The sequence below is a fragment of the Sander vitreus genome, chromosome 15 (assembly GCF_031162955.1).
Source record: "Sander vitreus isolate 19-12246 chromosome 15, sanVit1, whole genome shotgun sequence".
In the NCBI taxonomy this organism is placed as follows: domain Eukaryota; kingdom Metazoa; phylum Chordata; class Actinopteri; order Perciformes; family Percidae; genus Sander; species Sander vitreus.
The window spans coordinates 16584508-16656596 of NC_135869.1; the positions used below are offsets into that span (position 1 = coordinate 16584508).

The following is a 72089-nucleotide window of genomic DNA, read 5'->3' on the forward strand; positions in this document are numbered from 1 at the left end:
TATTCTACATGGCAGATTTCAATTCTTTGATTGTCGCTTATTTAGTCATGAATAGTTAATGGTAGAGAAAAATGTAGGGTTTAAATCCAAATTTTAAGGGGCTTTAAACTTGCCTGAAGCTTATGTTGGTCCCAACAGACACCAAAGCAGTGTCTTCTGAGGTCCCTGTGCTCTCATGTTGTTATGGTCAGCACATGACATCAATGCTACCAAGAACCTTTTGTCATTTGTTTTAATTATAGAATTACACACTAATGTAGGTGTAAAAAGATTTGAGGTATATATATAAAAAAAAATGTTTGATGTGGATTTTAACCATTTTACCTCCTCCTGTGTTAGGGGGTTAAAGTAATGTGTTACTGATGTGCACATGGACAACTACATGATGGAGAAGTGCAAATAACAATGGCACATTGAAGCCCTATCATTTATGCCATGAACCCTGCATTCAGAAAGGGCCCAGCATAGTTTCACTTAAGTGCTGCCCAGGCGCGCACTCTGGTCTCTGTCATGGCCTCCCCTGGACGGGATCATGCTCTGGCCAGCTGGCTGTCAGAGACCAGAGCTGATAGTCTTTGAGCATGACTGTACATCTAGCAGCTCCTCTCTGAACAGCCTGCCATTACTGCCGATGGAAATCTGGCTGATGAACACTCAGGCCATCACTTGAGCGACATGTAAAGGCTTGACTGGAAACATACAGATTGGCTGTTCGTATGTTGCTTCAAGTGGTCTAGTTTGGGAACGTATGCATGTCATTTCAGTCGTCACGTCACCTACCCTTTGCAGTCACTTAACTTACACTAATGACCCTCTCAACTCTAAACTTTAACAAAGCCCTAATTGATGCTCCCTCGAACTAGATGAATGGAAGACAAGTGTGGTGAATAATGAAGTGAAGCATTAAACATAGAAATATCATTCTATTGTCTGATGTAACCCACATGACACAGCAGTTGTCTTTGAATGAACAGAAATGTAAAGCCAGTTACTGGCCAATCACTGTATATAAAAGAACAAACCATTATGTCAAAAGGCCTCCAATCCAATTTTCCGCCATGGAAAAGATGATCCTGCCAAATACCAGTTGAATGGCCAGACTCAAATAGCGTGACCACATTCTGAAAACAAGTGTGTCTCTGAGGGACCAGAGGTGAGGCCACAGCTGATCCATGTATATCACCAACACCTACTGCCAGCTAAGAACTTTTTCACCGACTGAAGTAAACAGTGTACCAGAGATTTTTTTAACCTTGTCTGAACACAAGTTTCTCTGCAACAGTGTGTACCACAGGTGAAATTAACATATTGCCATTTATTCTGACGTGTACAAACACCTTGACAACATGAAAGTTATATTTTATGTGACTCAAATGGTTTCTGTTGCAGCCACTTACTGTAAAAACCTGCTTCAGGCTGTTCTGTTAAAGGCTACCAAGTCTGCTTTTGTAACCTGAAAACAATTATCCCCAACTATACGTCCCATGTTTACATTACCTTTCGCAGAGGGACTTATTTCTTTCTTCAAATATTAACCTTGCATACAGTTGCTGACGGATGCGTGTGCTGTAAGCTAGTGGGCAGAAAATGTAGAGATAGCAGCCAGCAGAGAAAGAGTTACGTTTGTGTCGCATTGTAAATATTAATTAAGCTGTGTCTCACTGAGTTGGCATTGTTTTACTGGCTCCCTCTGTTGGATGGTCTGGAGACCGCTCTCCTGACCACACACCCGTCATAGACATAATGCATTCCCTAGCCCCTTACCATCACAACCTTAACCATAGCCTAATTCTACAACCAAGTCTTAACCCTCAAACTTGACAGTGTACAAATGCGTTTTCCATTTTGTACCCCGAGAGTCTGTTTTAAGAATGAGAAATATGTCTCAGTTGTTGGTATTACATTATCAGACAGACAGTCCTCTTTATAGTGTATAGATTGCCTTTAGAAAAAAAAAAAAAGATACAGATGGTGCCATGATCAAATAGTTATGTAAGCGAAATGCCTTTTATTTATAGTCAAATAGCAAATGTGTCACTAGGATAATTTAGACGCTGTTATTTATAATTTCTCAGGGGACGGGAGGGGGGACGGTACATCTGGCTCTTGGCTGAACTTCATTATTTCCAACTGATTTGAAAGCATTTCAATATATAGACAGTGATGCCTGCCTGGTGGACACTATCGTAGCATTTTGTGTGACATTGAAGCCTCACAGGGCTCGAGGCTGTTTGAACATCATCAAGGCATATTCTTGCATATCCCATGTTCCTCATCAAGTGTTACGACGTGGTTAGGAGGACCCAAACGCAGAACATCGACAAGGATGCATGCTAAGGTTAACAGGCCTCATTGCAACAATTGCCGTTGATGGAGATGGGTTAAAGAAAGGGATTACTAGTGACAGCGGAGGGAAGACGAGGAATGGAGAGTGGCAGGGTGCAGGGCAGGCAGACCAACAGGTATTCTGGAGCACAGGGAACAGTCGAAGAGTGGGAGGAAAGCGTGGGCTAATACAGGTCCTGGTCAAATAATTAGAATATCATGAAAAAGTTGATTTATGTCAGTAATTCCATTCCAAAAGTGAAATTTGTATATTATATTCATTCATCACACAGTGTGATATATTTCAAATGTTAATTTCTTTTAATTGTGATGATTATAACTGACAACTAATGAAAATCCCAAATTCAGTATCTCAGAAAATTAGAATATTACTTAAGACCAATACAAAAAAGGATTTTTAGAAATGTTGGCCAACTGAAGTATGAACATGAAAAGTATGAGCATGTACAGCACTCAATACTTAGTTGGGGCTCTTTTTGCCTGAATTACTGCAGCAATGCGGCATGGCGTCGGTCAGTCTGTGGCACACTCTGATAGTGGCCTTCAGCTCTTCTGCATTGTTGGTCTGGCGCGTTGAACAATTTATTAATTTATTGCATCATCCTCTTCACAATACCCCAGATTTTCTATAGGGTTAAGGTCAGGTGAGTTTGCTGGCCAATTAAGAACAGGAAGTTGGTGGCTGGTGACCAGCATGAGGAGAAGGTGCCAGGCTGTTGTGGCTGTGTAATGTTCTTCCAGACGCTACGGAGGCTCCCGTTTGTGAAATTAATAAATTGTTCAATTGCCAATATGTATCGTTTCTTCAAACTTCAATCATCCAATCCACCAAATGAGTCAATGTCAGAATAAGCTGTTGGGCATTGGCAGAGAAGATTTGGCAAATTTTTCATGGGCGCAACCCACATACTCCGCGCTGCTGCTGATCCCACAAATGCAGGTTCCTTACAAATGGGGCACCATTTGAAAGGAAACTAAACAGAAATATCTACCAAACACAAATTTCCTTTCCTTTTTATGCTAAGTTTATTACAGTAGCATGTCCTCGCTTTGCTATTCCCTGGTCCCTTTTACAAAATATATATATTTTTTGAAGGTAGGCAATGCTTCTTATAAAAGAATATTAAAGTGTATCTATCTGATTGAGTTGCATCTCATCAAATCGCACTGAATCGATCCATAATAAAATCAGACACCTCACTACTCTATAAATTGAGTGATTTGAAGGTTTAAGGTATTTGAGACTGTTATTTACAATAAAATAAATATGTGCTTTCTTAGGGAGAATCCACCTAATACAGGACGTAAAGGTTTCTTTGTTGGACAATTAACCTATAATGTTTACACTTTGGCTGCAAATGTTATACACAACCACCACAATCCTCTTTATATACATACCTGCAAACTCAGAAGGGCTGAAAAAGGTGACACATCCCCCCCCCCCATTTTCCCAGTGCTAAAAACGATCCTTTTAAAACTAGCCAACGGTAGGCTAACGTTACCTGCTGCCAAGTGTAGTGTTAACTAGCGTGACATGCGGCAATGTTTCAGTTGCCTCTAATGTCCGTCGGGTCTTGGTACCCAACCCTACTCATTAACGTTAAACCAGACACCAATGGGTCTTGTTTCACTACGTGTTCGTTTTCATTTCGCTCATATCTTACGACAAGATATACATTTAAAAAAAAAAAAAAAAAAAAAAAATCAGATAATACTAATGCAGTGGAGGAGATAGCCTTGCAAAATCCTTTACATTGAACTAACATTATAGGTAGGGCTGCACAATTAATTGAATTTTAATCACGATTTTGGCTTCCCACGATCAAATTCATGTGATCAAGCGATATTTAAAGTTCTTCATTCCGTTCATAGAACGCTCTGGATCATTTTCCAAAGCTCCGTAAACCACTTTGATCACGTGCCTCCATGAGCCAATCAGTTGTTCCCTGCACCGCGCAGCTTCGTTTAGATGTAGACACAGAGGACAGAGTAACGCAAGGAAAATTCCACAACAGATAACGGTCGGTCATAAATCGTCACGAGGTTTACCAGTAAAAGCAACATTTTGTCCCATCTGTGTTGTTTTTTTAGACAACAGCAGTGACCACTGCTAGTTTGAGTCTTTTAGCTCATAGCTGTTGGAATACTCTACAGTGAAATACAGTCACACTACACTGTTTAGCTGGCAGCATTTTAGCCATGTTTAATCCAGTTACTATTGTAGCTAACGGTAGGCTAACATGACCTGCTGTGTAACATGTTATTAGTGTTTACTAGCGTGACATGCAGCGATGTTTCTGTTGCCTCTAACATCTGTTTTGGAGCATCAGAGCGCAACGCAGACATTTAAGTGGCACCGTAATCTGCATTACCATTTCGTCCGGTAGATACCGGGCACCGGTGCCCTATTGGCACCAGATTTTAACATGCGCCGTTAACGTGAACAGAAAACTGCGTTGCCTGTATCTTTTCACGGCAAATGCGCATGTTTGGAAAGCGGTTGCACAACAGCTGAAACGGCATACTCCTTTATAGTATCCTTCAACAAAGGAGGAAGGTAGCACAATATGGATGTGAAAGCAGTTATAATTAGTCTATGTGACAATAGAATTTGTTTTGGTTAAAATCAACAAATAATCGTGATTATCATTTTGGCCATAATCGTGCAGCACTAATTATAGGCTAACACAATTCGCTGCTCTTACGATAGCTGACAAGTAGAGCTGGGCAATATATCAATATTATAATCGATATCGTGATATGGGACTAGATATCGTCTTAGATTTTGGATATCGTAATATGGCATAAGTGTTGTCTTTTCCTGATTTAAGAGGCTGCATTACAGTAAAGTGATGTCGATTTCTGAACTTAAGACTGTTCTGGCTGTTTTATTATTTGCCTTTACCCACTTAGTCATTATATCCACATTACTGACGATTATTTATCAAAAATCTCATTGTGTAAATATTTTGTGAAAGCACCAATAGTCAACACTACAATTTCGTTGCAGTATCGATTGAGGTATTTGGTCAAAAATATCGTGACATTTGATTTTCTCCATATCGCCCAGCCCTACTGACAAGCCGACTAGCTTGCGTTCCATTATAACGTTAAACATGTTGTTAACAACAACGTTAGAAAAAACAATTATATTGTTGGCAGATAACAGCACTTACCTCAAAACTAATGTCAGTGATTGTGATTGGCCAAATGTCTTTAGCCCAGGTGAGACGCTTCTGACGCGGTGTCTTGTTCAGGAGTGGCTTGACACAAGGAATGCGACAGCTGAAACCCATGTCTTGCATACGTCTGTGCGTGGTGGTTCTTGAAGCACTGACTCCAGCTGCAGTCCACTCTTTGTGAATCTCCCACACATTTTTGAATGGGTTTTGTTTCACAATCCTCTCCAGGGTGCAGTTATCCCTATTGCTTGTACACTTTTTACTACCACATCTTTTCCTTCCCTTCGCCTCTCTATTAATGTTCTTGGACACAGAGCTCTGTGAACAGCCAGCCTCTTTAGCAATGACCTTTTGTGGCTTGCCCTCCTTGTGCAAGGTGTCAATGGTCGTCTTTTGGACAGCTGTCAAGTCAGCAGTCTTCCCCATGATTGTGTAGCCTACAGAACTAGCCTGAGAGACCATTTAAAGGCCTTTGCATGTGTTTTGAGTTAATTAGCTGATTAGAGTGTGGCACCAGGTGTCTTCAATATTGAACCTTGTCACAATATTCTAATTTTCTGAGATGCTGAATTTGGGGTTTTCATTAGTTGTCAGTTCTAATCATCAAAAGTAAAAGAAATAAACACTTGAAATATATCAGTCTGTGTGGAATCAATGTATACATTATACAAGTTTCACTTTTTGAATGGAATTACTGAAATAAATCAACTTTTTCATGATATTCTAATTATATGACCAGCATGACCTGTATACTGGAGGGCTGATGAGCTGATGGCTGGGAGGTGTGTGTAGAACTGGGAGAGGTGATGAGCTCGTTGAAGGCAGGTGCGCTGGTAGGCAGGCAGGGTCCACACACACACACACACACACACACACACACACACAAACTCACTGCTGCTGCTGCTTTTCCTATCAATATGGCAAATAAAGAAAAATATTTAACAAATTAAAGAAAAGGTAAAGGGTTAATGACATGTATTATAAATGGATGAATAATGTTTAACAATATTATATTTGAGGGAGAATTCTGTCCAGCTCTTTGCTTTAGCTCTGTAGAGTTTATTGACACATGCAGAAGGTCCTTGAACCCTGTTTATGGGCAAAGTTCATGTTAAAACTGTGTGCGTGCGTGCGTGTGTGTGTGTGTTTTGCAAGTAGAAAAAAAAATGTTTTGTTCAGGGATTTACTGCAACAACATGCAGCCATCACCTCCTTTTCATTTAGTTGTAGGCGGGATTTTATTCACAGAGCAATATGCAGTCGATTAGTTGGTTATGGGACCAAGAAATTCCCCAGATTGTGAGAACCTCAAAATGAGGTCTCTCCTGATTAAACTGTTTTTTTTCCCAGATTAGCAAAATACGAGGCGTTAATTAGTGAGTTTTGGAGGTGCTGGTGGCAGACTTTGTTAAGCTAAGTTAACTGGCTGCTGGTAGTAGCTTAGGCTATTTGATCCTCTCATGACAAGAAAGTGAATAAGCTTATTTCCCAAAATATCAATCTTTTCTTTTAATGTTTTGCATCACATTTATAGAGTGCCCTCCATGCACAAACAGTGTATAGGCAACAAACAAACATCAAACAAGCCAACAATAAACCAGAAGTCCTTCTTTCAGCAAAAAACTGTCAAGAACTAAACACACACACACACACACACACACACACACACACACACACACACACACACCCCTGGTCCTGGGTTTAGGCTACACGGGTACATGGAGAGCAAGTTAGTAGCAATGCGGCTCGCGCTCTCTTAGCCACCAGTGCCAACTACAACCATAGAGCTCAACCGTTTAGGTTACTTTTTTAATTTTATTTCCATGTTAACCCATTGTATTTAAACCCAGAAACAGTTCACTTCTCTGCAGCCGCTGACAGGACACTGGACCTTTCTCCGAAGCAGAACGCAGGCGGTAATTTATTTTGAAAGTTGGATTACAGCGGAGTCACTTGAACTGAGAGGAAATACTGTCAGCCAGATGCTCCCCCTAAGATGAGCAGCAGCGAAGTGGAAATCAGCGGAATCCCGTGCTGTCAACGGTAATTTGTTTTCTATTTATTTCATCTAGTTTGATGATATTTCCACGTGTGCCTACAATATCACGTACTTTGAAACACATTTTAAGCTGCAAATCTCACAATAGAATTTCGACTTTATAGGGGGATTGTAAATATGTTTTAGTTCGAAATGCGACTAGATACGACTTAGTTTACAAATTCATTATTGAGAGCCGCAACACATTATTGGCCAGTAGGCTTGTGCTAGTTTCGTGGGGTAGGCTACATGTTAGGACACAGTTTAATTTCTGAAATCAGAATTCCAGCAACTGCAGTGTCACTTATTGCTCCTGTTGAAATGCCGTGCTATCTAAACAATCCTAGGGCTCTTTAGCCTACTTGGTCTGCTGCCCCTTGTCTGTGTGTTTCAGTTAAGTGGATTTCAAGGTAAATGTGACCCTCACTGTAATGCAGTTTATATGCAATGTCCTTTTAAAATAAAAAGATGTTTATCTGGGCTTCAGAACTGGTGAAAAACATTACCATAATTTAGTTACGAGATCAGTTATTGCTGCATTAACGAAACATATTCTTCTTATCAAACAAACGTCCAGGCACATCTGTTTAACCTACTTTACTACATAATAATGTAGCTGCTTAATGAGGTGCAAAAAAGAATGTGGCTGCCCCTATGCAGCCACATTCTTTTTTGAATGAACATAATAATAAACACAGATGATATATTTGCAGGAAATATTACAAATACAATACATGAGAGGTACGATTGAACTTCAGAGTCATTTTGATGTTGTAAATTGTGTGCATTGCATTCTGTGGTAATGTGTTTTTGGCATTATGTCCAGCCTGTGTACAAAGTATAACAAAGGCTGCAGTGCACTCTACAGACCACATAAGCTTTTTCAACCCAAACACATTGGATATCCTAAATGTAAGATTAGGATTGTCGAACAAAATAAACAAATAAACATTGTTTTGAATAACTGAGTTATTCTGCCTTCTTTGTGAAAATAGTTGCTTTTCTAACACAGTATAATGAAACCTATTCAAGCCTAAAACAACTAAGACTAAAAAAATGTTCAACATGACATCCATTTTTTTTTTTTACGATTGACTTTGCAATTTTAAGGCAAATTAATCATGGGCATCCTGTGCTGTACATTAGAAAAACATGTCTAATCATGTACCAGGCAGAATAAACATATTAGTGCTTCTCTGTGTACACTTTAACACTGAATACATAATAATTTAATTGTTTGGGGAGTTAATTGTCTGGGAGGGATTTTGATCCTAATTAGACCAAGTGAGAGAACATGTCTCAGTCCCTTGTGCATATTGTATTTCACTGCACAGAATGTGGCTAACAAATGTGCCTATTGTTAGGTAAACACCTCGTACACATAACTAAACAAACATTCTTTACTAAACTAACACATCTGTTGCAGTGACATAAGAGATGCACGCTTCTTGCTGAAGCCTCGTATACAGATGTGCTCTATGAATAAGTGATGTCTTGCCGTATGCTGTCTTTAATGGTAATTTGCAAACATTAGCGGGCGGTACAGGTGATTCAATGCATACAAAATAGACATTAGTGCAGTTTTGAGATGCATAAAGTAATCGTATGCTTTCTAAGTGCTACTACAATCAGCTGGGTGAACTTTTCTTAGTTCTGAGTTCCATTATGTATATGTGGATGAAAATGTTGAATGATCAATTTGGGATTAAGGTTGCATTTGTTCACAGGCTACATCTAATTTGACCCTCAAATGCATCCAACACATTATGCATTTGATCTGCCATCAAGGGGCTAAAACTGATAGCAGTGAGTGCTTTCTGATCTTTTCACTCTTAAGAGTGCTGTATGTCAGAACTGTATGCCAGATGAGACTCTTCGACTCCAGCCTCAGGAGTTCTTTTCCACAGACTTCATGTGAGAAAAGATGCACTGATATTCAAATACTGTAACTCTACTCTTCCTCTTCTCTCTGTCTGTGTAATTTTTATGCCTTGAGAAAAACAGCATCTGTATCATGTAGTGGGATCTCAGCTGAGATTTGTCATTAAAGTAATTGTGCTTATATGGTAACCTATTCCTGTTGCACATTTCTGTCTAGAAAACAAAAGCTTTTTTCCCATAATGTTCACCTTTTGATGTTATATCACTTTACTGCTGATAGTAAATGTTGTGGATGTGTACTTTGTTAGAGTGAGGTGGTTGTGGTCTCAACCAAGCTCTACATGTGCATGTTATCTCCGCAGTAAACCACAGAGATGAATAATAACGGGTGTTACAGTTGACCTTTGTATGTCCTACATGATGACAGGGCAAGCAACAGTCTCATAGTGTAAAAGCCATTTTATGCTTCTGCGTCAAATCAACGGCGTACCCCCGCAGACCCCTCTGGGTCTACGCCGGCCCCTACGCAGTAGCCTGATGTGCACCTCTCGAAAAAGTTAACTACACGTTGCAGCGACGCACGTTGCAGCGACGCACGTTGCAGCGACGCACGTTGCTGCGACGCACGTCGCTCGTCTGTGGCTTGGTAGTGTTGCATTTCCCCAGACTCATTTTCTGGTTCTCCTTCTCCATAAACAACATGAAATCAAGGAGAGGGTTAACTTTTCCTGCTACAGATTTCCCACCTTGGTCAGAAAACACAGGGTAGACACTTTGTTTCTCTCACTATGACTCTAGAGTCGCTACTCGCGCCGAAGCTAATCGCCATCACTCTCTCACTGATCCCTACCTGATCTATCACCCACTCCCCACACACACACACACACACACATGCCGGCTCAACGCACACACCAGCGCACAAGTATAAACATCAGGCCACTTACGTAGGCTACGGCGAAAGCTCTGCGTGGAGCCTCCGCAGAACTATAAAACAAGCTTAACTGGTCTTACATTCAACCTTCAAGACAGATCTTTCACGACTTTGTCTAGAAATGAGTGTTCAAATATTGAAAAATCACTGTGAAAGAATCAAGAAAATGTTTTTATATAAACATCTTGAAATAAAGTAATTTGTAGTAGAGTAGAAATAGTCCTATAGCAGTGCCATTATTTTAACCGGTTTTAAGATAATACACTTTTACAACTCAATAAGGGACTGTAAGAAAATGATTGTGGCGGTGTTGGCTGAACTTATGTTTCATTTTGTAAAAAAGCAAGGCCTTCCCCAGGCTTATTAATGTTTTCTCTTTCTCTTGAAAAATTGCAACAGCTAACACACATGTCAAAATAATATGGGTTAAATCGGTACAACATGTTTAATTGTGTATCTCGATTTAAACCTAACCTTTATGAACCATAATGCACATATATCACAGCTCTGTCTGCAAAGCACTTTAGGGCTCTTCTTGTTTCCTTGTCTGGCACGTCTTTGATCTGTAACTCATTGAGTACTCAGGCTGCCGAGACAAGATTTTTTTTTCTTTCTGTAAACATTCAGTTTTGTGTCTGCGGTAACTGTGGCTGCTGGAGAAATATGGTAGAGAGAGAGAGAGAGAGAGAGAGAGAGAGAGAGAGAGGTTTTGCTTATCTCTTGCTGTGCTGCTGTCTACTTTTCATCGGCTATAGTGCAGATTATAGAGCTGAAGGAGAAAGAGACATGAACAAATTGCAGAGAGACAAAGAGACAGACTGAGCGATCAAACAAAAGAGACGGAACTAAAGAGAGAGATGATCAGGAGATCCTCAGCTGGATGATGACCTGTAGTGGTGCGGAGGACAGGTGTGAAGAGGATTGTAAGTGTCAGCAGCCGTCAAGTGTGTACAGACGTCCTGTGCTGATCTACAGACTCCGGTTCCAATGGACCCAGGACCCAAGCTAGCCGCTGGGCTCCACTTAGCCATGTGTGCCATCCAGCTCATAGCACCTTGTCTGTAAACACACATGTATGTGTGTATGTGTACACGCTAAAGAGTTAAAAAGACACAGCACTGTTTAGATGCTTCCTACTGAAAACAAGTGATGCCTGAAGGAACACATTCCGGTGTGCTTCTATGCAGGTTGTGCAAACAGTCCAGTGGAAGTTAACAGAGCTTCCAGTCCCTAAAGAGAATCCCCTATCTGTGAGTGAATTCACACTTCAAAGCCCCACTGTTCAGCTCAACGCTGCAGCCGTCCATCTATCATGTCATCCAGACTCTTTACTAAATAATAACATGCAAAGACATGCAAAAAATGATCCCCTTGGAGATTATGCAGTCACCTCTTGAGCCAAAAAATAGTAAGTAAACAAAAATTGTACTCTCGCCGATCTGCAATTTATACTTTGATCATTTTTTTAGTGGTGTAGAAAAATGAGATGTTTTCAATTGTTATGATCTTCTTGAATCAAATGATATTGAATAAAACAAGAGCCGACCACATTGCTACCATTCAAATATCAAAAAGCACATTTTTAACACACACACACACACACACACACACACATACTGTCTATGAACACATACAATGTTTATATACACAATTGAATGGGAAGGATCAGAACCAATCCCTTCCTGTTAGCGGCAGGAAACATTTACTGCTTATTGAATAGACATTGACATTGACATGTTGCTTCGAGCCACGGTTTGATAGGTGATTTGATGTCCTAACTTCCAGGCACGTGCTGAGTTAAACGGATAAGTTAAGAGTTAATTAAATTATCGCAAGTATACCCAACCGTGTGCCAGAGCAACTCTCAGTTCCTTTAATGAAACCTCTTCTCGAAACAAGCTCTTTACCTCTAGGGGAAAATTTAATTAATTATTTTATTGAGCAATAAACAGATACACTTGCTGTAGCAACAGAAATCACTGGTGAAAGTGGAGGACGCACACAGTGGTTACCTTACAGCATTGTTGGGGATTTTAACGGATGCTTTCAGCGAGATACATCGGGCTAAACACGTCATATAGACCAGAGCAGATTGTGCTCTGAGCAGTTCCCTGATGCAACACATTCCATCACTCACTTTGGTATGGGTGGCTGCCAACGGCTTACCTTCCTGCCCCTGTGAACAAATCCAGACACTGTTTTGCCTGCTCTGCAGTGGGAAAACGACAAGATTAATCAAACTGACATAGTCGTACGCCCCGCATGGCAGACAGGCCGAATTGTTTCTGCAGCGCCGGTCAAAAGGACAGCACATGAGCGTTTGTCATCAAAATGAGCTAAAAGTTTGTTTTTTTAAATGGTTTTTATAATATATATATATATATATATATATATATATATATATATATATATATATATAATATTTGTGTTTTAGAAAGTGTTTTCTTTCCACAGTCAGAAAACATTGCGTCACTCTGTTTTTCACACACACACACACACACACACACACACACACAGAACATAAGAAACCTAATATCGTAAATAAAGCACAACCAGAGATGCAGTGCTCTGCAGAAACCCAATGTATCTCTGCATTTCATTCTTGGTTCTGTATGAGGTTTGCTATTTCAGCCTCACAGCACGAAGATTCACCACATTCTCTCTGACTATCAGCCAGGCACCCGAAACATTTAAATCCAGCCTAAAACAGTTTGAGAATGTCCCACAAGGAACAGTTTGAGGATTAGATATCGTTCCAGTCTGTATGAGGTTCAAAAGTGACTGTAGTTAAAGCTGGCACTGTTAAGGGAAGTAGAGAAATTATTTTATCCATTCATATTTTAAATCAATACCTGCTAGCTGATAATGTTGGTGTCATTAATTATGGCTCATCCTTTAAAGGGAAATCCTGTTTATTCATTGTAAAAGTGCTGCTACAGAGAACTAGTTTCTGCAGAAAAACTGTTTTTGATTATTATGAAATCAAATAAGTACCAAACAATGCCTTATATTTCAAGTATCATTATAACGTAAGCACAATATTGGTTCACACATTGTGACATACAGGCCCCAATATAATTCAAACAGAAATTTGTATACCTTAAATTTATGTAAAATGACAGTGTGGCTATTTTGCTTTTTTTTTATTTAAACGAGGATAAATTCATATTTTGGACATATTTGTCTCTGGGGAGGTGTTTTCCTGTGGCAGCGTTAGATTGACATTTTAGGGCGTTGTTAGGAGATGTTGCCAGTTTCCATGGTGTGCTATTGACTGAAGCCCACGAATGTTGATACAAGAAGTTTTTCTTGAATTTTTCAGTTATTAGTGATGAAAGACATCTGGCTACAACATTTAACATTTGGAAGGACCCATAGTGCTGATAACATTGTATTTCACTCAGAAAATAAAAGCGTTCGCATGGAGTAACATACAGAGGGCCAGATGTACTAATGCTTTTGCGCCCACTTCAGGCGTATTTGTTTCGCAACGTGCGCGTAAAAGCATGGCGAGGTATGTACAAAGAGGCCTCACTGAGGTAAAAGCGCAGACTGCCTTTCGTGGGAGCTGAAAATGGCAAATTGTGCTTTTCCGTGTCATGCATATGCATTCACGGGAGGGTCAAGGGGGAAGTGGGAGTTTCCCATAAAAAGATGGGAGGGGAAGCGTAAAGTGCGCCTAATTATGTATTCTGTGGTATGTACAAAAAATGCCTGTGAAAGCGCGCTTCTATTTTGCGGTGAAAATTCTCTGCCTCTTAGGTCTAGGAGTCGAGCTGAAAAGATTTTTGCCACAAGGATCACACTTTTTCAGTTGAGTGAACACGAAATCATTAAGCGTTACAGATTAAGCAGCCATACAGTTACTGAAAGAAATCAAAGATGACATTGAATCTGACTCAGTGTTCACATTCCATTCCAGCAGTTGTTAAACTCCTCGTTACATTACAAATCTTGGCATCAGGATCATTTCAAACAGTCATAGCATCAGCAGTGGGAATATCGCAGTCTGCACTCCGCCGTATCATAGCACAAGTACTTAACGCTTTGCTACAGCGTACTAGTCAATACATACATTTCCCCACCACTAATGCCGAAATAACACACATCAAGCAGGATTTCTTTAACATTGCCCATTCAATTGCGCTTTTAAATGCGCAGAATTTATGGTATAGTGGGCGATTACCCGATGAACTGCAGGTTTGGTAAATACGACATAAGCTGATGTATCACAGCGTGTGCTTTCTGCGGGTTGGCCATGGCGCTGATAACGCTACTTTCGCAAATGTACGTACATCTGGCCCAGAGTGCTCAAATCACAGATGGCAAAAAGCAACAGCTAACAACCCCAGCTGGTTCACTGCCCATGTAGGATTTAATGAATTATTTTTAGGGCATGCCTACACAGACATTTGACCTATCAAATTACAGTACCAGCGTCAGTCAGAATGAGAGTCACACCCACATACTGATTTCTTAGGTTTTTCTTTTTAATTTCAGTTTGACTGTAAAATTGAATAAACAACTCCATTTTGAAGACTTCAAGGCACACAGAGCTGATAAGAGTGAAACTTTATTGCAGGCATTATAGGATGTCATGCTCCAAAGTCTGTGTTGCTTAATTTGGCGTGAAATGTCAGATAGGATGAAACAAGACATTGGTTCTTTGCATAATAAAAACAGTAACTTTTGTGATATATTATTAGTATTTTGAAGTCCCAAAAATTAAACTGTCAACGCCCTTGATTATTTAAAATGAACAAGGAATGGGAGTGAGAGTGGAAAGCAAAACACCTTTTGATATTTGAGCTCAATCAGGTGGACCAATAATAATTTAGTGCTCCCTCCCATATGTTAATAGTTAAACCTAACTTCTTTGGGTCTCTAGTAAATAGCACTCTACAGACAATCAACCTGCCCATTAAATTCAATCAGAGCTTATCAGTTGTCGATGGACTGAGATATCTAGCTTCATACTCCAGAGGTCATGACTGGAATTATGTCAGAAGACTCAGATAAGTCATGTTGGCCTGAGAGCAGCCAGTGGGTTGTGATGATGGAAACACATCACTTGTGCTGTCTTGCTCCAAGATGAATCACTCAATCAGGCTCAATGTGGCTTATATGATTACTCACTAATGAACGACCTACATGCTCCAGTGTTGACTGAACAGGGGTCATGTGCACTGTTCATGGGTCGCCATTGGTCAAGTTGTAGATCAGATTTTAGAGTTTGAAAGTGTTCATATCTGGCTCAAATCTCACTTAACCTGACAGTCCTGTGGGAAGTAAATTCCTCTTTAGTGCACACAGAAACATTTCCATGCAGGGTAGAGTTAAAACATTCAACACAGGAGATTCAATACCAGGCAGACACAGGAAGATAAAATAAAACAAAAAGGTTTTGCTTTTCTCTGAACTGCTTTGTAAACCCTGGAGGAGGTAACGGTATTGAGCCATTTGCTGTTTGCTCAGATCCACACTACAAGGCATTAAAAAGAACCCCTCCTCTCTTGCAACGTGTGTGGGTCGAGGGTCAAGTGTAGCTCCTTTTTCTCCCCAACACGGCCTATTATCCCAGTACAGAGCACAAACAACAGTCACTTTATCTCATCAACTGCTCAACTGGAAACTGTCGCAACCATGCCTTTACCATTGGCCCTGGGTCGCACGCTGTCCACATGACAACTTCCCTCCAGCCAGAAATACGCTGCAAATACAGAAATGATGCAAAAAGAAAAGCACACAATCCCCAAAAACAAATGCAACAACGATTGAGATTTCTCTTGGCACAGCTACCAGAAGACTTACAACTTTCAGACAGGTTTCTCACGTCACATCTACGTCTTCGAGCTCAGTTGGAGGCTGCGCAGTAACGCTCAGCCATCACCGGAAAAGTGCTTCTAATATCCTTCACTGGTCTCCGTCCAGAGCAACGGGATCTGTTGGTCCATTCTTATATACTGTCCATGGTATTTGCAGAGTGTTTGTGTACTTGGTTGTGTTGTGTGTATTTGCAGCGCGTTTGCTAAATGCTGCGCATGTGTTGTCAAATCTATGAAGATATTTTCTTAATTTGCTTGTGTTTCATTAAGTTGCAATGCGTTTGCCCCTGTTGGCCACCGTACAAAGCCCCCATACTATGCAGCAATTACCCTTTTCAGACTTTTTGTTTTTGATTGATCAAATGTGCTTTTCTGTGCGACAGTTTGATTTTTAAATTACTACTGAAACGAAAAACACTGTAATTTAAAGATTGCTCTCTTTCTGACGTAAAGGGTACATAATCAGCAGCTTATTTGTGTTTCCCCCTTTTATCTTTATTTTCTTTTACCCGAAGTATTTTATTAGCTGTGTTTGTCGCATGAGGACCTAATTTAACGCAAACTACAGTGATTTGATTCTTTCCACTCTTTCAGATGGAAACACAACAACACATGCCTAGGGACATACAATCTGTATGACAGTTTAATTCAATCTGCTCCTTCTGGGTATTTTTTTACTGGAAATTACTATAATCTAAAAACAATGTGCTTTTTTTACCCCAATTTTAGATGTATTAATTATTCCTGCTATTATTTGCTTTAACCCTTGTTTGTATGTTTTTATTTGTGGTGTGAAGCAATTGTAACTTTAAAAAAGATTATTATATTAAATACTTAGAGACATCAAATTGTGGGACAAAAGCACCTGATGTTTTCGCCAGACTTTAAAAACGCTCTATGTGGAAGCGTCTTTATACTTTATAAGGCGAACAATCACAATAGAGAGAGTAGAAATGATTAAAAAATAAAATGTTCACTCTAAAATGAACGGTGGACCAGAATTTACAGCTAATTTGTTTCTGGCTGGAGGGAAGTTGTCATGTGGACAGCGTGCGACCCAGGGCCAATGGTAAAGGCATGGTTGCGACAGTTTCCAGTTGAGCAGTTGATGAGATAAAGTGACTGTTGTTTGTGCTCTGTACTGGGATAATAGGCCGTGTTGGGGAGAAAAAGGAGCTACACTTGACCCTCGACCCACACACGTTGCAAGAGAGGAGGGGTTCTTTTTAATGCCTTGTAGTGTGGATCTGAGCAAACAGCAAATGGCTCAATACCGTTACCTCCTCCAGGGTTTACAAAGCAGTTCAGAGAAAAGCAAAACCTTTTTGTTTTATTTTATCTTCCTGTGTCTGCCTGGTATTGAATCTCCTGTGTTGAATGTTTTAACTCTACCCTGCATGGAAATGTTTCTGTGTGCACTAAAGAGGAATTTACTTCCCACAGGACTGTCAGGTTAAGTGAGATTTGAGCCAGATATGAACACTTTCAAACTCTAAAATCTGATCTACAACTTGACCAATGGCGACCCATGAACAGTGCACATGACCCCTGTTCAGTCAACACTGGAGCATGTAGGCCTGTCACCACCAAACAAGAGAAAACATATCTCAAACATAGACTTAATATTTACAGTCTATGATCTCAAAGCAGTTGCACACAGTTTCACAACGGTGCACACCGTTCTGAGATTGAACGTGCCCCGGCTCTCTTCCATTGTGTAATCTGGATGCAGCGTTTTTTTTGCATTTGTTTTCGGGGATTGTGTGCTTTTTTTTTTTGCGTTGTTTCTGTATTTGCAGAGTGTTTGTGTATTTGGTTGTGTTGTGTGTATTTGCAGCACGTTTGCTAAATGCTGCGCATGTGTTGTCAAATCTATGAAGATATTTTCTTAATTTGCTTGTGTTTCATTAAGTTGCAATGCGTTTGCCCCTGTTGGCCACCGTACAAAGCCCCCATACTATGCAGCAATTACCCTTTTCAGACTTTTTGTTTTTGATTGATCAAATGTGCTTTTCTGTGCGACAGTTTGATTTTTAAATTACTACTGAAACGAAAAACACTGTAATTTAAAGATTGCTCTCTTTCTGACGTAAAGGGTACATAATCAGCAGCTTATTTGTGTTTCCCCCTTTTATCTTTATTTTCTTTTACCCGAAGTATTTTATTAGCTGTGTTTGTCGCATGAGGACCTAATTTAACGCAAACTACAGTGATTTGATTCTTTCCACTCTTTCAGATGGAAACACAACAACACATGCCTAGGGACATACAATCTGTATGACAGTTTAATTCAATCTGCTCCTTCTGGGTATTTTTTTACTGGAAATTACTATAATCTAAAAACAATGTGCTTTTTTTACCCCAATTTTAGATGTATTAATTATTCCTGCTATTATTTGCTTTAACCCTTGTTTGTATGTTTTTATTTGTGGTGTGAAGCAATTGTAACTTTAAAAAAGATTATTATATTAAATACTTAGAGACATCAAATTGTGGGACAAAAGCACCTGATGTTTTCGCCAGACTTTAAAAACGCTCTATGTGGAAGCGTCTTTATACTTTATAAGGCGAACAATCACAATAGAGAGAGTAGAAATGATTAAAAAATAAAATGTTCACTCTAAAATGAACGGTGGACCAGAATTTACAGCTAATTTGTTTCTGGCTGGAGGGAAGTTGTCATGTGGACAGCGTGCGACCCAGGGCCAATGGTAAAGGCATGGTTGCGACAGTTTCCAGTTGAGCAGTTGATGAGATAAAGTGACTGTTGTTTGTGCTCTGTACTGGGATAATAGGCCGTGTTGGGGAGAAAAAGGAGCTACACTTGACCCTCGACCCACACACGTTGCAAGAGAGGAGGGGTTCTTTTTAATGCCTTGTAGTGTGGATCTGAGCAAACAGCAAATGGCTCAATACCGTTACCTCCTCCAGGGTTTACAAAGCAGTTCAGAGAAAAGCAAAACCTTTTTTGTTTTATTTTATCTTCCTGTGTCTGCCTGGTATTGAATCTCCTGTGTTGAATGTTTTAACTCTACCCTGCATGGAAATGTTTCTGTGTGCACTAAAGAGGAATTTACTTCCCACAGGACTGTCAGGTTAAGTGAGATTTGAGCCAGATATGAACACTTTCAAACTCTAAAATCTGATCTACAACTTGACCAATGGCGACCCATGAACAGTGCACATGACCCCTGTTCAGTCAACACTGGAGCATGTAGGCCTGTCACCACCAAACAAGAGAAAACATATCTCAAACATAGACTTAATATTTACAGTCTATGATCTCAAAGCAGTTGCACACAGTTTCACAACGGTGCACACCGTTCTGAGATTGAACGTGCCCCGGCTCTCTTCCATTGTGTAATCTGGATGCAGCGTTTTTTTTTTTTTTGCATTTGTTTTCGGGGATTGTGTGCTTTTTTTTTTTGCGTTGTTTCTGTATTTGCAGAGTGTTTGTGTATTTGGTTGTGTTGTGTGTATTTGCAGCACGTTTGCTAAATGCTGCGCATGTGTTGGCCACCGTAGCTTTGACTGCAAAGGTCTAAACCAGCAGGGTATGCAACTGTTGAAGTGAAACTCAGTCAATCATTACACAACACAGTGTTTCTTTTTCTGTTTTCAACTCTTCAAAAAATCTGTAAAGCCGAACAACTCTTTCACTAAATTGCTCATGAAATGATTGTGACTTTAGAGTATTTGCTTCCAACAGAGCTTTAGATCATCATTTGGATAATAGACCTCAACCAGAAAATGTGCCAGTTCTTAAAAATGATGAAACCACAGGGGTAGTTTTGGCTTACTTTCCCTCCAGCCTTGGGGATAAGATTCATTTGAAAATACACATGAGCTGTGTATAAGCACAGGAGTACTGTATGTGATTTTGATACAAGATATGGTATGCCTGAGTGCAGTTCATGCACGGTGAGTTACTGCAACATACAGTATCCACAGTGGAGATTTTTTCCACTACTGGGAGAGAGAGTCAAAGTGTATAACTTCAGAATAATGCTCTACAGACATGAAATAAGAATATATAGGACATAGACATGCATCTGGAAGAAACAACTTTTGTTTTATTGATAGATAAAAGAAAAGAGCAGAGCTCGTCATATCACATTAAATATAGTATGTATCGACGATGTTTCATTTCCGGGACTGTTCAGGTGCCGCGGTGTGATTTGAAAACCTTCAACAGTCTTAATGTAACAGCTGGACAGTTGGAAGTTGGACAGCTGGAAGTTATACACTCATTGGCTTTCTTACTGAAAGTTTGATGAGAAGATTGATATCAGTCCTAATGACGAGAGTGTATCAATCTTCTTATCCAGCTCTTGGTAAGAAAGTTATTTTAGAGTAGGTCTACACACAATTCTGTTACTTCAAAATTGTGGTCTTCATGGTCTTTGTTAGGTGATTTTAATAATTTCTTTTAAACCTTTCCTTAAGAGAGCAACATAACACTTATCTTAAACCTCCACCACATAACCAAATGTGCATAATTGATTGTAGGAGTGAACACTGCTACAGTGCTGCTTGTAGTTAGTGCTACAGGTGGCTGACATAAAGGAAGGGATTTGAATTGCACACAGTGTCAAAGTAGTGTCAGACTAATATCTTCCAGAGGAGTGTTTTTGTCTGTTACCTTGCAATGAATGAAGCCTTTCTCTTCAGTTTTCAGTGGTGGTAATTGTTAGTGAGAGTTGAAAAACAAAAAGTCCTCCTGCGTCACCGAAGAGACTGCTGATGTCATGTGTTTTTGACCCGAGGGCCGGGACGTGGGCCTCCACATGCTGTGTACACAGCGGGAGACATTGACCTCCATCACACATGTAACACACATACACACTCCTTGCTGAGGGCTGGCACAAAAATACAGGAAACGCCCACACGGCTTAGTGTTGGTTTTAGTGACTTAATCAACCCTCTGTACAAAAGCATTTGACAAACTTTGAAATACTGTTTTTGGCTCACTAAAAAAAAAAACATCTTTTCCAAGAATAATTTTTACATTATTATTATGTATGCATGTCTGACAGGCATCCTGCCAGCCATCAGTGCTATGATCTGTGCGTTATAAGATACTGTGTGTGTGATCAAACTCTCTTGCTCTTCAAATGGATTCTTTTTTTTATCATCAGTAAATTATTATGTTATCTCTGAGATGGATGTTGCAGTAATGTCACACCCTGCTCCTAAGATTTCAGTTTCTGTGGAAAAACAGGACTTAAGGTTGGGGCATGCAAGGAAATTAGTTCACGTCCAATGAACTTTGTCCAACCTCGTCAAACCAAAGTGTTTATAGTCGTTCCTAACGGCCATACTCAAAGCCCATGTTTATCATGTTCACCATCTTATTTTAGCGTGTCTTTCTACATTTTCTATGTAGCACTGAACACAAAGTTCAGCTGAGGCTGATTTTTTTTATGTTCTTTTTCTTCTTAGAAATCAAAGTATTCCACAAATTGAAATTGTGACCACCAAAGTGATTACAACTCATCCTGAGGGTGACATGAATGTCTATATGAAATGTCATGGCAATCCATACTATAGTTGCTGCAGACTGACACTGCCATCCTTGGAGCAAAGTTTGTGAAGTCTTTTTAGGCCAAGTGATGCATTAACAATAAATGTACAAAAACCCCTCTGAATTGAAACTCACATGCTGTAGATGCATGTGAACGGCTTGGGGAGCAAAGATGTGACACAAACAAGCAGTGGACAAGTTCACATTGTATTAAAATCAGTAGATGATTAGATTCATTTTCAGTCATTAAACCTTCATATTATGTTAACAAAATATATATATATATATATATATATATATATATATATATATATATATGCGCAATATGCAATGACCAGGCATGTCAAATTAGCAGTTTTTCTGTTGAATGCAATTGGGTGTCCTCTAAAATTTGGTCTGTATTGAGTCTTAACATGAAGTCTGTTTGAAGTTGCACTCTGCTGGCATTTCATCATGCTGTGTATACACCTCAGAACTGAGCAGGGCATTTATTTATTTTTCTTTGATGACCCCCATCACCTGTCTGTAGCTGACCGACTCGCTGGCTTCTTCTTTCTGTACGCTGATTCATGCCTGACTGTCGCCTTTACAGCTCTCTCCTGTATGGGAAATGAACATTTTACATTTTAGATTTAGTACTCAATGTAATGATTTTGGCATTTTGACATGATGAATGAGTGACTCAACCTTGTCATGATGCTAGTTTTTCTTTTGTTTACTTGATCATACATAAGGCCAGGCACTCTGAAAGTCTTGCCATGCCGCATGAAGTAAAGAGATTTGATTCATCACATCGACTCTGTAATTACTAAGAGATCTAGAAGAATTTCATCGACACCTGTCAAACCTCCTCTCCTGTTTTAAAGAGCTTCCATTAGCTAATGTGCTTTGATGTAAACTAAACACTTCAAATATTCATTACAAATCAACACACTGCTTCTATTATTCATGCTCTCCATAGCCCCGAGCTCAACTGCTGAGGGTCTTTCAAGAGCTCAAGACAGCATCACACAATAGCCATCCAAATAGATAGACAATAGATCTTATTTGCAAACATATGAGCAAATGGATGACCGACACATTTAAATTCAATCCACTTCTTTACGTATGCCCTTTTCTAGCCTGTTAGGTTATCACTCGCTACAGGGTGTAACTTCTCCAGCGAAGCTTTGAGGGAGATAATCCATCTACAGCAGTGATATGTGCCTAAAGTTTTTCTGTGTGTGATTCCTCCTCAAAATAATTTTTTTTAGAGTTAGGACCTAAGCTTAGATGTAAAATAAGAATTGTGTAAATGTAAAGACTCATCGTGAAGCACTGATGGTTAAGGGTTAGTGGATTGGGGAGTAAATGTAGTCAGTCAAGGGTCCTCATGAGGATAGACGTACAAGAACATGTGTGTGTGCATGTGTATATTTTGTGCTCATCTGTTTTACTGCTTAATTAGTCTCTGTTTGCCAACTACATTACCTGCATTATAGAACCACCTAAGTGTTTCTAACAGGAGTGTTTTTGCAGGCTGACATAACTGCAGCTGTGACACACCTCTCTTACAGCAAACTGACTGTGCTATTTTGTACTGCTGTACTACTTCCATGGCTCATTTATTTTTTTTTTAACCAGTTTGTGTCTAAAGAATTCCCAGAAAAAGATTAGTGGAAAGTTTATTTTCTATCCATCACACATCGAAAGCTTGCTTTGCTTCCCTCTTGCAGTAAACAGTGTCCAAGCACAGGCAGCTCAAAATATGCTGATAGAAAGTGAAGAATACATTTGGTTAATGTTTGATTTGGGCAGCAAATGTTTGCTTTATTAATAATCTGATTTTCACCAAAAGGTTTCTTCTTTATTGATTTTTCTTTTTTTTCTTTGATATCAAAATCAAATACTGTTAAATTCTTATATTTTTTATAGTTTAAGTCCTAACGATTAGTCAGTCGACTTTTCAGCACAGAACCCCCCCCAGATGAAATGTATAGACTGTAGGCGGTTTTGGATTTATTCTTAGCATTCTTGATCTATATTACATCTACAGCTATTGGAGCTGCTTTCCTTCCCTCGCTCTCACTACTGCTCGCTGTTGCGTGACAAATTAATATCTTGTTTGCCACACTTTCTCATGAATGAGTAAAGATGTTGATGCTGCCTAGTGCATGCCAGTACTCTGCAGTGATGAGAGGTAGGATGTGTTATACTGTATGTTCTTTTCTGATGTAGAGACTCGGGAACTAATAACGCCGTAGGTCTTGTCTGCCTAACTAAAAACAAACCAGGCAAGAAGCGTTGGGCGACATACAGTCCACGTCCATGGATCAGCTCTGTGTATCTAAGGCTGAAGATAACGTCTGTTACTGCGACCCCAGACTGTTTGTGTGGTTATTTCATTCATAAGTGGGTTTAGTTGCAATAGGTGAACTCATAGCTCTTCATGGGAGAATACATGTCACTTGAGGCCTATGCATCGCTGCTGCTCAGAACAGAACAAAAGCGTTACCATACTTGCCTTACACTCACAGAGACTGTTTTTTTAATGAAATACACTGAAGCACCCTTGTTTTTTTGTTGCTAACGAGCAGCTGGAGACAGAAACAAAACAACTTAGCTATGCATGAAAAAAACACAAATGAGACACCTCTGGCAAACCAAAATTATTTTGGGAGCATGACAGAACACTTGAGTCAAAGTTTACATAATGATGGCTTTAAGCATCTACACTGTAAGTGTGTGTGTTTGTGTGGGTGTCTTTGAGAGGTGAGTAAGAGCGAGTGGCAGAGCATAATGTGTGTATAACTGAGAAGATGGAATGGCAGATATATCGCTTTGCTTATCTCTCCCAAGTGGTTAATGAGGAATTGAGTTCATTTAGATAAATTATGATACAGATGCTAAGAGGTGGAAATGGAGTGAGATAACATGGATATATATTAGTGAAGGGGTGGGAACTGTGGGAGCCAAGTGAAGTCGAGACAAATCACCTTGATTTACTTTATATTTTTCAGTGGGCAAATCCCCCCATTATACCAACAGAATATGCTTTAAGATTAACAACTATGAACAATCTTGGATGTCTTCTTATTGCCAGGTCACATTGTTGTGACGTCACAGGTTTTTAAATCACTTTTTTTGGCTCAAGGTTTTTCAAATATTAAAAGTCCATTGATTAAAAATATAATAGAAAGAGTCTTAATCAACATTGTTTGCAGTTCGAGGTGTCCTTGCAAAATCTTTGCAATTGTGGCCTTTTGGGAAAATCCTTTTTGGGCTGCAGGGGAATTTATTGTTGCAATACTGTGAGTGGCCACTGGAAAAAAAGACTGCAAGGCTTGAGCAGTGACACCATATGCAGTTCTTATTATACATCCATGTTTTAGCCCATATACAGACTGTGGTTTAGCCCAAGCAACAACCTCCGGTGCTTAAAAAAAATCAAGCCAATGCGGAAGTGCCAAAAACTGCAGTTTATCGAGTGGCCACTTGAGGCTGGATCCAAAAGGGAGTCAATTCCCATAGACCCAATGTTAAAATGCCCAGCTTTACAGCAATATAAAACATGTTTACAACATGGTATATTCTCTATAGCTAAGTTCCCCCTTTATGTCATAATGAACATGTCTCGTATATCCCTTTTCAGCAGGTGGTATTGAAAATGCAGTTGTGGAGGTCTTTCAGAATAACAGGTTATGTTCATTGTATCAAAGCAATTTGTCATCCAGTGAAACAATCTTATAGCAATAAAGTTTTGGCCCAGAGGGCAAACATCAAACTGAGGCTACACAGACTTGTTAGTGGCATACATTCAATTTTGTGGTTATGATCTCCTCAGGGGATTTGATGGTACTAATAATAAAATAAAACAATACCAGCCATATCCTCTCTATTACAGGAGTGATTCAACCAACATTCACTGAATGAATGCTTTTACGACTGTTTACAGAACCCCCACAGAAGCTTTAAAGACCCTCTTTCCTGATGCACAGGAGGAGATGTGATGTGTATGTTTCAGAAAAGCTAAAATAGCAACTGGTTTGGTGATGGCACAGTGGATATGACACATGTATTTGGTGCCGGCGATCCGGGTTTGATTCCCACTGTGATATGTCAACCAATGTGTCCCTGAGCGAAACACTTCACCCCTAGGTGCTCCAGAGGCATGCAACCTCTGACATATATAGCAATTGTAAGTCGCTTTGGATAAAAGCGTCAGCTAAATGACATGTAATGTAATGTAATGTGACATAAAAATGAAACTGCAGAAAAAACATATGAAACCATTGTCTGCATTGTCTTTATTGTTTCCTTGACCTTCTTTCTTTTCTAATTTAATGGTGCATTTTCAGTCATGAATGCAGAGAAGGATTGCAATTGCACTAATGTCAAAAATATCCAAGGTTATGGTTAGTTACCTCTTTTTAAATGTCCCATGTCTGTGTTTCTATTAAGCAGCCTTTGAGCACACCGTGTGAACTCTTCCCCTGCAGCCTCTCCTTTTTTTGGGGGCTGTACTGCCTCGCTTAATAAGGTTTAAGAGATTCACTGTATCTATGTATGGGGTCCACTATGCTGTGCAGCTTTGCCACTGTGTATGATAAACCAAGTGTTTGATAGATTCCAGGCTTATGGCGGAGTGACAGAGCAGCGACGAGGAGCTCAGGGGATTACTACACATAAACACTGGCTGCCAGTATCCATAAGAGCTTGACGTTCAATAGATGTGGCTACACAAAGAGGTCACATGGTGTAGGGCTCACACAATCCCTTTCATAATTCAGCAGGTCTATTTAGAGTTATCTCATAAACATTAAATATTACAGAGTAGGAGGGCTTGTGTAAGGTCTTCTGCTGAACATATATATTTAACATTAAATGACGCTGGTTTTTGCGTGTGATAAGAGTGCAAATTGGGAATATCTCTGAATGTGGCAACATTAAAAGGAAGTCACAGTAAGTTACAGTACATCCTTTGTGTCTTTTTTCTCTATCTCTTTCTATATGTCTCATCTCTATTGTTTGTTTCGTTCTTATTTCCTTATTTCTGTTCATGGTATTTCTTACAATCCCATCAGTCGCTTGTACAGTACATACATCATATATCAGGAGCAGTCACATTATTGACCTTAAGTCTCCTGAAAGTGTTAATTGTAGCTCTTTGATTTTTTTTTTTTTTTTAGATCTGTTTTGTGACTCTGATAAGTCTTATTTTACTCCTCATGGTGTGATTTGTCTTTTTTAAACTTTTTTATTTCCCTTGGGGAGAAATTGTGTCAAGAGAAAGTGAAAGGGATTTTTTTTCCCTTTTCCTTAAAATCTGTTTAGTTCCCTGAACAGATCCACTTACCACCAGACTTAATTAGACAGGTTTATCATGTGGTTCTGATCACAGTGTTTGTTCGTCAAACAGCGGCTCCTGTCCCTGAACTCCAGCCCTTATTAGGACTAAGTGGAGTTGTACAGTGTCAGAGCATCACAAGTAAAGCCCCTGCCAGTCATGTTATGAAGATACAATTTTAGTCATAATTGTGACTTTTACTGTAAAGTAATAAAAGCAGCATCATTGAATTGCTCAGCTGTTGGAACAAACACAAACCAGTGGTGGTCACAAACCAGTTTGGCCATTTATCAAGCTACATCCTTTCACACGTACAATTATGTTGACACCACAAACAGAGTAGCCTTACCATTCTCTTTTGGCACAGGAAAATGCTTTTAATAAATGTCACATTGTTTTCTATTCCTCGATAGTTGAGTCAGTGTGTTTGACTTGTCATGCTAACTTGCAAGTGTTGATAGGTGCAATTGCTGTGTTCGTTTCGCTCATTAATTGCTTGTTTATACCAAGTCTCAGGTGATTGGTGTTAATGTCACAGGGAGCTTTATAACTGTGACAAAGCAGTCCTTTTATTCTCAAGAGACAATTCTGAAATTCTGTTCTAGTTGTGTGCTTTATATGCTGCTCTTGTAGAAATATACAATCACAAATCACTGGTTTGCATTTGTTGCCCTGATGAATTCATTTAGCAGCCTTCCACTGGATTTAAGAGTTTTTAGGAGCTGAATTGATTCGGGTTATAAATGGTCCCTCATTTTGATGCTCAGGGGGGTTCAGTTATTGGTTGCGATTATTGACCTGGTTGCAGTGTTGGAAGAAGTATTCAGAAGCTTTGCTTTGCTTAATTTACACATATTCATGTTTTAAAGATAAAAGTAAAAGTAGGTAAGTATTATCAGGAAAATGTACTAAAAGTATCAGAAGTAGGCTAAAAATACACATTATGTAAAATGGACTCTGCCAGTGATATGTTTGTGTTACTACCAATGCATTAAAGTATAAACAGCATTTTAATGTTGTAGCAGGTTTAGGTAAAGCACATTCTAAGTAGCCTAGTTGTTGTCATGGTTGATAGTTAAATCAATAATAATGCATCATATTGTATACAAGCATTAAATATTTTTATATTATATGTGGGAAAACTTACCCTGATATCATTCTAATAAGTTCAATTTTATTTATAGTGTCAAATCATAACAGGAATTATCTCAGGACACTTTACAGATAGTCAGTCTAGACCACACCCTATAATTTACAAGGACCCAACAATTCCAGTGATTCCCCCAAGAGCATGCATGAATGTGTAAGTGTGACAGTGGCAAGGAAAAACTCCCTTTTAGGAAGAAACCTCAGACAGACCCAGGCTCTTGGTAGGCGGTGTTTGACGGTGCCGGTTGGGGGTATGATGAACAATGGCAATAATAGTCACAATAAAGATATTGTAATAGTTATAATAGTTCATGGTGTCGTAGAGCACAGCAGGGCGTAACAGGGTGTGGCAGGGCGTTGGCCGGACATAGCAAGTCGAAGCCGGGCATTGCAGTGCGCAGCAGGGTGTAATGGGGCACAGCAGGGCGTAGGGCAGGACCACGGCGACAGCTGCCACCATGATGAAGGTGCCATCATGATCCAAGATGATGATGCTGGGCGGAAAAAGAACATAAGGACTCCGGGGAATAAGCTCCCCGGAGCTATGTTAGTAACAAGCATTTCTGTGACACGAATACACACAGATGGAAAGAGAGAGGAGAGAGAAGCTCAGTGTGTCCAAGGAGGTACCCCGGTAGTCTAAAACTATAACCGCATAACTAAGAGCTGCAGAGAAAGGGAGTACATTGAGTTTGGTGACATCATACTACCTTTAACCTGACTAAAGGTCCAATCAGCCAGAGTAATTGGATATGTGGGTGTCAAATACATATAGTGGAGTAAAATGCACAATATTTCCCTGAAGCAGAAGTAGAAGTGTAAAGTTGCATATAAAAATACGTAAGTACAGTACAAGTACCTTTATAATTTCATTCAAGTAAGCACTTAAGTAAATGTTCTCACTGCCTGGGTGGATTACATGCACTGAGGTTCTCTGCTTACACACACAAATACAATGTTGACCATTCTTGCTCTGTGTGATGCAATTTGCCAAAACACTCAAAACTGGCATGAACAGAGATCTTTCACTCATATTATTCTAATTACCAGTTAATTAGGTGCATTCACTCCATTTAATGAATGCAGTGTTTCTGTCTGTCACCTTTATACTATTACAAGCACCTTTCAGTGCAATTACATTTTCTCAGATTGTGATTCTTGGCATATTATGTCTGACATATATTGTAAAGACTGTACTTTTGGCTTGACACATTGGCAGTGGCTGAGGTCTGCTGTGTGGGCCAGCTTTACTGCTGATGAGATGTACATTAAAGGTTGGATCTGTAGTTGGAGCAAGAAGGTTACCACAGAAACAAGTAATACAAACTATGCAGACATTTCCTCAAGTCCTTTTCCCTGCGTCTTTGTGCCAGCCAGTGAATAATATCAGCAAGTACACAGGCAGAAACAAATAAGATACGTGCTGAGCTAAGCTGAGACCAGACAGTATCTACAGGATGGTGGTCCGGCTCTTTGCTCAAACTGGCAACAATAGTGGTCTGTAATTAATCTGGTTGTCATCTCAGGCAACTGATCTTTGTTCATTTTAGTTAGAAGGCAACGGCACAGCTGGAAATTGTTGGCTTGTGTTATCAGGAGGTGTGATTGTCCTGGCTTGGCTCATGATCAATATAATCCTCTTTTTAAAAGCAGTGTGCCTTGTGTAATGGAAATCTTAACAGTTTTGTGATAAAGAGCCCACAACAGGTTCTCCCAGGAGGAAACTGATTGCCTCTGCAGTGATGATTACTATACATCTTAAACTGGACGACTCAGTGCATGCAACAGAAACAGTGTAGGATGGTGAACACGGTAACAGAAAATCAAAGGGTCCCTGTAGGGTTGATGTTGCTTCACAGCAGGCACAGATCACAGGTCCAACAAACACCATGAAAGAGAGTATGAAACAGCATCCAACTCTTCCCACACGCATGTACAACAAAGAAAAGCCCCACACACTCCCACTTACACAATACAGGTACATCTCAAATGTTATACAACCGTTTGTCATTGCTCACCCACATTCATCAGATGTGACCTCGGAATGAGAATGTTTTCAGAAGAGGCTTAGAGCATCCGGCTGCCGGGTCACTGGAGCCATGACCCAAATGGGACACAGGTGAGTCGCACTCTGCTCCCTCACATTGTAACAGGGTCAGTGACAAACATTTCGAGCAGTTCAGAGGTTAGCCACATTACACAGCTGCTGAAATCTGTACCACTGTATTTCACATGTTTATTTTAGGCTTAACACTATCTAAATATGTTGCACACACTACTGTTCATGTCACGTTGTCGTGTAAAATAGACACAGTATCTTCTTCCGGTCCATGTTTAATAATTAAAAAAAGTTTGGGTGTTGGCCAGTGAAAATAACTTTTATATATTGACTGGAGGCTGTTAATACTTTATGTTTTCCTCCCACTAAAACATCTCTGGAAGCTAGGGAGAGGAGACAGGTGATGAATAATTAAATGTTGTGTTACTGCTGTGTGTTACTATTAACATTAAGTGATCCCCTGTATTTTTGTACAGATTTTATTATTTCCTAGATGTTGGAAAAGTTAGCTAATGAACTACTATATTCCGGAGCAGTGAAATAATTGTGACTACTAAGTTCTATGCAAACACAAAGCATCTGAATAATCAAGTGAGTGTGTTGATCCTTCAACACAATGTTGTACGGCGTACCTGCTGACACATTTGACTTGCATATTCATTGAAGTACTGTACAATGTCACATTGTTACTTTTGAGCACATTTCTAAAATGCATGCAGCATGTAAGAGCAACTTAAGCTCAGTTGTGGAATATTACATCAAGGCAGCAACCATTTCATCAAAACTCACTGAGGCACGGAAAAGGTAAAATGTAGACGTCTGCGTAAGAGGCGGAGGATGAGCAAAACCTTTGACTTGACACATTTTCCAAACACAGCTCAGCAGAGAAACGCCAGCAGGCAGCAAACGATTAGCCAAGCAGCGCATATGATATCCTCTGATGACTGAATCCCCCAGACAGACTGACCAAATTAGGCTACAACCATGATGAGCATGGTTACGTGGATGTTAGCATTAGACTTAGAATGTATATACTGTGCAATATGTTTTAACTAGGGGTATTATCCCTCACAGGCATGTCCTGGATTATGCAGACTTGGTAAAAGTATTTTATATACAGACATTTAAAGTAATATCTCCCCCAAAAGTCTTAAGCTCTGTCAGCTATTGGTGAAGATAATTGGGTTGATTTTGTTGCGCAATAAAACATTGAAAGTTAACTTCAGGACTTGGCACCAGTTTTTCAGGATCAAAAAGCAGCAGCGTTTGTATAGATTCACATAGAATCACAGATAGTCATCATCAGGCACACTGGGAGAAGGCTATTGCATAGAGAGAGACAACATACAATATGTGTTTGGATGAGAGCAGCTGCTTTCAGTGTTCATGCATGTTTAAGATACACATTGACACTGACACACACTCCAAAAAATTAAATAGGCTTTTGTTGTTAGTCTGAGTTCAATGAGCAGCTAAAGTAAAGCTTCCTCTTTGATATTTGTAAATGTAATTTTCACAGCTGAAGGACTTTCAGCTACAAAACCAACCAGGGGATCTAATACTACTATTTCCCGTCTTTCTTGCAGCAGCCAAGTCGCAGAAGATGTTGCAGCATTATGCTCTGTCTCCTCTGAACTCTGCTTCACCCCATTATCAGATAGTGAGGCTCTCATCCAGCAATGCCATACTTAGTGTAACATCTGCAGCCCTAAGGTATGATGAGGGTGGCGTGCTTTGCCATGGCTTATTTAGTCAGAATACACAAAGTGGTATAACTTTAGAGTTATGCTGCATCTATTCGGTTGAGATCTCTTTTAGATATTTCAGAAACAAAGCTAGATTAGTGAACGATGCTTCAGTAATGATATATACCCAGAGGCCTTATCAATGGCAAGGAAAGTTGTATAAGATGATTGATGCAGGAGAGTTTTGCCTTTACTAGCATTTCTGCATATGGAACGTTGCACGATAGATTGTTGCTCTGGGGCATTTTGTGAACCAGACAGTTATTGTGTTTTCCAAGAGATTTTGTTTTTAACCCTGCTCCCCTCAACCTGCATTCATGCACGCATACTCCCCTTTCGTAATTTTATTTGTTAGACAGTGTAATCAAATTAAAGGTAAGTACTCTCGAACAAACAACAGTAATTGTTAGTGGCCATTGTATTGAGCCATCCAACATGCACTTGAACAAAGAGCAGTTGTTATGTTGTTTGGGACATTCAAGGAATTTGCGTCATTCATTTGTGATTGTCAGTGTATTTTTTTTACAGAAATATTAATAAATGACCAGGCATTATTTAAACAAATAGCTGTCTGTCCTTGCAATCAAAGGGAGCAATGACGTTTTAGTATTTATAGTTTTTTTATTAAAATTGTCTGAAAAAAAAGCATCACACACTGAACACATCCACAGGCAGAGGTGACACTTGGTACCTTGCATCATGATGAGAAACACCAAAGGAAACAGGTTGAGAGGTCCCTCTGGCTCTGCCTGACTCTCAGCCATCGTTCCACCTCTTAAATCAGATGTGCAACAATAGAGATAAGAACTCCAGGTTATTTCCTGGAACAGAGCGCTCTCGGGGCTAAACAACACATGTTCCAGAGGACCTTGATGGGTCTGTATCCTCAAGCCGAGCAATTCACAGCTTACTGGGAGTCCAGAGCTGTAGCTCTAGCAGGATATCATAACAGCAGAATATACAAGCCTAATTAGCCTCACACCTTCAAGCCCATTAGTTCCATTCCAGCTCCCACCTAATGGCCGATGTGATTCCCATCGTCCTGCATTAAAGGCATCCAAGCAGACATGTACGTGACAAATCTGCACAAATAAAGCACAAGAGACTCACAAACATATGTCCTCAGGGTGTGTCTTCTCTCATGTTCTGGCTTTTAGCAGTGAGCATTTCAAGCAGCGAATGCTTATTTTAGGAAATGCCCTATTTTGAGTTCAGCTTTGGGGCATTTGATGAAGTTACATCTAAAAAATATGCAGATACAAAATGAATCAAATCAGAAATTGGCCACATCTGTGATGTGAACAGAGAAGTGTTTTCAGTGTGGTGTTAGCGGTTAGTCACCTGATTGTAGGACACTCTCACTTCAAGAGATTTTTTGTGATGTGGGCTCTACATTTTTGCTGAAAACTTTACAAATATGTGGCCAGTGTTACTAGTGTTGGGACATAAAAATGGGGTCAGAAAGGGTTGAGAAACTCTTTATTTTTTCTCAGTCTTGCGCTCTCATTTTGACATACCCTCTCTCTGTCTCTCTCTCCCTTTCACCATCCCTCCTGCAGGACTCTACCGAGCACTGAGTCTGGTTAATCATTGCTCCTACTTGGTGCTAAGTTGCAGAAAGTGGTGCAGGCCCACTGGTGTGTTAGGAAATCTCTATATGTGTTTGTGGGAAGCCGTATGATCAGGAGCATGTGCTCACCCACATGCGTGTCAGCCTCTCTACTGTACCCGGATAGTACACATGTCATGCACTCACAGAATGATGCCTAAGAACTTTCTCTGGTAAGAACTTACACTTACAGTACAGAGGTTTGGTTTAACAGAGCTTGATGCCCAGTCTGGTGTGATTGGCATAATTTGGCTGTTTTTTGTTTTATGGAATTAGTGTAAAGCATGAAGAGAATGTGCTTTTAACGTCCTAATGAGCTGTAACAGATCCTGGAGTTCTTGAATCAAGGCCGACATCTCATACCAGATATGCTTCTCTGTTTTAAGCCACCTATGTTGATATATAACTCAGTACATAAAGTTTAATAGCAGTGGAAACTGAATTGTGAATGTCTGATGGCGTTAGGAGGAAAAGAGTCAGTGCTGTGATCTCAGCTGTACTGGGCCTGACCCGACGTCAGGCCAGACAAGAGTAGTTCTGAACCCTGAGGCGCCCAGGGCAATCAGTCAGTATTGAAGCTAATGCTAACTGCATCCTGTGGTCATTACACTGAACAGGCCATTAAGAAAGTATGGTTCTTTGATATAGATATCATCTGAAGTCTGACTTCCACTAGAGCTTTGTAATATATAGGGTGGATACTTACATTGTGACTGGAAGCGCCTGGCGGCTAGTTCAACCCATATTTTAGAAGCTTGTTGACATGTTCAGTCAAAACTAACACTAACAAAAAAACTCTGATTTGAATGTAGGCTTTCTTGAACACACACATTACGTACTGTACATCTGTCATGACACATTGTGCTCTTATCTCTTGAACAAACACCATACCCCCAGTAAACAAAAGTAATTCCAAACACATCAACACAAGCCCATCCTCCTCCCTGCCACAAGACTAGAACAGAATGGAATTTGAAACGTTTTAGCCAAAAATGTTTCCATGGTCAAGGTGTTTTTTGCAGAAACGTTTCAGATTTCGTTCCGTTCTCTGGCTTCAAACCAAATCTCTCAGTGGGAGTTTGCACCATCGATCAATAGACAGGTGAGTGACCTCTGGCACACGCTGACACACACTCGACCAAACACTGACAGGCTTTAGATGAAGGTGGACAGAGAACTGTGAGTTCCTGGGTGAGTACAGCTCTGCTGAGCCACAGCTGTCTTATCACTGGAACAAACAGCATTTCCTGGAGGCATGATGTTTTGATGTTCTGGACATGTCTAGTTCTATCTAGTTCTGGGTAGTCCATCCTGCTATATGTACACCTTGCTCAGATCTTGTTGTAATTATGACCCAGCCTTTTCCTGTTTTGGTCCTCCTCTGCTTCGCATGGCCAAGTTGAGCCGAGGTAATAAGTGGTGTGTTTGCAATGAACTTTGATGGATTGTGTGTCTCTGTCTCATCCAGGCAGTGCGGTGAGCGTAAATAAGCCCCCTTATGAGGTGAAAACCCTTCCCCTTCCTGCAGTATCCCATCTCAGCACCAACAGCAGGAATAAGGGATGTCACGGCTGTTTCTCTTTTCAGCAATGCTGATTGTCTCCTGCAGCATTGAGGTAAGTCCCGAGAGCATGCACACATACTCACACAAAAAGGTGCATATACATGAATACCCTTTTTCCCTAAGGCAAACAGCCCCCATTTAAGTCTGAACTTCATTAGTCACTGGCCTTAACAGTGTGGGGGTGGCTGTTGTTTCTTTAGCTCTGCTGCCTTCTGAAACAAGCCAGAGAGAGTTGTGGTGTGGAAGCCTATACAAACTGTCCCCCTTTTTTAATGACATGATTATTATAGTGTACAATAGATCAGCCTGTCCATACAGACAACGCATTAGAGTGGTACACAGTTTCATCTTGATGGATTATATCCCCATCCTAAGGATGACTTGTTTACAGCTACTGTATATATGAAGTGAAGTAAAACAAATGAATGCCAATTCAGATAACGCACTTATTTTGTCTTCATGGTTCGTGTGAGGCGAATAACCTTCATCGTGTAACTGGACTTTGTTGTTGCATGTGTTCCATCGTTTCCTTAGGTGTCTCCTGCTGCTTCTCTGGAAAAGTTGAAGGAGAGTTGGAAACTGTACATGGAGGAGTGTGTTCGCAACAACAGCCGAGACTCTCCAAGTACCGGTAAGCTGAACATACTGTAGCTAATTTTCAATGGTAAAACCTACAATAACTTAAAAAAATAAATAAATGTAAACACAAACCTGGCATATTATCATCTTCTACATTTGAAATGGAAAACTTGTTAGCATACAGTTACAGCATTTATATACGAAGTAACATATAAGCTTTTATTTGGAGTCGTGTTTCTGGCCACCTGCTGAATGTAAGTGCAATATTCTCTCCTTTTACCTCTGTTTTTGTTCTCCACCAAAAATTATCAATGGGTTTGTCACCTTTCACACACAAGTAGTGGTGTGCCACTGGTAAAATACAATTGTTGATTTTAGGCATTGTAGGCATTAAGGTTATTATCCAGAGAAACAATGAAGTGCAACTTTATGATAACCTATGATTACTAAATCCTAAACATTCCTGAGAGAGTAAATATGAAATATGAAAGATATATATACATATATTTTATATTTATATATATATATATATATATATATATATATATATATATATATATTTATATAATTTGCATTCACAGAGAGAAAATCAGCATTTAGCCTCATCTTGTTGTGCAGTGGCAACTATCTAATGCAGTAGTGCTGGTAATGGTTCGGTTGTACGCTGTCCCCAGACTATCCCTGCTCAAACCGTTGTAAAATCACTCTGCTTGCAGCCGCTCCCAGTTTTTTATTTGCTGCACCACACTCTCTGCTTCCTGGCTCCATCCACAGTGTTTAACTACATGTCGAATGCTGCTCTTCAGTTGCATTATGGCCTGTTAGCTTGTGGAATAGAGGCAAAGAACAGTGACGCTCCAACTTCATCAAAAGTCTGCTTCCCACACTGCACACCAAATCACACCACCTCCATAGCACTCATACATCTGTCCTGTCACCCCATGAGTGTAAAAGTGAATTAGCAGGCGTAGAGGATATGGGACTTTATACACTTGAACTTCCACCTGCCCATACAATAACAGCCAGCACTGTTTGCATCCTCTGAGAAGATGAAAGGTATGGTAGAAGCGGATTGTCCTCTATGGAGGACTTTACTCTGAAGTCAGATGAAATACCATGATGTGTACAGATAATGGGCCACCAGCAGCCATCACTTCAAAGATGTAATTCCATGACCACAAGACCACAACCTCTCCAAGCCACAGACTTAAACAAAGCATAGTGTGTAAGGGCTGTGATTGTATAAAAAAAAAAAATCGGCCATTGTTTTTTTTATTATTATCGCCAGGCCTCGTGTGCAACAGGGAGTTTGACAATTACGCCTGTTGGCCTGATGGACTTCCCAACACCACCGTCAGTGTGTCGTGTCCGTGGTATCTGCCGTGGCACCATAAAGGTAAGAGACGTGAGTTAGGAGATACACACTGTATGGCGGGCATGTTGCCCTGTCCATAATGACTGGACTGTCTAGTAACTCACAGAGACCGTGTGTCTTTGTGTATGTTTAGTTCAACGTGGCATGGTGTATCAGGAATGTGATGTAAACGGCCAGTGGGTGACTGTGAAGAATACCAGTGAGTGTGACTCGAATGATCCAAGTCTGGTAAGAAATGTCTCTCTTGTTATTCTTCCTGTGCATTAGACAATAAATATAGACTTATATTTTATCTGCATTAACTTCATTTAAAGAGCACATGCAATGCAATGTGTACTGTTAAAACTGAAACTAGTCCTCTTAAATAAAGGAATCACATCTAAAATGTGTTTGTCTTAATTTCCAGCAGTACTATGGCCATATTCGAATCATGTATACAGTGGGCTATTCCTTATCACTGGTGGCTTTGGTGTTGGCACTTGGCATCCTTATATTCTTCAGGTAATAAGGATTTTTGGTTGAAATAATTTCTAAGAAATGGGGTAAAGTATCAGGAAACTTACACAGCAGGGAGGGTGAACATTACATTTAAATGAATAGTTAACCATTTTGGGAAATATGCTGTGGAGTGTTGATTGAGTATGATTGGTCACATACATGTCTGTTCATTAATTATACATAAGAGCCATGAGAAAAATACAACCAGCAAACGGTTAGCTTAGCACAAAGACTGAAAAGCAGGGGGAAACCGCTAGCCTGGCTCTGTCCAAAGCTAACACAATCTGCCTGCCAACACCTCGAAATCTCACTAATGAACACATTATATGTAAGTGTAAAATGACATTTGCTGGCTATTTCTTGGCTCTGAACAGTAACTTGCTGGAATCTCTGCTGGTTGCCTGGCAACATCTCCCAGCCAAGAAATAGTCTGGTTTATAATCCCCCGTAAAACAGTGAATTGATGTTTTTACACTTTGGCACTTTCGTATGAATTAAACAAACACGATAATTAGTCAGAGGTGTTGGAGTTTCTCTGTTTAAAGTCTTTGTGCTAAGCTAAGCTAACCAGCTGATGACTGTAGCTTTACTGTATATTTACCATACAGACATGGCAATGTTATCAATCTCCTCATCTAACTCAACGGTGGGATAACCCTATTTCCCAACACCTCAAACTGTATCTGTGAATGATTACAGTGAAAAAAAGACAGACTATCGTGTAGATCATTGTTGCCTCTCATTCGTCAGGAAACTGCACTGCATGAGGAACAACATCCACATGAATCTGTTTGCCTCCTTCATCCTACGAGCGCTGTCTATCCTCATCAAAGACGCTCTGTTGGAGGCCAACATCACATCGCAGGACCTCAGCAGTGACCAGGAGCAGGGATTCCCCCGGGCATCGATGCCTCCGGTGGAGCTACTGGTCAACAATGAGGTCAGTAGTGATCTGCAGCTCAACAACAAGCTATAAAGGAGGTGTTTCACAGGGTTATGTGTTCTTTAGGGAGGGTAGTGTCTAAAGTAGAGTAGTGCAATTTTATTTCCTGGGTAGTTTTGCAATTTTAAAAATTGCAATATAACATTTACCTTCCCTCAATGTACAATCCCTGAGGACTTGGGACAATGCCAAACACAACAAAAAACACTCAAAGCTGCACAATCCTGCAAATTTGTATCTTTAATAATTTAATCTACAACTGGACTATGGTCTGCATCAAAGTACTCATTACCATGCTGGTTATCTGATGCAGCCATTATGTTTGTATACCCTATAAATAATATGCATAATTTAGGTGTCGACTGATACTGTTTTTTCAAGGCCGTTACCAATACCTGTTTATTAGTAGTTAATGAAACCGATGACCAATATTTGAAATGGATATGCATTTACAGTGAAAATTAAAATCTTTAAGTCAAAATTAGGTTTTTGGAATGTAACAAACTCCAACACAAAACTATGTTTAAATGCTTTAAGCTAATTTTTTTTATTATAATTTAGAAACTTTTAACATAATACACAGTAAAAGATAGTCAGATAGTGTTGTGGGTGGGACATTAAGTCAGACTCAGTGGTGAGTGAAACCAAAGCAGAGAGACAGACACAGAGTTGTGGCAGAGCCAAAGTAGCGCACGTTTTAATTAATTAACTTGATAGGTTATCAGGCAAAAACGCTGATACTGATAATCTGCAAACAAACGGCCCGATAATCGGCCAGGGATGATAATCGGTCTATCCGTAGTGCATAATAATAGAATATAAAAACATCATACATAAGGTCTTTAAAAGAGTGTACAAAGAATATTACCTGGTATGTGCTGCCATAATTATGATTTGTATAACAGTACAGTACAACTCTATAAATAAGTAAATTGTACGAATAGAAATGGAATGGTATTCTTGTAAAGGTGTAATGGTAACCACAAATATAACTGTAGCAGCTAATTATTCATAAGAGGGGGAGAGTCAGCCACATGAGTTGATGTGTAGAGTGCTTGTGTTTGGGGGTCACAGCTAGCTGACACTGGGTTTATAGTTGCTGCTGTTGTCTGAATCCTGGCTGCAGAATGAGCTCCCACCTGCCGCAGCACTGATCTCACCATTCACATCACTCTCACTAAATAATGTTTAACAGCAGACAACTTGATATTTTATCATGTGTAAAATAAACTTTGCTGCCGTTTTGCAGACGGTGGTTAGCTGTCGCATCGCCATGGTGATGATGCAGTACAGTATCATGGCCAACAGCTACTGGCTGCTGGTGGAAGGCATCTACCTCCACAACCTCCTGGTCATCACTGTGTTTACAGAGAGGAACTACTTCAAAATCTACCTGTGCATTGGCTGGGGTGAGCTGGGTGTCTGCAAGTGTGTATTTGTGTGTGGGAGTGTGTGTTTGTGTGGAGTAATAAGTCAGGGGATGCAAGGTGCTGTATGATGATGAAATTAAATGAAAGCAGATAAATGTGAACGGTTGTAAGGTTGGTGTACAATATGACTGTTTTGCATTTAGACAGCTTTTATTTCTTTACAGGTACCCCGTTAATATTCCTCGTGCCCTGGGTGATAGCTAAATACCTATATGAAAATCAAGAGTAAGTTTCCACAGCGCTCTACCTCTCTCCCTCTCTTTCTCCATTCCCTCACTCCTTCCATTAGACCCATCAGACAGTTTGGCAGATGGTCTTTCTCTTAAATGTTGATACTCATCAGCTCACGGTCAGTTTAACAGGAGGAATTCAACTTCTCACACAGGCACTTTTTTATCTTCTGCAGGATGCCAAATATGGAAACTGTGTCAGAACAGCAGTTGTGTTTGCACGTTTTTAATATTTTATGTTCCCAAACTTTATTATGCAACCTATTGGGGTCTAGCATACACACTTAAGGACACATTGCATTGTTAACTAAAACTTTAAAAAAAAACATGACGGTGCACGTCAGTCTCTCACATTTCATCATCCAGGGAGAGGAAAGCTTTCTGCTTCTGCAGAATTGCAAAACAGTGTAACAAAATGTGTAACAGAGTGAGCCTTGTTTGAAAGCATGGGAGGTGTTTCTGGTTGTCTCTGACTGATCTTTGCTCCAACGCTTTTCTTTTTCAGGTGCTGGGGGCAAAATATAAACATGAATTACTGGTGGATCATCCGCTCCCCGATTCTGGTGGCAGTCGTGGTAATTTCCCCTTCCTCGCTCTCATTCTGTTGCTGTCTACTATTTATTTTTCCATTACATTTTTGCCATATACTGTAAGTTTCTTATTATTTTTGCATTGACAATACATTGACAAAAAAAGTGCAATTACCCTAAAATACCCACATATTTACCGACCACTCTTTACTTACTCTTCCACTTTTTCATTCCATTCATACACTATACAATATTAAACACACCTCATTTATTCATGAAGTGTAAAAGGATGTCTGTCCTTTAGGCCAAACATCTGGGGAAACATCTTAAGAGTCAAAGGTTTTTGAATGAAAGAAATATGATTTTTGGTACTACACAGTTTAGCTAACCCCTTTCCATACGTGTGACCAGGCCCTTTATTGTAGGTGTGCTCTACAAAAGGTCAGTTCTGACCTTTATATAAGACTAATTTTTCATGCTCTTATGTCCGGCCAGTTACAGACATCCAGGCATTTTCCATGCATTAATCCTCCTTCTAAGTGGCCTGTATCTAACAGGAATTCCTGTGTTTGAGTTGTCGCAGAGATGGGAGGGCGGCTTCCCATTTCAGTGTTTCCCTCTTTTCCCTGATCCCAGTATGTTTAAGGTGCACATCAGTAGAACATTTCACTCAGTATGTGTATGTATGTGTGTGTGCCGCTGCAAGAATATGTGATTTTGCTATTGAAAGATCAAAGATCAAAGTCTACGCAAATATGAAATAACACATACATACATATAAAGATACTGTCACATTGCAGTGAACGCATATACAGTATATGGAGTAGTTAAATCAGTTTTCTTATAATCTTGAGGACAAGGAGATAGAGAAAGCTGCATTTCATCCATCATGAAACTTAAGTGGTACATACTGGTGTAATTGTGAGTTGTTCTTTGGCATCTAACTTTTGCTAATTCCAGCGGTTTTACTGAAAAAAAAAGTATTAATACTGCAAATAAATGTTTCTTTTAATGACAAAATGCCTAGACATATGGCTGGACTGTACAAATTAGGTCCTTTCACTTCCTTTGTTCAGGTACTTGCAAATTACCAGTAACAACTTTAATTGTAAATGTAAAGGTCATGTCATGAGTGATTTGCATTTGAGGAACACCAACTGTTTCCTGAAATGTCAGCTGCTGTGAAGGAGTTCCCTTTCACAATGCGCTTTAATAATCATAAAGTCAGTCAGTTTACTCAAATCACAAAAAAACTTTGCGAAAGCTGTTTCGTACTTATCATTATTGGTATTAATCCAAGCAGAGAGTTTTGGTTTCCCTGCCAAGTTTTTAGTTTTTCATCCGAGATTTCCTTTTTCCCTGTTCAACAGTTTTCATTAGAAATAGTTTTTTTTCTGAGTGTGTGCATTATGCTGTGTTTCTGGAAAAAACACATTGCTGTTGTGATTTTCAAATACAATGTCCGGTGTTTTTGGGGGTGGCAACCAAAGTCTCAGCGCGGTGTGTCTCAAAACCTTTGCGCATAAAACAAAACCTTTTGCATGGCCTTCAAGATCTGTTTGTCATCTAATTAAAACTGTTATTATCACCACCGGTGTCTTTGTCTTTCACAGATCAACTTCCTTATCTTTATCCATATCATTAAAATTCTTGTGTCAAAACTTCGAGCGCACCAAATGAGATACACAGATTACAAATTCAGGTGAGTCTAAATGTTAAAACAGTTTTTCTATCTTTACGTTACATTATTCTCTCCACTTATTCTGTCTTTGTCTCTCATCCCCCTCCATCCATCTCAGGTTGGCTAAGTCGACTCTAACCCTGATCCCTCTACTGGGCATCCATCCGGTGATCTTTATCTTTGTCACAGACGAGTCCACCAAGGCCACCATCGGATTGCGTCTCACCAAGCTCTTCTGCGACCTCTTCTTCTCCTCCTTCCAGGTTGGACTCTGAAAAAAGAACTTGAACCAAAGCATCTATTTTCATTTTCGAGAACAACGACAACACCGATTATGAAACAACTCAGCATCGCCATTTAGCTTAGGGGTTCTAGTGAGAGCTGAGGCATTGATGAGGCATCTTATGGTTCATAATTCCCCCTGTATTTCCTGTACTGACACAACATTGAAAAAGAAAGCATATAATGTGTTTGGGGGAGAGATAGGAGAACTGAGCAATGCAGGAGAAAATAGGGTAAGACATGATGCAATAGGATAAAAAAGAAAATTTAAAGCACAGCCTTTGTTCTTACATTGGAGTCAATCTTAACTTAACAAGAAGTGTAAGACGCACAACTGCAGCTGAGATTTACATTTATCTGCTAACCAAATCCAAATCTCAAAATTCACGCTATACAAAATATTCAAATATCTTTCATCTTGTCTAAGTGTCGTATTAGATGCTTGTTCAGCGATCCGTTCAGAAGTTGCTGCTTGTCTGAGTTTCCCTTCCCCCAGACAATTTAGAAGAGCTGTATTTACTCATGTGTCAGGAGGGATTACATTAACGTAATGTACTGCTGTCTGTGCTGCTAACTGGCTGTGTCACACGGGGACATAATGACAGTGACCTTTATGCTGAGGGGACACAGATGACGTGTGTCAAGATAACAGCCAATCACCAGGGGAATCGCCTTGATGAAGAGAGCGACAAGACGACAAGCGCAGCCATGAGACTTTCAACTTAAGTCTGAAGACATTCTAATGTGCATGTGATTGCACTGTGGGTTTGTCATAAAGAAACAAACTTGCAACTGCCTCCAAAAGATGCACTACAACACATGGCGTCAAGTTTTCATAGCTTCAAACATTGGATTTTCAAAATAATGTGTGAGTGAATATTGTAGCTGTCATGAGTTAATGATAGGGGAGTGACTCACTTTTGGTTGTCTCCACAGGGTCTCTTGGTGGCCATCTTGTACTGCTTTGTCAACAAAGAAGTGAGTCTCCTCAATTGCACGACAAAAATCACTTTTGTCAACCCCGGCTTTTCTCCCGTCATGAAATTAATGTGGGAAATAAACATTTTAGATTGTAGATTCTAGCTTATTACATTAGTGAGCTGATTAAGTCTGAGGGATTTTAGCTGAGAGACAGAAGATCAAAGTCTCATATTATCAAAGGATCATGTTTTCCTGACAAATAGTTAGGAGATAACACCAGGGGGCAAGTTCTTCTACACAGCAAAGGGAGGTGTGAAGTACATAAACATGACGTGTGATTTCAAGAAAGGAGCTCAGGAAATGTATGTTGTAGAATGCATGACTCAAACAATCTCCTGTCATGAGCACAGCAACTGTTGTTCTTTTGGTGACTTAAAGATATGTATATAAACAGCTACTCTGAAGGGACACTTCAGGTCTTCTTCCATGCGCACGTAGTAAAGAATCGGATTCACCACACCAGCGACTCTATACAGTACTTTTTAAGAGAACACATTAATAACCTCTGCTGTCGTCTCCGTCCTCTCCTAAGGTGCAGTCGGAGATCCTGAAGAAGTGGAAGCGCTGGAAGCTAGGGAGGAACATCGAGGAGGAATACCGCCACACCTACAGCAATACCCCCAACACGAAGACAGCTAGCCTGTTGAACCACGTCTCTCGACTGCCTCATCTCCCAGACATCGCCAAAACCTCTTCCCCGGTCTGTAGCCCTGAGGAGACGCACATGCTTGTGGCTGGATGCCACAACGGTATGGTCCACCGTAAGGGGGCAGACCAGTGTGCCTCCCCGCTTCACGAGGTAACCATCAGCAACTGCACCCTACTGGAAGACATCAACCTTACAGACAAGGTGCAGTGTTACGAGGGTCAGAGAGAGAACGTGGAGAGCCACCTGTGAAAGGAGTTGGGAACAAGAACTTGATAAAGAAACTTGGAGGGCGTTGAGCTCTCATCTAGCTCTGACATACTGCCCTGGGTGGCTATGAAGAGCTGAGCGCTCTTTGCCCAGAGAATGGTGTCACTGGGAGACTGAGCGGTTCTAAGCCAGAGAACAAAGAATAATACAGCAGACTCCCACACTGAGATGTCTAACTTGCTGCAAGCCTCGTAAATGGATTTCTGTAGATGTGTGTTGGACAGTGAATGACACTGCTGCATGTTGAACAATACAACAATGGCATCTCAAGGCAGATAAGTCATGTAAAATAATAATAAAAAAACCCTGAAACCTCAAATAGGAAACACGGCAACAAAACAAGACAAAACAACAACAAAAAGAAACAGGGTCTTTGCTTGAGCCTCTGCTCTCATTTGTGCTGTGCATCAAATGTGTGTTTTATGGTACTGGAAGTTAAAGGCAAACTGGACATTGAACTGCATACACAAAAAAGACCAAACAAGTGACTCAAAACAAGATGGTAGGGAGTTTTTTTTTCTTCCTTTTTCACTTTGCTCTGATATTGGTAAATGGTTTCTTTCCTATACTGGCTTTGCTGAAAATGTACAGAAAAAGAAGAAATATTCTGCTGGCTGTACCTACAGTAAGGTGACTACTGTGTTGCTCAAGCGGCCCCATCCAGGGGACATTGGAAATTGGCAGCTGCTCTCACCAGGTCATTCCTGGCTTACATGTAGACATTACGGTAAAAGAGGTCAAGAGATGGTATGGGGTGGTTTATAAATAAGCTAAAATGATCATCGCTTGACTAGGTGTTTTACAATAAAATACTTTTTTATATAAGTCTAAACCTTCGATACTGCAGAGTGCTTCTTTTGTAGCTGTATAAATGTGCCAGGTGTATTTTCAAGGGGAATAGTTGCAATTCTGTGCCAATACATGTTTTCTTTTCCCTTTGCCATCAAGATGTTGTCTAACTCATATGTGCTGGCGTACTATATGAAATTCTACCCAGTAGCCCACTCGACCCCCTGAGATGAAAGATGATTGGGGAAACTGTGCACTCAAATGAAGGACAAAAATACACAGCATATAGACATGACCTGTAAAGCTGTTTTGGTGGAACATGTGTACGTTCAGAAGTTGTTTTAGGTGTGCAACAGAAAACTCAGATTGGACCGATATTCTAGCTAGCTGTCTGGATTTACTCTGCAGAGATCTGAGGAGCAGTTAACCATAGTCCTCAGAAATCCCCCGGAGCTTAGAATGCCAACACAAAGAAAGCTGAAGGTGATGGACATCTGGCTGACAAAAAGGGACGTCCGGTAGAATTTCCGGCGGCACCTGAACAATCCCGGAAATAAAACGTTATTGATATAAACTGCTGTACAGACAATGTTTAATATTCAGCCTTATCATGTGTGTGCAGGGGCTGTGAACACTAAGAACAAAACTGCACCCTAAAAGTAGAACAAAACCTTTTAAGCATTCTAGTAACAAAGAAACCTAAATTAGCAGTGGTACTTCTGAATACATTGCATTTATATTTAAAGAAGGGAAGCCTCCTGCTGAGCATCAATTCATCTTTGAGTTGCTAAGCCTTTTGCCAGAACTAACTTGACCTCGTATGTATGGCTATTTGCACAATGTTAATTTCTAATTGTTAAATACTGTGTTTCTATATGTGTGTTTATACATGTGATTTATTTGATTGCTTTTAATATGTTTCTTGGCATGTATGTGTGTGTGTATATTTTTAGGTGGGTGTAAATGTGTGTAGTTTTAGTATTTCAAATTGTGGAGTAATGAATGATGAATGAATCATAGGCTGCAGCTAGATAAGCGATGGGTTGATATAAACCAGTGCAACTCGCTTCACACAGAGCAGAGGTCAGAGGTCGTTGTGACTTCCACTCTAGCATATATTCCCAGAAGTCATGCCTATATAAGGCATAAGGAAGGTTTTATTATGGAAGCTACTCTCAGTGTGATTCCTGTGTCATGTTGTAGTTCATAGCTAAATTAGAGCACAACAGCAGCATGTTTGTCATTCAGATAATAGCTCTGTGTATTTACACTTCAGCCAGGTGCTGGTGTTGAGTCGGTGAAAAAAATATTTTTTAACGGCGTCTGCTGAGGATTGTAATAGAGCAGGTAGCTACCAAATAATCAGAATAGAGCTGGGAGCATGACGCACACACTGCACTGCTTGCCCACAGGTGAATTTCCAGTGTCTTTCTTTTCCAGAGCCAAATGTTTGGATACTGACACAGTAACAAAGGAATGTTGTCAGTAAAATAGTATTCACTAGGGTATATAAGTATGGTCAAAGAATATTTCTAATTTTATTTCAAACTAATGTGTATTTTAAGCTGTGACCATAACCATGTATGTTTTTGAAGCCAGAGGCTTTGGTCACTCCCCTTTCTGGACCAAAGTGGTTCTGTCTGAATGTATTATATGAGGGGCCCAAATCAGTATGCTCCTTTTGATTTTCTCTTTAAGGTGAGTATGTACAGTATATTTGCTGTGAGGAACCAATCAGTAAAAGCTAACTGGGTTCTAGGTGTATACAGATTATCATATATTGTGTCCGCTTATCAAACTTTGTCCAAATAGTGAAAGAATAAATTACAATGTACGTGAAAGAGGTATATACGTGGTATGTCTTTTGTATTAGTGCACATTTATAATGTTAAAATTGAAAAGAGAAAGCATGTGCAGATCGACTTCCTTGGCTTGTTGATGTAGGCACAGTGGCTAGCTGGACCTGAATGCTAGGTTGCCCTATAAGAGATGTGAGTATTGATTCTACCCAGGGGTCAGGTGCTGTTTCATAGTACACTGTTCCTTTTGTGGCCACTGGATAGGTCACCTCACACTGACTTATTAAAAGCGCTCAGTTTCAACTTATCAGTATCTTTAAGGGCTGCTTGTCGGATGGTTCGAATAGCTTCGGAAAACCCGTCTCACCACACCTTTCCTATGTTGGAATTAGGGAGGCTGTGTCCGACCATTTCTGTAAATTTCCCAAACCTTCCAATGGTGCACCAATTTTTAAGAAATTGATAAAACAGTGGTTCTATCCTGGTTGTTTGTTGCTCATTTGTGCATCTAAATTTTAATAGGCAAATGAATTGAGTCCAGTTTTTCAAATGTCAACCACAGATGCAGGCAAAACCTGTCCCATTCACTGCATTGTCTGTGCTGCTCTTAAACTTTATGGTTTAGAAATATCTGCTTGAGCAACCCAGATCACTGGCATTTACATAAATGTAATTAACGTAAAGCCCATTTTAACCATAGGATATTAACATGGTCATACTCTCTGAACCTGCTGAGACCATGCAACCTGGTCTCAAAAGGCTGAAAATTACTTGACTGCTTATTCAGCACTTGTAATGCAAGAAAAGCAGGTGTATGAACTCTGATGAAATGTGGTTGAACATTTGACTGCACACCAAAATTAGAGTTGTATATGGAGCTATGAGAGAAACATCCAGTGGCACATTTGTGATATTAGCAACAACAACAACAACAACAATAAAAAATCCTTATAATATTTATTTAAAATTACTGGCATGTCCTTAATTATGCACAGAATGTTGTTTCGCAAAATCCTTTAATAAAAGACCCCCATGGGCTTATTTCAGCATGAAACAATTTAATGTCCTTGGGGTATGAGAAGATAGGAGGTGGTGGAAGCAGCATCTTGTATGCACTCCATAATGCACATGGAGTAAATATATTAGGGGAAAGGTCAATGGATGTGGTGTTTATGTTTTTTCCCTGATGCCTGTGAACTTGGCATGTGGCCTGATGTGGACATACAGATTGCGTGCGATTGGGCTATAAAGCCACTGTGTTAACCTCCATCCTAAGCTCTCTCTGACAGGCTTTCAGGGCAGCTGCGTGGCTCCTGTGCTATCATCAGTTCCCAGGATCCTTAGTATGGCACAGCTGGAGAGGCACAGAGCACAGAAGGTTTGTAAATAATTTAACATTCATATATCTCACCATGTCACCAAACTACTTAAGATTATATTTTTTATTTTTAGATTATATTACTATATTACTATAATTCTATATGTCTACATGCACCACATGCAAGTATTACTAAATTAGTTAAAAGTATGAGTGATCTGAGTGATGTGCTTTGGGTCCTATTAAATTATAACATTACAAAGGATATCAGTGTTTTGGTTTTAAAAAGCAATTACTACTGTAAAGTAGGCTACTTGAATCTGTTTGTCCAAAAGAGCACAAAATGAAGAATGACAAAGTAAGCTTCCTAAAGGTTCCATATTATGCTAATTTTCAGGTTCATATTTGTATGTTTGGTTTCTACTGGAACATGTTGACATGAATTTATGTTTAAAAAAACACATAATTCTTCTCATACTGTCTGTCTTAATATACCTGTATTCACCCTATGTCTGAAACGCTTTATTTTAGCGCCTGTCTTTTTAAGCCAACCCCCTAAACTAAATGGTTATCTACTTTTGTCTGTTTGGAAACAATCACAGGAAACAATGGTTGTGTTGCATGCTTATCTTAACTGTTCTTTTCTAACTTTGTTCAGCTGTAAACTCTACAGAGTCATCAATTGCCAGCCTCTTTTACTGTCGTATAAATCCACCTAACCAGGCAGCTCCCATTCATCACACCACTCCACCCACACCGAGAGAGTGAGCACGGCCACTGCCAGTCTCAGGAGCAGCTCATGTAAACAAAATAAGGCAAAACTGGACTTGTTTGCATTAACCAATTCATCCTTTCTTGGAGGTTAGCTGGTGCCTACATTACAGCATTTACTTCACATTTTAAGTTCACATGAAAACAGTAGAAATATTAATAATTATAACAAAAGATCCGAAGGTGTTGGAAAGCCATTAGTGTATTTTGTTACCATGTCCTTGGGCATGTTTAAGAGCAGTGATGTGTGTGAGTGAGTGTGTTCCTTTAAAAATTGGTGATATTAATTGATCCCTTTAGGCCTGGGAGTCAATTAAAAATGATCCCAATACTAACACGCAATGTGAAAAAAGTGTGTAGGCTAATTATTTTGAAAATGAATAGGTTCTGGACTATTTGAAGTTGTACAATTAAAAGTAATTGCCTCTTTTAAATGGAATGTGATGCAGACAGTGCCAATTTGCAAACTCAGCAAGTAGATGTGGGTACATTTAAATATTCTCCCCTTCATAATTCAAAACTACAAATGTTTCCCCACATCATTTTTTCCTTGGCCTATACAAGTGTGGCTCATGACATGACCGATACAAAAGCATTGCTAACCTACACAAAAACATTTCCTGCTGCTTGGATAAATTAGCATAATTTACTCTGTATTATAGAAGGTAAAGAAGAGGCGAGCAGAGAGACAGAGAGACCCTGATTGATTTTGGTTAATGCACGAGCGTCATCAGTCAGGTTGTTAGAGCTCATTAGCTGTGTTTGAGAGGTTGTGTTATCGTCCCTCTGAAGCACAGCAGAGTCCCCTGGGTACACACACACTGGGTTGAAGCAACCCAATCTACCAAAGCTACTACATCCCCATGTAATATGAAGAAGACCCTCTCAGTTTACGCACACACACTCACCACTCACACACACAGCCTCATCTGAGAGATCCTCCTCACCATGGCCTAATAGTCTGTCAACAGCCATGCATGGCCTGGTCTCAAGCATGCCAAATTAAATCAAATAAATGTGCAATCATATTATGGCCATCAAACACAGAATAAGTTCAATAAATCCAATATCTCAGATAGTGTGGTGGTTGGAGCGGAAGCACTGAGGCAGAGTGACTGACGTGACTATGGGTAAATTCACAGGCCTGGATGGGAGTCTTTGAGCCAAAAGAAGATGGGAAGTGAGGAAGATTAAAAGAAGAGCTTTCACTGCACGTGACTGTTCTGTGCTCAGCTGTGTGGCTCAAAATAGTCATGGGAATAAAATGTCTGATATACAACAGTAGAAATGGCAGTTGAAATTTTCCTTTAAAGGAAAAGTTTGACATTTTAGGAAATTCCCTTACTGGCGGGGTTAAAGCTTTAGTGCGTAACTTTTTGATATTAATAAACGTCCGTTACATTCAAGCCATTGCCAAATGAGTTGCCACAAAGCTAATTAAGACTATCAGCTCCACAAAACTCTATCCGTATCTATCAGTATTGCTATGTTCAGAAGATTGTGTCATCCGGTGACTTTCGCACAGAAGCTCAAGTGAAGATAATTACCTCTTCTGTAGAGTCCATCATGTTTTTGTAATCCTCCGTGTCCTCTTTGGCTACTAGCAACTGCGTGGTGGAGGGGTGGGGGCGTGTTATGTGGACACGCTGACAGTTTTGTTGCCATTTCTTAGAATTCCTCATGGGGGAGACAGAAACTACGCACTATAGCTTTAAATGAAAAGATAGATTCCACTATCACATCTGCATGTTAAATATGAAACCAGCTGCCGGTTAGCTTAGATTAGCACAAGAATGGACACAGGTGGAAACAGCCAGCCTTGCTCTGTCCAACAGTCACAAAATGCAAGGTGTAAAAACGATAATTCGCCATTTTACGTTGGGGTTAACTGCTGGACTATTACTTGCCTCTGAGCAGTTGCCAGGCAACCAACAGAAGCATAGCCAAGAAACAGCCCGACACATAAATTATATGAAATGATTTTTTTTTTTACACTTTGCTAGTGAGCTTTGGAGGTGCTTTGAGGCAAATTTTGATACCTTTGGACAGAGCCAGCTGTTTTCGCTTGTCTCCACTCCTTTTGCTAAGCTAAGCTAACCAGCTGCTGGCTGTAGCTTTATATTTACCGTACAAACATGAGAGTGGTATCAATCTTCTCATCTAACCCCAGCAGAAAGAGAATTCCCAAAATGATCTCAAAACTTTCAAGCAGTCATGTCAGCTGAATAGTGAGAAATGCTTTTGTCGACCACTGTTTGCGTATCGTTTCCAAAGGAGATTGAAATAAAAAAAAAGACAGCCGGACTACTCACAATAATTTACTCAAATCAGGATATAACTGCTTTTGTAATGGCCTCAAAATGACTATGACAGTGACAGAAAGGAAATTTCACAGAGGTCAAAACTCAAGCATCACTTATGGTATAAATTAAGGTATTACATTATTTCAATCCTTACTCTGCTTCTTCAGAAAAGCAATTTAACAAAGCTAAAAACAATTCCTTCAATTGCTTTCATCCTGTTAACTTAAAATACTCTATTCTTCTACTCTTCTATTATCCGTCCACGCACAGTTTGACCTACTTGTTAACTGATAAATGACTTGATAAATTTGACAGCTTGTGCCTTCAACAGACACTGAAGTGCATTAACAGCAGATGACACATTAGTACTTTTTGAGCCTCTCACTGATTCATATACTCTAATGGACAAGATAATAATACATGGTTATAAGACTGTGAGGAAAATAATTTGACGTTAATGTGGATAATGATGCAGAATCTATCCAGTATGATATTGCTTTATGCATCTTGTCAGTTAGCAGCATGGTTTTAAATGTGATACAGTAGTATCCTTACAGTACCATCTTTTATTTAAGCTATGGTGGATCAGAGATTTGATTTGTATTAGTCTGACATTTTATTCACAGAGACAACTCTGTACTGCAAAATGGAAACAAACACCCCAAATTTGACCAATAAAAAGACAACATGGAAGATGTGTGCAGACAGGTAGGGAACTCCTAAATTGCCCAAGGACAGAATGTGTTGTTTTAGGTTGAAGCTGAAAAGTGTGTCAACAATTCAAAGTGACAATACTGCGAGGGCACCAATCACTGACAAAGCTTTGCCCCAAATGAACTTCACCCGTTTTTTCGTCAGTAAACCACTTCACATCTGCTGTTTTATCTGAGTCAAAGCAGCAACTCATGCAGCAAAAAGGAGTCAGATTTGTTCAAGCTGAGTCTCAAGAGAGGCTGCAAGGTGAGGTCAGGAAGAAAAGACGAATGTTTCCCCATGTTTTCTTTCTTCCTGATTTAATCTTTACCCTAGGTCAAATACTTTTTTTCAGCATGCTTTTTTGTTTTTAGCAAAGTCCAATTTATTGTACACATGTTCACACTTGGGAAATACTGTGGAGTACTGTGGCAAGAAATATCTCTTGTGGCTCAGCATTTCATCACATTTCAATTTAAACACATTTTGGATAGTTATTATTACATGCTTTACTCTGATTTACAAAACCTTCCTTCTAGGAAATTAGCAATTATGGTGTATGGCAAACATCCCAAAGTATTTGGGAAGCCAAACTTATGCTGCTGTTTTTCATGGTTTCTCTGGGGAATGATCATAATCGACTGGGCAACTGAACAGCATTTCCTGGAGAGCCTTGTACTACCCCAAGCAGTGCCAGTACAACTACTGTACGTCAAAGGCTTGTGTATACTTCATCTGGCCTGACCTTAGCAGTGAACCAGAGACTGGCTGTATCTTGTATGACTGAATTATTCCCATGAGGGTGATAAAGGCAAATGAGTCTGAGTGCAGACAGTGTGAGGTGTTGGTGGCTTACGGAAGAACATGTTTTCCTCTTAGCTGAGAAAGAAAATCACATTATAGCTGATCTGTGTCCCTGAAATACAAACAGGTTGTTACTCCTGCGCTGTCACATTCGCCTACAAATGCCCACAAATAAAATATTACATTTATGTGGTATTCAACTTTTGACCTGCAGTAACTCTGTGATAAACTAAACACATAAAAATCACTCATTCTATTCAAAAGACAGGGAAATGAAGTCTCAGAGAAAGACATTACATTTTTTTCAAAGCTGAAAGTTCCTATTAGTGATAAATTCATCTTGATTAAAAGATGGACCAGTTTGTGTTTTTTCCAAGAAACCCTTTCAAAGCCTTTCATGAGGGGCATAACTAGCAGCATAAAAGCTTGTCAAAAATGTAATTTCAATGCAGAAAAGGATGAGGATGTAATTGAAATGAGAGAGAAATGGTAAGAAATAGTTTTTAAAAAAAAGACTCGATCAACTCACTATTAGACTTTGGAGACTGCAGGTGCTGGATCCTTAATATGGACAATAAGAAAAGCAGAACAGCATTCCAATTTACCTTTTTAATATTGCCAGACAGACGTTTTGGGCAAGACCCCCTTCTTCAGCATATTCTGGCAATTCCTCAATCAATTTACACAGGTGAGGTTAATTATGATTGCAACCAGCGCAACAAATACATCCCAACAGGGGGAGCAACAACCTTCCCTCATTCCCAATGGTATAAATGATGCTTGCTTGAGTCTGAAATGTATATCATTTCTTTTTCTTTTTTTTGGTTTGTCCTGTTTTAGTTAGTCTACATCCTCGACCTTCCACTTCCGGGATTGCTCTGTTGCCGACGAAAATTCTGCCGGATTTCACAAATTTAAGCCGGACATCCGTTGCCTTGGGCTTCCTTTGTGTTGGCATTTTAAACTCCGGTCGATTTATGAGGACTATGGTTAATCTTCTCTCAGATCTCTGCAGGGTAAATCCACCAAAACAAGTTCCTTCCCGAGGCTATTTTGCAGCTGCTCCGCGGCTTTTCCCGGTGCTTAGCACTACTCAAGATTGTGATTGGTTTAAAGAAATGCCAATTAACCAGAGCACATTTTTCTCCCATCCCGGAATGCTGTGTGGACTAGCCAGACCCTCCTCCGCAGCGCCGCGGTGGAGGAAGGTCTGGCAAAGCGAGACTATGTTTTCACAAGACTTTGTGCATGGAAAGGTTTTGGCTCCCTCTTTTGGGATGTAGCGCTGTCTTAGTCTTGCTAAATCATTTAAAAATCACCACCAAATCTTTTATTTTATTTTATTCACTCACACTTTACATCAATCTATTCTATCTATCTATCTATCTATCTATCTATCTATCTATCTATCTATCTATCTATCTATCTATCTGTCTATCTATCTATCTATCTATTGTTGGGTTAGTCACCCAAATTAAAATAGTATGCTACGGTTGTACTTTTACTGTATAATATACTGTACTCTGTGTATGTGTAATTATTTGTTACTTATTGTTTACAATAAAATATGTATCATTTGCCATTTTGAATGTCACATGCTCACCATTATGTCCATCCAACAATACATTTGTGGAAGTTTTTAGGTAAAACTTGAGCTGGCTCAAAACAACACATTGTCTTGGGTTTAATTGGTGACCCAATGGTTCTAAAGCCATGGGTACTGGTCAGAAAACCTGGGTGCCTGTGCTGTGTGTCAAACTGTGTCAGTTTTAAGCCAGAGATTTGTTTTGTGTGTATTTATCAGAGGTATAACAAAATGAAACTGCCAAAGCAGACACTTAAAGTCTTAAAGTCAGCCTGTAAGTTGCTGCCAACACTCTGTTTAAAAACATAATAAAGTGACATCATCATTCATTGGGTATTGAATTTCAGCTATATCATAACTCATCAGAAACAAAGATTACATCATTAAAAGCTCTGTATTGGATGTGGAAGTACATCATTATATGATAAACCCCCCAAATTGAGCAGGAACGCTCCGGCTCAAATAGATTTTCCTGCCTGCTGAAATCAATAAGCCACGATCGTGACCAAGAGTGGACAGCTTAACATCTGTATGACCTTATTATTACATTGTCACATCTGTGGATACACCCCTTGCCTGAAGGACCAAATGTAACTTCCTGCTCACGGTTTCATGACCTCCTTGATGGTCTTACTAAAGTGTTAGTAAGAACATATATGTCATTTCCGTCTGGCCATCCAGTATTTTGTGATACTGGGCTTCAGCATCACGCTGCTCTGCTACCTGCTGCAGCTTCACACTGAAGAAACAGGTCCAGTGAACAGAGGCTGCCAGGAGATTTAAGCTCTCTCCCGGCTCTATGCACATTCATTTACCCAGCAGCTTGGTGAGTGAATACTGATTCACGATTCAACACTGAACCCCACCTGGCAGCTGTAAACAAAGAAACTAACAAGTGAATTATTATCTGTTGGGAGTTGGACTGTTTGCTTATCCACTAAGCAGGTGGTTTTAAGCAAAAGACAAAAACTTGCCTGCTTTGATATCAATTCTGCTCATTAATCCTCACCGCATGTACCAGGGCCCACGAGTGCGCTAAATCCCCGGTGCCGCTGGCTACACCGAGGCAGAGGACTGTTGCAGGCAGTGATAGCCTGACTGAGACGCTCCACAGAGAGGTCATTTGCAGACGTTGTATTTCAATTAGACGTTTCATTAGTGTCTGGTCAAACAGGATCCATGTTCTGCTCTCCTGAGTGGCAGTCACATTCACAAAACAGGATGGGAAGGGCCAAAGAAGAAGTGATGCAGAATTCACTGAGTAAACTATTTAAAGTGGAAAAAAGTTAAACTTGCTGCAAGAGTCGTACAACTACTAAAAAGTAAATTATTCTTGATTTGTAGTCAAAATAGAGGTCCACAATATATCAAAGCCAAACCTGTCTCAGCTCCTCGTAAAGTTGATCAGTGGCATCTCATGGTTGTCATATTTGAGTGTGAAACTGTTTATTTATAGTCTGGCTATCACCAGACCAAGCTCAATCTTTTAAGATTGAACATTAGTCTGGGGAGTCAGCTCTGTATTTTCTCTGCACAAGAGGTGTGATCAACGAGCATAGTTCAAATGACTCTGTACACAATTGGATAGTCCTTCAACCAATCAGACCAACGATCCGTGTGACATAGCAGCGACAGCGGCATCAACGGGTTGCTGCGCTTCCGTGGCTGCTATGTTGAATGTAAACAAGAAGCTGCTTGGTCGCTTCTCTATCGTCATCGTGTTAAACCCGCCAATAGCGCACCAGGTGGATAAGACAGTTTGTGATTGGTTCCCGCAAATTTGTAACGGAAGCAGGATAGATAAACGTACAGGTTTCCAGCCTGAGCTGCAGGGCGAAATCAAGTCGCCGGCAGATCGGGCTGGGTTTACCCAGTCTAGTTTATTTAGTCTTTACAAGTTGTATCTCTTTCCTTACAGTTTCATCCTATACACAGGTTCAAAAGTCTTATCCAAAGAGGGAAATCAAGAGAGCTTGTTCTATGAAAACGGAAAAAAACTATTTATACATTTTATTTTCTGTATAATCCATCTAGTATAAAAGCCCTGATTACAAAACAAGCTATTACCCCCTCTCCACAAAGCCACATCCTCTGACCACAGACTCCTCTCAGTGTACAGCCTCTCTGTGCTATCCTATCTGCAGTCCGCCTACAAGCCTCTATAATCGGAGGAATAAGAAAGATTGGTCTGCTCATCTGAGACGTCTAAGACGGCAATTTCGGCCGGATACATTAGCACTTCACTTTCTCTTAACCCTAACTGCTCTGCCTGTTTGTTATCACACATTATGAACACCCAAGTGCTAAGGACTGCTTCTTAACAGTGATGTATGTCATTATTTTGTCCTAGTGTCTGCCCAGGTGGAAAAAATAAACATGTGAATGTGCATCTAAAGAGCTTAGTATGTAACCACATGGAGGGATGGATGGACTATAACCAGACATTAGTTAGTCTAATGGTTTTGGTTTGCCATGTTGTTTGTGTTATAGTTGAGGGTGAAGTAGCTTACAGGCAAAACATGGTCTATAGATAAACTGGCAATGGTTGTTGTAGCTTTTATTTTTGCATGTCTTATCACCAGTGTTTATCTTTTCTGATGCATTTTGCCTATGTAACAATGGCACATTTGCAAACAAGTCTTTACCCATGCTAGTGCTCTGTGAGGCTATAGTGCTTTAAACTAAATGCTAACATCAGCATGGTAACACATGCACGATGATAATGCTAACATGCTGACATTTAGCAGGTGTATTTACCAAATTTACCATTTTAGTTTAGCATCTTTGTATGCTTACATTTGCTGATTAGCACTAAACACACACTACAGCTGGGGCTGATGGGAATGTCAGTAGTTTTGTAGTTAACCAGTCAAAAAGCAAAGTATTTGACAAACTTGAATATTGACGTGATGATTCAGTCCGGACCAAAGTGGTGGACCGAATGACCATCACTGCTATATATATAAAGCCACACCGCTATCATTGCTAAAATTCTAAAAGCTATAGTACTATAGTTATAGTTATAACTACTATAGTTAATAAACTAACTGATGCTGCTCTATATCTCTCTATTAGTAAAATAATGGATCTAAGAGTATACATATTGTTTTTAGGGGAACTTATAGAAAATTGAAACAATATTGCCAGCACAGCCTTTAATGGAAAGAGCACTGCTTGAGGATGTAAATGAGGAAGTCAGCATAATGAGCAAAGCGAAAGCAGCTGTGAACCTCCAGAAACACATCTCTTACTGCATATCCTGAGTACCACATCTCGTTGTTAATGACAATGAATCCACGCTTAAAGGACAAATCCGGTGCAAAATGAACCTAAGGGTTAATAACACGTGTACCGAGTTGACCGTTCTTTGGGATATGTCACGAAACAGTCACGACCAGTTGATCGACTGGTCGTGACTGTTTTCCCAAGATGCCGTCCATCTGTATATGTGAACAGTACTGTCTTTATAATCTATCTTTTTAATAAACTGTCTGTACACTTACAAAGTTCTCAATGCTTCGGTTTAAATGTAGGGACCCTCATTATGCTTCAGTGGAAGTGTGGTGCTATTTTGAGCCTTTTTAGTGGTATAGAAATAGCGATTTCTTTTTACTCGTGCCCCGATGACTAGCGTTATAAGATAATTAGCGGTTTAGGCTAAAACTGGTCACATTCGATTAGCATGAAAACATATCCCAGAGAACGGGCGACTTGGTACACATATTAACCCCTATGTTAATTTTGCGCTGGATTTGTCCTTTAACCCATGTCTGCCTCACCACTTATCTTCATCTCGGTATGTGTCCAAGCTACAGAAGCAAAACAAGCATGTTCAACAAGTCTTTTATTCAAAGCGACTTACAATTGCTATATATATCAGAGGTCACACACCTCTGGAGCAACTAGGGCTTAAGTGTCTTGCTCAGGGACACGTTGGTTGATGTATCGCAGTGGGAATCTAACCCGGATCTCCCACACCAAAGGCATGTGTCATATCCACTGCGCCATCACCACCCATTGTCTGAGGGATGTGGTGGTTTTTGCCCTGAGAGTAAAAGGGTAATCTAGTCTCCTCTCACATAAGGACCACACCTCACATAAGGACAGTGTTGATTGCAACATTCATTCTAGCCACACATGCATTTACTTGCTGTAGCTATAACAGTGCCAGCTGACTTTCGAAGGGAGATGTTGTGAAAGCATTTTTAGGAGTTCATCAATTGTTGACAGGCGCCTTGGCAATAAACAAGCAAATCACACTGCGTCTCTAGACTCACCAATGAACCCAGTACAAAGAAAGTCCTTTTACCATGAGGCAGTGCTGGCAGGCATGTACTTGTTGCTGTCTGGTAAGTAGCTGTATGACTTGCATGTTGAGTTCAGCGACCTGGAGGCTGTTTATTACTCTATTTACTTTCAAGGAAGGTTCAGTTTGACCTGTGAAGAACAAAAGGGGACTCTTTATTTTAATGAAAGTGTCCCCTCTAGAGAATTTGTACACTATTATATGATGTCAATCTCACCTTTGTGGTGTACCCACTGACCCAAACCTGAATTAATTGCTTTCTGGCCATTTGAAGGCAGCGCAGTATCAACCTAGTATTGATACTGCTGTTTGGAGCTGAAAACAGCTGCCTATTGCAGCTGGAAAAACAAAAATGACATGAGCGGTGAGAGTGAATCAAAACTGTAAGCTGCAGGTCGTCAAACCAAAACAATGACTATGTTTACATGCACACTAATATCCCACTGTTATTATAAATATGAAAATATTCCAAATTTGATTTGTGTTATGTAAACAGCATATACCGTTTATATATTCCGAATGTAGCATTTAACGATTGAGATACGTGGGATATGCCGATATTATTCGGGATATGCGCAAATATGGCAACAATAAGCTTTTTTTAAAAGGTGGTTGAAGGAATAAAAGAGGGAGGTCCTCCACTGGTGGAAAACGTTGAAAAAAGTATGTAAACGGGCATATAAGTGGAATATTCATTTTCATTAGCCATGTAAACAGCTTAGCAGGAGTATTGTCTTTTATGGAATGTTGCAAAAAATGGCATATTTTGTGCATGTAAACATAGTCAACATGGCAATTTCTTTGTGGGTTTGTCCCTACAAGCAGTCCTTTTTACACCTATAACTTTGTATTAATTGGATCCATTGCTAATATTAAAAATAATAATCATAGCAGCTTTAGTGTTGGTTTTATCTACATCTTCAGTTGCAATATTTCCCACTTCCACAACCACAGACAATAGTGTAAACATGTAAAGCTACATTTCATTTATTTTCTCACTTTATCATCACATTTAGACAGAATATTTTGCAAGTCTAATCACATTGAAAGTTAAATATATAAATCTGCACAATTGTTTACTTTAGAATTTAATTAAACGTTCATTAACTGGAGTTTCTGTCAGCTCTGCAGAGGTCCCTGCTGCGACAAAGGCTTTTATCAAGGGCCATGGGAACCAAGCCAGTGTAATGGAAACGTTCAGATACAGTATGACGCAGTCAGACCACTTGGCAGACAGAATAAGGCAGCTATGCCTTCCCAGTCTTTCTTATCTTTGGGTACCTTCATCCGTGTATGGATGTATGGCATTAATGTTCTGCCCTGAGGTTAAGTGTTTCCAATCTGCATTGTTATTGTGCATTATTATTATTATTATTATTATTATTATTATTATTTATTATTTATTTAGCAAAACACAATGTGAAGTAATTTCATACATAAATCTGCATTGTTTAAAGGTGAGCCTCACAAACAGTAATGGATTCACACACACACACACACACACACACACACACACACACACACACACACACACACACACACACACACACACACACACACACACACACACACAGCAGCAGCACATTATCACTTTGAGTATCAGCTAGTTTGCCTCAGGAGAATGAAAACTAGTTTGCCTTGCAGATTAAATTCAAACATAGCCTTATAGAAGAAGTGTCACATACCAGATGCCCAGTTCTTTAGAATTGTGATTTAAAAATGTTCCCTGAGATTCTGCATCATTTACTGTAACACATTGGTTAGTCCTCATCCTACCGTAAGTAGGGCTGGGTACCGAACGTCGATACTTTTAGGCACTGACCAAATTGCCTCCATGAAATCGAGTATCGAAAAATTCCTTCTCATTAGATACCAAATTTAAATACCTAAGGAGTAATTGCATCAGTGAGCCAATAAGCATGCAGCATGCATCTACCAAGATCTGATAATGCTTGTGATTGGATGCAGGAAAAACCCAATGTTATGCATGTGTGTATGTTGTTGTATTTTAAGAGGCTTGATTACAATGTGCGTCACATACGTAGGTGTAAAGGAACTGAAAAAAAAAAGAGATTTTACCGTGATGTAATTTCTTTTTGTTACTGTAATATGTATGTTATAAAATTGGTATTGAAAAGGAAATGGTATCGAAGTCAGGGTGTCTGTATCGGTAATGGTAATGAAAATGATTGAAAGACAGCAGCAGCATGTACAGCGAGATTTAAAAACAGTCTGATCTTACATTAAAGGCTAGTTAGTCCTAGTTTCTTTATTGTCACTGGCTATTAGCACAACATCATTTGTTGCTATCAAGTGCATATTTAAAACCCCTTTTACAGGATCTTGTTTTAAAGTAAGTCAGCTCTGAAGGACAGCGTTTTTCACCAACTCACTCTTCTTAATTAGCTAGCTATAGCTCAGTCAAAAAGTCATTTCAGCTGAAAATCTAAATCAATAGTCTAGCAATGAGAAGCCTGCTTTTGTTTGACCCTGTCTAAAAGTAAGGAAGTAAGGTAAATCTGCCATTAATCATTGTAATAAAAGGGTTATGTGCCATGAAAGTTTAACAGGCATAGCAACAGTAACTAAGGTGCTTAGCATAACTGATGAGGAACATTCAAGAAGAGTAAATGCAGTGTATCTAAGTTAGAGTTCATAAAGTTTGACAGAGTGATGCTAATTACTCTTTAAAATGGCGTTAGGGAGTCTTGCTGTTAAATATGCTCAATGATATTAAATGTACTATTAACACAATGTATTGTAATTAGAGTTATCAGTGGGTAGTACCATCATCAGTGCTCTCAGATATTAACGGTGAACCATTGCAATTCTCATTTTCTGAAAAATCATTATTGCATTTTATTTTAGCGGGAAAGACTAAAGCATCAGAAACCTTAATTGCGATACAGGGAAATAATTTAAATCCAAGCAAATGAGTGCTTAGACACAATAACGGGGTGGTTTTGTGTGCATTTATGTCTTTGTATGTGGGGGGGTGTCAGGATGTGCTGCGAGGGGACAGAATTTCCTTATCACCAGAAAAGGGTCATATAAGGAAAATCTATTGAGGTTCATTTGTCAGATTTTTAGTTTGCGCATTTTTTCTGCATCATCTTCACCATTATGTATTTTTTTTCCCTCAAGGATGAAAACATCTTGCGTGGTATGGCACATTATGGTATAAGAGGGGACAGTAGTTTATACTGTATGTCTGAAATTCTGTTCCCCTACATATGGGCTTCTCCGTCTGTTTGCGTCACTCATGAGGTCTAACTTTTTGTTTTATTGGTTTATTAAATATGCCAAAATATATCTATTAAGCACGCATATGGTACATTATTCCTTTTACAATTAAGAGTGGTACAATTTATAGTCAATATAGTCTGTCCTGAAATGGCTCTTTATGATGCTGGAATGTCAGAGGAACCCTGTGATGTGTGAGGAGAGTAGATAACAGATTAACAATATAAACACTGTTTTACTCCTCTGCAGTTGTGTTTCTCTATGATTAATCCTCAGTTTTGCAACATAAGTCCTCCCTGTTCTCTCTGTGAATCTTCAGTTTCATTAACAGCAGGGAACAGAGCAGCCTCCCGTTCTGCTACAATGTTCTGAGTTATTTTATTTCTCTCAAAAGCCCCAACAGCACTGCATGACTGCCCTAATCAGCAACATGAATAACTGGAGCAGAGATTTTAAGATTAACCTAATGGTTTCTCCTGTAGAGTCTCATTTTTGAAGGAGACAGAAGATTTTAAAGTAAAACTAGTTTTGTTCAGTTTATTTCCGTATTTGCACATCAGACACACAAAAACTAGAAGGGCACTCACTATCTTTATGTTAACGCGGGGTGAATTTTCCCAGTCAGGAACCAATTTATGTAATTTTTCCGACACCTCATGCAGCACAAATGCCCAAATCTGTAAACAACAAAATGTAAACAAAAGTGAAAAATAATTTGCTTGGCCCATGCTTGACAAACCAAACCAAAAACATAACCTTCTTTGCTGTGGTAAAAAACACATAAAATGATTACAAAAGAGAGATTCAACTGTTAATACAGGGACAGATAAAAATGTATTTTATTAATCGAAATCTTGTAGATAAGACTTAACAGAGGAGGTTATTTTTCAATAGTTCGCAAGGCAATTGGGAGTATTGTGGTGATGGGAGCTAGACGGGAGAGGAGACAAAGAAGGCAGAAAGGAGTTATCTTTGGAAGGCAGGCTGTAATAATTCAGTGCTGGCACAGGAAACGGTGTGGTTCACACCTCACTGCAGATTGATTGGAATTAGGGGAGCAGCAGTCCAAGAAGGGAGAGCAGATAATGTCCAGCAGCTGATCAAACATGTCCAGTGAGAGGAGAAGAGGACGGGAGTGCATAGTTGGGTCCGACTCTGCCAATCCACTGCTTCAACATCTGTCATCTACTGGCGATCTGTGCCCTCCTGACTACAAATAACAACTGGGCTTCATTTGATTAACCTGCTCTCAGCAGGTTCATAGACATCTATCTAGCTATTGTATGGATTTCTTTTTTTTCATGTCATAATATTTCTAAAACTAATTTGTCTCTATATCATTGCTGAAACCATCATCATCATTATCATCATAATCAGGGCTTTGAGCATATTTTAATGACGCTGAAGCATCATCCCACTTTTTAAAAACCTCAATTAAGGTATTTTTTTGTTTGAATCACAAATATGCTCAGTCAGTACATTTCATGTCAATCTGCATTTTAGATTATGAGATATCTTCTGCATTATTGTCATGATTGGAAATCACAAAAAAAACATTTCACAGTATCTTCTGGAGGAAATCCTTGTCAGGTCATTTGTTTGTCATGGTTTTGGTGAAGTCAAATTTTTGGACCTGACAGTGGTGCTTTATTAAAGGTCGTGGGTTCACAAATCACTGTGAATATTGATCTGCTGTCAATGAATATTTCAAACAAATGTCATGGCAATATGACCATTAGCTGTTAAAATATCTTAATGCAACCCTATCTCCTGGACCAGAGGTTCTTTTTTCAGCCAAGAACATCTTACAAGAAAGAAAATATACCGGGGACCCTCCTCATGCATGTCCCTTGGAATAATTTGATTTATAGCTGTTTCTTTTACACTTATATAGTCTTAGTTATGGTATGTGAAATATAACACAGGAGAATTGTATCAGAAAGACACTAGACATGTGTTAAACATATTTGCAGATTCTGAGAGTTATAGCTGTTAGATTAGAAGGTAATCTCTATCGTATTTTAGATTTAAAAATTAAAATAGTATGTGTTGAACTATAAAGCCTTTGTAGAAGAAATACATATTCTTATATCATAATTTAAATATACAGTATGAATCTGGAAACTTTTCATTGACACAGAGGGAGAGTGCCACAGACTCCACTTTGAGAAACACTGTCACATAACAACATATAACTTCAAATGATACAACAAAATACTACATGGTTTGTCCATGTCCTCTAGGCATATATACTAATCTGACAGCCATATGGCAGGACGACATTTCAAATCATTATAAATCACTGTTATCATATATATATATATATATATATATATATATATATATATATATATATATATATATATATATATATATATATATAAATATTTAGTTTAATGTGACAAAGCTCTGGTTAAGGTTTGGTTTAGGCACAACAACTACTTTTTACACAGCCGAAACAAAACCCTTAAAAAAGTATAATTAAGTTGCTACGAGAGATTATTATGTTGCAAGATATTGTAGGAAAACAAAGATGAAATGTAATATTAAATATTTTAATATATGTTATTTTCTGTTACAAAGTAGTTGTACAAACACACAATTTCTAGGAGACAGGATTACTTAATGTGGATGGATAGCCAAACTTACACAAACACATCAGCAAGATAAACACACACCTAGCATGCAGAACCACAGAGTTAAACCCACTGAGCGGATGTTGCTCATATTCAGATGATGTCCAGATGATTCCATGTTAAAGGCATGATCCTGTATGCTTGGCTCTGAGTCAGTTTAAATTAGAGCCGGTGGTAACTGACCTCTTCTTAATTAGAGCTGTGTTACATCATCGGTGCGGACAGAGCCGCCCGGGGCCACAGGGCAGCCCCTCTGCACAGAGCCACACAGCCGACATTAATGACCGTGATGAAAACATTGTGACCAAAAAAAACTATTATAAAAGGTGTTTCTTGAGATGATTATGGTATAACTGTAAGACTTGGAATTGACTATTTCTGTGGTTTTGTAATTAAAATATGTAACAGGAGATTCATGCCAGTTTCTTGTTTACAAACTTTTAAAGACATCACACAGGAATTTAGTGGAATCATCTAGCCATTTTTCATTAACTTAACGTAAATATATATATGTTTTTTTTCAAGTTAATTCAAATTATGTCTAGTTTATTTTTAGACCACTCCAGAACATGAGTTGGTCTGACAAACATTTTTTGACTTGAAATGATGAGTTGAATGACTAAAGAACCATGATTAACATGCATTGTTTGAGAGTTTTTTCTCAAACCTGTTTTCTAGTTTGAAGAAAACATACATAATGGAATCTTGTCATGGTTGTTTCTTTTCATGATAATGAAAACAATGCTAGCCATGATTAATTCAGAACTTTTTCGGTGAGAGATAAAGGACTTCTCCTGATTATTTTCCATTTAATTATAAAAAATAAATTAAACCACAGCTTCAAAGTGAACTGCCTGCATGTATTGGCTATGACCTATGGTGACTGATTGGTCACATTCATTTTCATGCATTAATGCATGAGTGCCTGCAGCTGACCTTTTGTTTTAGACAGTTGAAAGGTGTCCTCTAATTGCTATTTATCTAAAGATTTCATCAAACTTCGTTGCAGATGGATACATGCATGTTTGTCTAGTTACATGCAGAAATGAGAAAAATACATCTCCAACATAGAAATGAAAAAGTTAGTTTAAATGAGAAGTAGTTTGTCTAGTGATATATACTGCATATTTTGTAAAGAAAATATTACAGCAGCTTGTCTGCTACAAACAGAATTGGAAGTTGACACTGTGATATGTACCTCCATCAACACCTAAAGTAAATATGTAATTACTAAGAGTTTGAATATATATATATCTGAATGACTAAGAGCTATGGGAAACATGCGCACACAGAGTATGCCACATTCCTTCACCTTTTTTGGCCACATCTGGGTGCAACGCAACACAAAGTGCACCTCATTAGTTAAACTAGCAGAATCAAACATGAGGCACCGGTGCTGAATTGTAAACCACACACAACATTTAAAAACATAAAACCCATCTTTTATTTACTTTAAAGATATACACTTAAGTAGTGGTAGATTACATTAGTTTGATATAATAAAAAACATCACTTGAGTGAACACATCAGAGGGGGAAAAGAGGATAAAACTGACAGTCGTGGAAATGGAACTCAGATCCTTTACTTTGAAAATATATAGAGACCAAATAATTGGACGATATTGAGGGATGTTTTTGTTTGTGATGTAATTGATGTTCTGTCATTGGTTGTATATGCGTTTTGTATCTTAAAAGGTTGTTGAACATATTGGCAGACCATCTATGGTAGACCATTTATGTTACACATGTATGTAACTTATGTTACATTGAAGTACATAAATAAATAAATGAAGTAAAATAAACCAAAACAACAATGTAACTTACAAAGTAAAAGTCCTGCATTTGAAATCCCAGTTAAAGTGCTCATATTATGCTTTTTGGCTTTTTCCCTTTCCTTTATTGTGTTATATATCTTTTTGTGCACGTTGTAGGTTTACAAAGTGAAAAAGCCCAAAGTCCACCACAAAGGGACTTACCATCTTCCAGAGAAAACACTGTTCACAAACTGCTCCAAACAGCTCTATTGTAGTCCAGCCTTTACTTCCGTGACGAACGTGCGTCACTTTGTAACAGACGTTATAGTGCTCGCCTAGCTGCTAGCATGGCACTCCCTCAGGCTCTGCAACTGACAAGCTAGCAGTCCTTACTGCGCATGTGCGACTCCCAACAAAGATGGTACAGAAGTATGATGCCTCACTCTGTAGCTAAAACAGAGAGCTCAACACACAGGGTGAAAAGAGGAGCTGCAGCAATGTGCAGTACAACAAATACATGGTGTTTTCTGAAAATTAAACCACATAAACTTATTCTGGTACAATCTCTAAATACAATTATGAACCTGAAAATGAGCATAATATGAGCACTTTAAGTAAAAGTACAGAAGTAATATCAGTTAAAGAAAAGGCACTTGTCCTGCGGACAATTGGCCCCTGTGACTGACAAATTATTATATATGACATTATCATATTGTTAATACTGTTGCATCAATGTGTAAGTAGCATTTTACTGTTGTAGCTGGACAAGGTGAAGCTATTTCTAACTACTTTGTTTATGGCTCCCAACATGGGGGCCTCGCAGGCCCCTCCAAAGACTCACAAGATAACTTAAGGGGTCATGAGATGATTAATGGGGCAAAAAAGAAAATAACGCAAAGTTCTGATTCGCAAATATGTTTTTATTTTTGGGTCCTCTTTGGGTCTGAAATGGTTATTCAAATGAAACCATCTGAGAAGTTTAGAGGAGAAATGTCTCCTTGGTGGAACTGCCAACAATGTATAGACATCTGAAATGTGACAAGAAGCCCCAACTAGACTTTTTTGTAAGGGGTCACAAGCCAAAAAGACTATGAAACACTGGTTCATTCTTTAACAATGCATTATATTTTACAAGTTTGTATTGTGCATTTTTTGTAAAATCTGAATCAGCGAAGTAATTAGTAACTATAAATAGATCAGGTAAATGTAGTTGAGTAAAATGTACAATATTTCCCTTTGAAATGTACTGGAGTATAAAGTAAAACACTCTTTTGAAAATGGATTCATTGCTGTATGGAAGTAAGTTAAACTCTGTAATGAATGCAGAATAATGCTACACTGACATTCGCCCTCACCTTTTTACTTGGTGTGTTGCAGCTCAGTGTGTCACTCTGAATACAGAGTGCAGAGACATAATTGACCTGTCACATTTTTGGCAGAAAATGTTCGGCCCCCCATCAATGACACACGGCTCTGCTGATAACCACATCCGCCTCTCTCAGGATTGCTTCTATATCAGAGGCCAAGGTGTGAGCAAAACAATATCCCATTAACTATGTTCTTCCGCTGTTTAATAGCAGAGGCAAATCGGGTTTGTAATAACAAAAAAGCTTAAAGACATCTCTGGAAGGTGTCCTGAGATCATTTATGTTATGATTTGACACTATAAATAAAATTGAATTGAAATGAACTAGCAGCATCAAAAGAAGCAATGATGTCTTAGCTATAATGTCAGGTGTTGTTTCCATCATCTGAAATATGCTTTTATTAGTGAAGTCAATTTGGCCACAGGGACAAAACAAACAAGGAAAGGAAATGAAAGCAATTGTTTTAAAATGTGGCCACAAAATAAAATTTGACTCTTCACATGTGTTAATGAATAAAGAACTGTCCCCAGGCACATTCATGTGAGTTAGAGGCAGGCAGAAGGCTTTAATTTAGAGATCATTTTGAACTAAATGTCAGAGCAGTTTATAACAAACAAGGCTTAAGTGAAGGGGAACACTGCTGTTTTTACTCAACTCATAGTCTTTTTAGAGAGCCAGAGACATTTTACCATAAAAATAAAAGACATGTAGATAAATGCATTCAGTATTATTTCTGTCTGAAATTTTATTTATGTCATTTGTTTTTTTAGTCTGTGGTTTCATGTTCCATTAAAACATAATGTTGCAACAACTTAAGAGGAAAACACAGAAATGATCTCATCCATCTGAGATTCCTTAAAATGTTGGATGGGTTTTGAGTGATAAATAAGAGAGTGATCTATTAGATTCAAATTAGATAGAATAAATGCAAGCTGTGATTTGGGATCAAAAACATTTGACATTTGGAGATTTTCGGTGATTGGATAGCGGGCACGTCTTTTCTGGAAACTGTTAAACAATCCCCTTATCTTGTCACCAGATAGCTTGTGAGGTGAGAGGTCAGGGGACCCTTTTGAAATGGCCATGCTCATGGCTACATGGTGTGGATGAGGACTATGCCCTAAAGGATTGTGCCAACACCAAGCTGAGCCACCGTTGATGAGTTGCTTCAACAACTGTTAGTTTCAAGAAGCATACTCCTAACTGTCCAGCAGACCTGAAAGCACTGCTACCCGGCATCAGCTCATGTCCCATGTCCCAGGTGGTTACCACCTAGCCATGCTTTGTCACTCACCAGGGCTAACACTAATTGCCTTGACGGGATCTTTCACTCACTCTGCTGCTGCACTCTGCAACATGAAACAGCGCTCCCCCTGCTGTCATTGAAGCAATCACATCGTGTTAATGCCTTCAAGAAGATATGGAATAAACATCTCCTCAGCATGAGACTGCTATCCTAAACCTCAAGGGCTTCAAGCAAACACAAATCAGTGAGTAGCTGCAGATCAGTGATATGCTCTCTGAATGGGATTCATGTTGTTTGTATCTGCTAAATAAAAAGTTGTCATGCCAGAGGAGTACACACACACACACACACACACACACACACACACACACACACACACACACACACACACACACACACAGATTTAGGGACATAGGTACATGCTCTGACATTTGCGTAGGTGGTGAAAACAATGCTGCTGGAGGAGAAAACCACTCCGACTACACGTCACCACAGGAGGAGAGCGCTGCCAGAGCACACGATGGTCAAAGCTGACGCCTCCGCGTTCTCTAAAGTAACCAGCCACTGGAACCAAGTTGGCAACATTCAACCTCAACACAAGTAATGACATCATATCCCATTGATTGTCAAAATAGCTCCCAATTCAACACTGGCTGCTTTTTGGTGGAAGAAGTACGCCGATAATTTACATAAGTAAAAGTAGCAATACCACAGTGTAAAAATACTTTGTTACAAGTAAAAGTACTGCTTTTAAATTCTCACTTAAGTAAAATTACAAAAGTATTAGCATCAACATATGCTAGTACCAAAAAGTGCCAAAACTGAAAGTCATCATTATGCAGAATGGCATATTTCAGAATAATATATATATATATATATATATATATATATATATATATATATATATATATATATATATATCATGATTAGATTATGAGTATTTATGCATTAATTAATGTGTAAAGACGGGGTTGATTTTAAGATTAATCTATAACAACACATCATAATTTATTAGTTGATTTATATTTTGTATTATTAATCTGAATCTGCAAAGTACAAACAAGTATGTAGAGTAGTCAAATACATGTAGTGGAGTAGAAATTAAAAAGTAGCATACCAATGAAAACAAATTATAATATAAGTACCTCAAAATTGCACTTAAGAACATCCATCACTGAAAATCACTGGCCAAATGCACAATATTTATTTATATTATAATATTCTTTAAGCAGCTGTCTCCATGTTATTACTATGGCAATAAAAGCTGGGTGCCAGTGTCAGACATCTGCAAGTCGTTCATGTATAAGACTGTGAAGTTGTTGGGTCATTAATCAGTTCATTTTAATCATGTTTAACGGTTTAAGTGTGTGATGCAGCAGCAGCTGTTTGATTCTAGAGGGTAAATCCAACCAAAACTTCAAAATGTATCTCTACATTGCATAGCAATACAACAATGCAGTTAGTGTGTTTGGATTTTCATGTGATTATCATGCATGCTGTTTTCCAGGACAGCTGAAATAATGCAATTTGTTGTAACTTCAATGTGAATCTTTATGCAATAGCATCCCCTGAGGAAAAACAAAGTGAGTATAAAAAGCATGAGATGAACTTCCTCATTCATAGGAGCTGCAGATTTTTTGCTTTTTATCACAAACTTCCACATAATCTCAAGTGAAATTTAGAGCAAAGTAATTGGATTACATAGTTAGAATTAAGGGTAGGTTTGGTTTTTTTTATTTCCCACTTTTCACTCTCTATTGTTTTAGTCATGCCTCTATTAGAGGACATCCAAAGGTAAAAGGGTTCAGTGTCACTGACTCAGTGTCTAGGCTATATCGGGTTGATAAGCAATATGATTAGCTTGGTCCACTAATAGCTTCTGTATGTCCACTGATGTTATTAAGCATTGTGATAAATGCAAACCCCCACAGGTCAGTCATCAGTTTTGCTTTGTAACTTCACTTCCTGCTGCACAAAATGGATTGAAATTAAAGCAAATACTAAATGCTGGATAAATAACACAACAAGCGTCCGTTACTGCAGCTGTTATTTTGGATGTAGGAGGCTGACCTTTCTAAGGAGACTGGATGACAGAACCACGGTGAGATAATATCCTTTGTTAGCATTAGCCTTCGGGAAACAAAAACAACAAATTCTACAAAACATCCCTGCTGATCCAAACTAATGGCCTGAGTGTTGCTCTCCTGTGTAATACTAGTTTTTACTGAGAACCCAACCTGCTGGCTCCTGCTTGTTTTTTCTTTCTTTTATCTTCATCATCATTAGCAGCGAGCGGCAGCAGCTTGTTTTGCTTTCTCCTCATATGGGTCACTGAGTCTGCACTATAGTTTTGCTTGTCACTGAAAAAGCTTTTTAGCTTTGCTTCACAATTAGTGAAACTCTGATTCATGGATAGAACACACAAATGTAAACATAATCTTTTGTTAGTGGTTTGGATTCATTCCAAACCACTAATTCAAATGTATACATAACAGCTACATAGCACACAGCCAGTCATAAGATACACAATGATCCTTATGTAACAGCTTTGTGACATCCTCCCCTTTTGGCTTGAGTTCATGTTTGTGTGAAGATCACTGTTCTGGCTGGATGCAAAGGGCTGAAGGTCGGAGCAGAGCGTGGAGGAACTTAGGCTCAGATCCACAGACGGATCTCGAGAGAAAAGCCTGGCTCCCACTCTCCATCCCACAAACCTTTCCATTATATGAAACCATCCTTCATTCTCTTAACTGTTTGTTCCAAACCAAGGATATCAGCACTGTTACCACCCAGTGAGAAACAGGCAACAAAATACCTTTAGCCAGCTGTTGTCAAGTTAAAACCTGGTTATT

At 39.3% G+C, this 72089-nt stretch overlaps 1 protein-coding gene across 2 annotated transcripts; it reads left to right on the forward strand.

Moving 5' to 3' along the window:
* The first annotated feature begins 7229 nt into the window (after positions 1–7229).
* Positions 7230–47260, forward strand: gcgra (glucagon receptor a). Of its 2 annotated transcripts, none has more exons than XM_078270270.1 (14): positions 7230–7571; positions 35084–35231; positions 35714–35810; positions 37047–37154; positions 37267–37361; positions 37540–37634; positions 38382–38571; positions 39824–39983; positions 40169–40229; positions 40740–40809; positions 42378–42466; positions 42564–42708; positions 43664–43705; positions 44241–47260. In XM_078270270.1, exons 2-14 carry the CDS (start codon positions 35178–35180, stop codon positions 44604–44606), a joined length of 1572 nt encoding a protein of 523 aa, XP_078126396.1. In that variant the 5' UTR covers positions 7230–7571; positions 35084–35177; the 3' UTR covers positions 44607–47260. The 2 variants fall into 2 exon arrangements, with proteins under 2 accessions (XP_078126396.1, XP_078126397.1); XM_078270271.1 differs by lacking the exon at positions 7230–7571 and adding an exon at positions 34664–34717.
* The last annotated feature ends 24829 nt before the right edge of the window (positions 47261–72089 follow it).

Coding starts and splice junctions, on each gene's coding strand:
- gcgra (XM_078270270.1), top strand. CDS start 35,178: ATGTCACGGCTGTTTCTCTTTTCAGCAATGCTGATTGTCTCCTGCAGC. Junction 35,232..35,713: donor TTGTCTCCTGCAGCATTGAG/GTAAGTCCCGAG, acceptor TCGTTTCCTTAG/GTGTCTCCTGCTGCTTCTCT. Junction 40,810..42,377: donor CGATTCTGGTGGCAGTCGTG/GTAATTTCCCCT, acceptor TGTCTTTCACAG/ATCAACTTCCTTATCTTTAT.